A 72,089-nucleotide genomic window follows, 5' to 3' on the forward strand; every position below is an offset into this window, starting at 1 on the left:
CAAGCCCGGACACTTCAAAAAGGATTGCTTCCTATGGAAGAGGAAAATGAACAAAAAGAATGAGCAAGGTGGAGGGAAAGGCGAGTCTAGCCAATCCCAAGCCAAACAAGGTACTTGTACACAACTTTCATGTAATTCAAGTTTGAATTATATGTGTATGATTTCTGAAATCTTTTGTGTACAGGATGATTGTTCATGGTAATCGATTCAGGAGCTTCAAGGCATGTGTGCAAGGAGCATCTTCATTCAAAACCTTCAAGGAGGTGGACAATGGAGAAGTTCTATACATGGGGAATGACTCTACAGCTCAAGTTCTTGGTGTAGGACAAGTAGAGTTGGTCTTTAGTTCCGGCAAATCTCTAGTGTTAAGAGATGTTGTATTTGCTCCGGAACTTAGGCGTAATCTAGTGTCAGGAGCTATCTTGAATCGAATAGGTTTTAAAATGGTTTTTGAGTCGGACAATTTTATTCTAAAGGGTGGTTTGTTTGTTGACTTGGTTGTGTAATGGTATGTTTAAACTCAGCATTTCAAATGCTAGTAGAACAATGTGTGTGTATTAATGATAATTCTTCTCTTTGGCATTTAAGACTTGGTCATGTTAATTATAGAAAATTATATTCTATGGCTAAGGATGATTTAATTCCTTTTTGATCCAAGTATTGAGAAGTGTAGAACATGCATGCTTACCAAAATAACTAGGTGTTCTTTCCCTAATAATGTGGAAAGAGTACTAAATTGCTTGATTTGGTACATAGTGATCTTTGTGATTTTCATAGTACACCTTCTTTAGGAAACAAAAATATATAGTAACATTTATTGATGATCATTCACGATTTTGTTATGTATATCTATTGTCTACTAAAGATGAAGCCCTAGAAAAATTTGAGATCTATAAAAATGAAGTAGAATTGCAACTAAGTGACAAGGTTAAACGGTTTAGAACCGATAGAGGTGGTGAATTTCATAATCCTAGTTATTTCCAAGCTTTAGGAATTATACATGAAACAACCGCGGCTTATACACCACAACAAAATGGTGTAACGGAAAGAAAGAATAGAACTTTACAAGAAATGGTAAATTCTATGTTATCTACTCGGGTTTGAGTGATGGTTTTTGGGGTGAAGCGGTTTTAACCGCTTGTTACATCTAAATCGTGTTCCTATGAAAAAGAACAAAGTAACCCCTTATGAATTATGGTACAAAAGAAAACCAAATCTAAGTTACATTAGAGTTTGGGGATGTAGGGCAATAGTGAAAGTGCCGGAACCTAAACGTAAAAAGTTAGGTGAAAGAGGAGTTGAATGCATCTTTATAGGATATGCTGCTCATAGCAAATCCTATAGGTTCTATGTTATAGAACAAAACGACTTTTGGTCGGTTCACACTATTGTGGAGTCAGAGATGCAATTTTTGATGAAAATAGATATTCATCGGTTCCTAGACCAAAGGACATAACTCCAAGTACCGAAATTCAAGAATTGATCAAACTAATGATCAAGAGTTAGATGAACAAATTCTAGATGAAAATGTTGCATCTACATCAACTCAACCAAGGAGAAGTAAACGGGTTAGGAAAGAGAAATCTTTTGGCCCGGATTTTCATGTATATTTGGTTGAAGGATCAAGAGATAGTGTTTTGACTAAATTTCCATATGTCTATAATGTGGAAGGGATCCTTTAACTATGATGAGGCCATGCAATCTCAAGATGCTTCATTTTGGAAAGAAGCTATTGATGATGAAATGGACTCAATCATGGGGAATAACACATGGGTTTTAGCGGACCTACCTCCTAAATGTAAACCAATAGGGTGCAAATGGATTTTCAAGAAGAAAATGAAATTGATGGAACTATTGACAAGTTCAAAGCCCGGTTAGTGGCACAAGGCTTTTCTCAAAAGCCGGGTATCGATTATTTCGATACATATGCACCTGTAGCTCGAATCTCCACTATAAGATTATTGATTGCTCTTGCAGCAATTCATAATCTTGTGATCCATCAAATGGATGTCAAGACTGCGTTCTTGTATGGAGAATTAGATGAGGAGGTTTACATGAGACAACCGGTTGGATTTGTTGTCAAAGGTCAAGAACAAAAGTTTGCAAGCTAATTAGATCTTTGTATGGGCTAAAACAAGCACCTAAGCAATGGCATCAAAAATTTGATGAGGTAGTGTTGTCTAACGGATTCAAATTGAACAATTCAGACAAGTGTGTATATAGCAAATTTGATGACAATGGTCATGGTGTGATGATTTGCTTATATGTAGATGACATGCTAATTTTTGGAACTGATTTATCCCAAGTTGAATGGACTAAATCTTTTCTATCGTCTAAGTTCTCAATGAAAGATTTGGGGGACGGATGTCATTCTAGGAATTAGAATTAAAAGAAGCAAAGGTAAATTGAGTTTGTCTCAATCTCACTACATCGAAAAGGTTCTTAAGAAATTCGATGTTAGTGGTTGCTCTTTTTGTCAACTCCAATGGACCCTAGTGAGAAATTACTACCTAATGTAGGTAGTGCTGTATCTCAACTTGAGTATTCAAGGGTGATTGGATGTTTGATGTATGCTATGACGAGTACTAGGCCGGATATCGCATTTGCGGTAGGCAAACTTAGTAGGTATACTAGTAATCCTAGTGTACAACATTGGCAAGCTATTCGTCGGTTTAAGGTATTTAGGGAAAACCAAGGACTATGGTTTATCCTACAGTGGATATCCTTCGGTTTTAGAAGGGTATTCGGATGCAAGTTGGATCTCTAATAAAGAGGATCACTCTTCTACAAGTGGATGGGTATTTCTACTTGGGGAGGTGCTATATCTTGGGCTTCCAAGAAACAAACTTGCATAGCGGATTCCTCCATGACTTCGGAATTCATTGCTTTGTCTTCCGCAAGTAAAGAGGCGGAATGGTTAAGAATCTCATGATTGAGATTCCTTTGTTGCCAAAACCGATATCGCCATAGCGATTCATTGTGATAACGATGCTGCTTTGGCAAGGCATATAGTCAAGTCTATAATGGTAAGTCAAGACACATTGGTGTCGGCATAGCTACATCCAAGGACTTATCAAGGATAGTGTAATCACTGTTGACTATGTACGTACAACGTATAATCTAGCGGATTGTTTTACAAAGGCCTTGGCTAGAGATAATGTAAAGAGGATGGCAATCGGTTTAGGATTGGAGCCCCTCGAGAATCACGAATGAGGGAATCTTAACTTAACGCCCAATATGACGTTGGGTCTTAAGTTCAATAAGATTAATTTCTTCATTTAGATGATTGTAGAACTTTTATTCATCCTAAGTTTATAGTTCTATAACTGTGTTGTATAAGGAGGTTGTATAACTTAATAGGTCTCTTGTTTATGCTTTTCACAGTAGCATGTATTTTAGAGATCTACCTATGTAAGTGTGAAGTTTAGCCGCTTCAAGGAGCTATTGGGGCATAGCTTTGATACACTTATGAATAGATATGGACACAAGGCTTTATGTGTCGGTTTATAATGAGTTTAAGTAATATTTATCTTGTGTGTATTGTATCTTCGGGTTTCCATTATGTATTGAAATTGGTTCAATCGTTATCGACACCAATTGGATACGGATACTTGGAATGTGTACTTTACTATATGAAAGTTCAAGTTTTATACACTTTCATTTACGCATGAGATGTTTGTTTTGATGATGTTTAGTGCTTATTATCTTTTAGAATACTCTAAATGGGGGAGGATTGTTGGATAATTTAGAGTATTTAGTTGATTAAGTTCATGTAACGTATAACTTGAATAACTTGGTTATGGTGTCGTTGTTCAAGTTACGTTAATTATTCACGTGGATTGTTTATGGTATAGTAAACAACAAAGAAACACATTAATCTGGGCAGAATTATTGTCGCGTATCACCACCATTGTCGTGGCTCGCATGGGCAGAAGCTTGGGAGAAGCTTGTGGCTCGCGACAGGCTCAGGACCTCAAGGCTGGACGAAAGCTTGGCAGAAGCATGGTCTCGACTCGCGACCACTGTCGCGACTCGCGACAGGCTCGCTCGCGACTCGCGAGCTCTGTCGCGGCTCGCGACAGGAGCCTGTTTCTTCTCGGTTTTGTGCGCGATGAGCAGTTTATTGCGGTTATTATTTGCGTGTATAATAGTGGTTTTGTACCACAGATGAATATAGAGTTTTTCAGAATATTTCTCTCTCTAAAAGCACTCTCTCTCAAAGTTCTTTGATTACATTGCTCATCAAACAAAATTCACAAACTTATTCTCATTTTAACAAGATTCATACGAGCGTGACTCTTGTTGTTCTTCTTTGTATCTCGAAATTGAATTCCGTGCAACCCGTGCTTCGTATAAGGTCGGAATATCACTTTTGGGAAAGTGTCTACACACGCCTAGAAGATTCGTATTTCATAGTATTCATCTTCTTCACCCTTTATCTAGTTCTAACAATATCAAGTTGAGAAAAAAAGTGCTTATTTACAACACAATTAGTAGTCATATCAATTGTCTAAATATTTATAATTTTTTTGTGATGATTAATGTAATGTTTTGTGGTTAACCTTTTTGTATAGCATTGCATATATGTTTCATGCTGTAGCTTGTTAGGGTATAGAAATAATAATGAAGTCATAATTCATTATAAGCAAAATTTTCTTGTACTAATGGTCTAAAAAAAAGCTCAAATATGCATATTAATGTATATATTATTACACTTCATTCCATGATCTTCAATACTTTAAACACAAATGAAATGCAATATGGAGTGTCCAAAACTAATTATTATATACAATTTTCAGTTGGGATTATGTGCGTGTCTTGCAATTATATATAAAAAGTACAAATGGTATTACAAAGAATGCAAAAAATATTATTGTGGGTACTAAGAGAAGGTACTTTTGTAAGATGCTGGAAAGAAGATGATATAATTAGGAATATTGTCAGACGAGGTGAAAAATTGTATTTATATTAAGAATTAGTTTATATATATGTATGGTGTATTAGTTTTTTGGTTGATTGTAGACTAAAATGTCTTCAATTGTTGTTTATGATATTATGTCTGATGCATCCTTTCTTTTGTTTGATAAATAAGTCAAAAAAATTGGTTAATAAGTCTATTGCATATTTGATGGAAGAATAAAAGAAGGTATCTTCTTAGGCAAGATTTTCCTTCTTAATTATAGTCGATATATTACAGAAGAATGATGATAATACACGTATATCGTTGTTAACAATGACTAGCAAAGTTTCTATTATCGACAAATGGATTGAGTTGTAGTTTGTACTTTAGATATATTGCAAGTTGGTTTTACCCTTTAAGTATACAAATTAGGTTGTTCCACTTATAATCCTTTTTTTTTTTAAGCCTCCCCTCTCCTTTTCTCGAGCTAAAACCCTAGCCTCCCGTATCCCTTTTCTTCATCAATTAGGGGGCTGCCATGGATGTTTTCATCCATGGTAAGCCCCTTTTTCCCTTTTATTTTCAATTTTTAGTTCATTTTCTTGTTTTGTTCAATAAATTAGTATCTCTTTATGAGATTTTCTCAAACCCTTTTATGGGGTTTTTAGTTTCTGTTTTGGAAATCTCCTTCTCCCCTATGGGAGTTGTGAGTATGGTTCTTTTGTTTTTAGGTATGAGAAATTATTCTCATTGGTTGAAGTTCGAGATTCAACCTGAAGAATTAGGGTTTCACAACTTCTGTAAAATTATGGAAGACTATTGGAGTACGTTCATCCCCAAATTTCCGCATCTGCATATGTCGAACCAGAGCGAACTCACAGATTGCATTGCTTCAAATGAAGATTTTTATTAAGGCAAAATTAAGTCAAATCTGCGATGTTTACATTTCTAGGGTGATATGTATTTCCATTATAATTTTATGTTTTTCAGAAATGACTTGTAAGTGCCGTTTGACGAAATATTAATGAAATCCCTTTTCTTTCTTTAAAAAAAAAAAAAAGTTGTTCCACTTTGTGGCCCAATAATCTCTAGCGTTTTTTTTCATATCTTGATTTAGATATAATGAAGGAATGTGGACTGAAGAAGAAGAGGAAAGAAGGCAAAAATATTGTGGAAAAGAGAAGAGATAAGGGAAATAAAGTATTTTCACTTAAAAAAAATTGTAATTAAATTGAATAAGAACTACTACAAGATATTAAAATATGATTTTTTTTAAAAAAAAAACTAAGCTTACTTTTAAGCAAATGGGTACATTAATCAGTATCACAATTTTAAGTTTTTAAGCATAACACAACTAATATTTTCTAATTCTATTGATTAAAATTTAGTATTACATCTTACCTCCTTGCATTGCACATAAATTAAAACACATTAACATATAATCCAAAGCGAAAGAAAAAAAAGGTACCACCAAATTGCAGGTTGCGGCAAAGCCGACAAAGCAATGATGGCCTGGTGGGCGGTGGTCAGTGGGTGTCCTGGTGCAATGCAGGGATGCAAGACAATAAGAGAGAGAGGGGGGTGAGGAGAATTCTGGAAAGTGGGAGCAAAAGCGGTTGCACGGCTGAGTACCAGCTGTTGGTGCGAATTTATCTAATCCTAAATTTAAATTTTAAAAATGATTGGTCACGTGATCTATCATGACATTATCTACATTACCAACCGTTGAACACACGAGTCATAACCTAGTATGAATTATTTTTTTTATCAGTACATAATTACAAAACTTTAAATCACAAGCTAATATTCACATTGAATTTAGGAGAAATATTATAAAATCTTAAACAAAAAAATCCCCGTGCAATTTGCATAGGTCTAATTGATATATATTTATACTATTATTGGCAATGACAACTGTCCACTTGATTCGAGTACTTATTTAGATTAAATTTCAAAATAATATACTTCCTCCGTTCCATAATAAGTGAAACTAGGGATTGGGCACAAAATTTAATAAACGTCACTTTCAAAAGCCAAAAAGTCATAGATACCCTTTATATCATCAAAAGGTGGAGAGAGAAAAGCAAATCACACAAGTTTGTGATGGGTACTCTTGTCATTATGTCACTTTCTTTTTTACATTTAAGGTATATTTCATTTATTTTGAAGTGTTCTAAAATAGTAAGTGTTTCACTTATTATGAAATGGAGGAAGTATGAAAGATACACTTCACTAAAGATAAAATTTTATTTTTGCGAGAAAAAACAACTTTACTCTATTTTCCATTGTTGACCCACCGGTTCCATTGTTGACCAACCTGTTCCATTGTTGACCCACTTAAATCCCCATGTGCTCTACAAGAGGGTTGGGTTTTTTTTACATTCTTTAAAGAGGAAAACTGAGGAGAAAAGGTGGAAAAGGGAAAAATCCGACTGATAGGAAAGTGGTATATAATAATATCAGTTGGTCAGCATTGGACCAGTGGACCAATGCCTGAAAATAAGGTAAGGTCGTATCATTCACACTAATAAAATATTAAGGTCTTTAGGGTGCGTTTGGTTCAACTTAAAAAATTAAGTTTAAGTTCAGATAAGTTGCAATAAGGTCTAATAAGTGCAATAAGTTCCAATAAGGTCTAATAAGGTCTAATAAGTTCCAATCAGGTGCAATAAGTTTCAATAAGTTCCAATCAGGTCTAATAAGGTCCAATAAGTTCCAATCAGGTCTAATAAGGTCCAATAAGGTCCAAATAGTCAATTTTTAATAAACATTTGTATTATTGTCCATTATTTTGTTATTCATAATTTCATATCACTATTAGCGGATTATGTTATTATTAGAATTTTAATTAAAGTACCACAATGATTATTTAGTATTATACTTGTATTAGTGTCTATTATTTTATTATTTATTTGTATTATATCTATTATTTTATTATTTATTTGTATTATGTCTATTATTTTATTATTCATATTACTATTAGCTTATTATGTTATTATTAGAATTTTTTATTAAAGTACCACAATGTATAGTTTTATACTTGTATTATTGTCTATTATTTGATTATTCATATTGTTATTGAATAATATTATAATCATGGTCAAATAATTAAGGTTAACAATAATAATAATTATTATTATTATTACAATATTTTGCAATTCGTCTTTAAATAACTAGAGATAACATGTTTTCGTTACTGATAACTATGAAAGATATAAATGTTATCAATTGATTGCTTCATTATCATCACTGGAGTATCTTTCTTCATCGGAGTATCTTTCTTCATCTTCTACATCATCCTCTTCAATCAATACGTTTTCTTCATCAACAGCCAACCATATTTCATCTGCAATTTTCGCCCGAGTTATCTCCATATTCTTTGTTCTCGTCTTGTCAGTCAAATTTAAATCAGCTCTTGGTTCCATGGTTTCAACTACTTGCGAAACTGGAATTCCTAAATCATGTAAACGAATAAAATTATGTAGCGTGCATGTTGCCACGATGATAGCCAACTGGTAAGCATCATCCATCTTCGGCATCATTCTTAGAATCTTCCATCTATAATCAAGCCCTTTACAATGATAGTTCACTGCCTTTTGCTCATCTTAGATTAGTAACTACTAGTATTTTATAAAATTAATTTTTTGATTTTCTACTAGTGTTTTATAAAATTAAAACAACACTATTAGATATATTAGTGATGAAAGTTATGTATAGGCAAATATATAAATAGTAATTTTTTTGTTAAATTAATTATCATAAGAGATAATTAAGTATCATTATCTTTTAAAGGATGAATTATAATAATTATTATTCCATAAAAAATTTTGAGGGGTAGTATTTACGTTATTGGTAATATTTATGTTATTCATGGTCAATGTTTTTGTCTAATAAGGTCAAATAAGTTTCAATCAGGTTCAATAAGGTCTAATAAGTTTCAATCAGGTCCAATAAGGTCTAATAAGTTTCAATCAGGGTCAATAAGTTCCAATAAGGTCCAATAAGGTCAATCAGGTTCAATCAGGTCCAATAAGTTCCAATCAGGTTCAATCAGGTCCAATAAGTTGAATCAGGTCCAATCAGGTTTAATAAGTTCCAATAAGTTCATTTCAGGTTCAATAAGTTCAGTTCAGATAAGTTCCAATAAGTTCAGGTCCAATAAGTTGAATAGAACGCACCCTTAGTTAACAGAAAAATTAAAAAAAATTATTTCTTTTAAAAAGTGGTATATAAGAAGTCTCTTTTGACAAATTAAATTATCCTAGTTGTTACGGATTCTTCTAATAGCTTTGATTAAAGGAATTAATAGCTGATATTGAGTTTGTCTCCAAAGGTTAGGAATGTTACTGGGATTGAAGCTTCATTTATGTTACGAATATATATCATTCAAATATTTAATAATTCAGCAATTACTTATAAATGGATATCTTCTATTATACCATAAGTGGTCATAGTAGTTGATTAAGATAAAACATTTCCAATCATATATAATTAAGGTTAATTGGCCATTTTTTGCTAAATACATTAAAACAAAGTTAATGATTGTTTAAAAAGAGATTTAATTATATCGTTTAAAAGTTTCATATAATGTTCTATGTCTACATTTTTTCTTATAATTTTTTTTATTGTGTGATTATATGAATATATCTTTATGAGGATTTTAAAATTTCCTTATTATTTAGATGTTATGAGTCGATATTGCTAAATATTTTCACCCCAAATCTAATACTCCCTCCGTCCCAAAATACTCTTGACACTTATCAGGGCACGTAGTTTTAGATGATAAGTTGTTGTTTGGTTATCAATTGTTATTTTATTGAAAAAGTAGATGTGATAGGTGTTAGTAGGTAGTAAAAGTAGTATTATTTTATTTGGTGGAGAGAGAGTGTGGGCCAATGGTTAGAGTTGGTAGGTAATATGAGTGGTATTATTTTATTTGGAGGAGAGAGAGTGTGGGCCAATGGTTAAAAAGTAGAAAGATTAAAATAATAGTGGATCATATCCAAAAATAGAAGTGTAAAGAGTATTCTGGGACAGATGAAAAAGGAAAGTGTAAAGAGTATTCTGGGACAGAAGGAGTAAATTAATACAGATTATTGATGTATAAGCCTATAAGGTTAAAGTTTGTTAATTTGGGTACTCACTTATGTTGCAAGATGTTATTACGCCATACCCCATCCGTTTCCTAAAGATATTCCCTCTTTTCGTTTACACAAATTATTATAATAGACGGTCTAATTTTAATATAAAATTAGACAATGCAAACCTACGTTCTCCTAAGAAGTCCATTCAATTTCTCTCTAACCTAACACTATTTTTAGGTATCTTGCACCATCCTAGTCGTCCATTCTCTTCTCCTTCTTTTTTTCCCTTCTAAATTTTGAATTAGAACAAACAATTTTTAAAAATAGTCCGTCAGTCTTACAAAATGGATTAAGCTAGTCACTAAATGGATTAAATCAGTCACTAAATGAATTAAATAATGTTATTAATGAATAGATTAAACTGGTCACTAAATAAATTAAAATGGTCACTAAATAGATTAAAGTAGTCACTATATTAAAAAATATGATCTATTCTCTTCTTAATATTGGGCTTGGGCCGCGCCTACTTTTAAATTAAAAGTAGACGGTCTCTTACAAGACCAACTGTTTCGTTTAAGTGCGTTTCCAAAAGATCTTCCCTCTTTTACTTTATTTCTTAATTGGAATTTTTTTCCCCATTTTTATCCTCTCATGTCCCTACATATGGTCCACCATTACATTATCAATACAATTTTACTCCCTTTCTCTCTCCTACTTTAACCCCTTTTTATTTGTTTATCTATCTTAACCCCTTTCTCTCTCCTACTTTACCTACCCCACACCCCACACAAATGGATCCTCCTTGGTATCTGTAGGAACAGTAACAAGGAAGATTTTTAGGAAACGGAAGGAGTAGTATAGAAGAGAGAAGCGAAAAAAATTGATATATTGTAATTGATTTTGTTCAGTAAAAAATTGCTATAGGAACTAGGAAGTGACATGTTTTTTATGGATTGACTTTAAGTAGCATAATATAGATAGATTATGATCTAAATAATATCTATGACTTTATGCAAGATAATATATCACGAAAAACAATCATTAGATGTAATTACATATATTAAAACTCAAATATATTAAGAACATTAAAATTATGAGTGCAGTCTAAACGGGTGTAAGCAATATGTTCAAAATGTAATTTTTTTTTCCAAGTTAGTACAAACTTTAAAAACCATCTTAGTAAAAATACTAATTAGTATATGTAATGTGTCAAGTCATAATCTATATATATATATATAAAGCAAAGTTAAAATTGCTTATGTGTCACGCTATTACTCATTTCGCCACATGTCATCGCTATACTTATTCTCATTTTTTTAGTGCCACGTGTAAAATGAATCAATTACAATCTTATAAATTTGGTAAGTTTAACTCAGCAAATGGAATTGCTTTATAATCATATTAGTTCGTTATAATTCCGGCAAGGTTGCTAACTAATAATAAAAAATGTTAATATTGATATACTCTTTCAAAAAAAAAATGTTAATATTGATATAAGTTACCATTTTACATTACCATTTATGTAATTTACCCGTAGTCGTAGGTTTTGATTTATAATGTAGACAATTTATTTCGGAGTTGCGAGATTGATAATTTTCACAAATTTTTATATTGCTTAATTATTACTCCAGTAGAGTACATTATTATTAGATATTATTGTAGTATACAATAATTATCTTTACGTGTCATTTGTCTACATTAATAATGTAGGGGTAGTAATAAGTTCGAGTTGGATTAATTTCAAGTTCACCTGATTTCTATTTCGGGTCACTTACCCCTAATCCAAACTTGACTTGATTCTGATTTCAGGTCGAAAATTAGAATTTGACGACCTTTTCGGTTTCAGGTTGACCCGAAACCAACCCAAAATGACCTGACTTTAATTTAATCATTGCAATAATTCAACATATTGAGTGAGCCTTGAATTCATATGCCAACTTAATCAAATTTAGAATATTCAAGAAACGAGTTTGGTCTAATACAAGTTAGATAAACATAATTTGGCCTGCCTTGAATTTGACCCCACTTCAAAGTCAGATTATTCGGGTTGTTTTGAGGTTCAAAAATTCAACCTGAACCTAACCCATTATTTTTTCCGGTCAGGTTGGGCTGACCCATCTTTTTTTTCAGGTCAAAAATTTTAACTCAAATTCGAAATTTTCAGGTTAGATTCAAGTCAGGTTATCATATTGGATCAGCTTTAATTTTGACAGTCCTAATGAAAAGATTATAGCATGAAATATAAATTTACAATTTATAATCTTTCAATTTTAAATGTAGTCATTCCAATAATTTTGGAATTAAAAAAACTATTTGAGAACTAAAAAAAATTCATGTGCATTATGCACGGGTCCAGATAATCTTAATATAAATTATTTCTCAAATAGTCAAGATGTAAATTATTTCACAAGTCAATAGTAACAAATTTTAAAAGCCATCTAATCTTTTATTTCTCATTTATATCTTTCTTAAATTATTTCAATATTTAGTTGTGTATGATCACTTCATGATTCTGATGTAAATATCACAAAATTTCAATTTCTAAATTGAAACATTTTGGGTTCTCATATTTTTTCTTTGATATATGTTATGATATTAATTATCAGCACATATTTTGCTGACCCGCAAATGAAAACCATGCTACCTAGGGGGAATAGATATTTTTTTTAATATGTAACAATATTGATATAAACAATTAGATTCATTGTAAGAAAATTTATGTGAGCTTAAAGCAAGTTTGAACAAGTTTGACCATTAAATGTCACTTTAAGTTAATTAAATTAACCTAAGCAATGTATGTGCTTTTAACTTAGTACCATTTAATCATTTGTATGGATAATAGTAACAATGATACTGATTATTATAGATAATTTATATTTCAGTGTAGTGCATCGCACGGGTTGTAAGCCAATTTTAGACTATTCTCAATACAATATCATATCATTTTAGATAACAAGTCCATTTAATTCTTTTGTTTAAGGTTAAACCCATTTTAATTATTTATACAATTCTCATTACAAGATCATAATATCGTGTAGGATATTTTTATATTCATTTCTCAGGTATATATTAGAAGAAAATTTATACATTACAATATATATTTCATTTATATATTACAATATACATGAAACTTTTTTATAATAATAATTATGATTAAATGGGTTAAACGGGTAATTCGTTTATCAAATAGGTCGGGTCAGGGTTGAGTATTTCAACCTCTTTATTAAATGTTTAGTAAACCCAAATGCAAATCCAACCAAACATGAACTGATTGCCAGCCCAACTTGGTTGCCTGCTCTACTTTTATTTTTTATACTATTTCATTACATATTTATATAAATATATACACCATGATTTCAAGGGACGTATTATATAACTTTAAATATATATTGTCATATCAAGTGTTATTAGCAAAAAGGGTTTGAAGAATATTAATAACTGATATTTCTATATTCATTTTTTAGGTATATATTAGAAGAAAAATTTATACATTACAATATATATTCAATTTATATATTACAATATAAATGAAATTTATTGTCTATTTGATAAGATGAGTTGCAACTTATTTTTTTAATAAATTAAATTGAAAAATGTATTTTCTCTTTAATTTTTTTGTTAATTTACATTTACTATACAGGGTAAATTATAATGTCACTACTTTATGTAGGGTTTGCAAAAGCTAACTCAATACGAAATACGATCCGAACCTAACCCAAAATAAGCAGGTTAGGGTTGAAACTTTGACCGATTTTCTAACCCATTGATTAAACAAGTAGGTTAAGGTTGACATTTTTGACTCGAAATTGACATGCTTTGACTTTATTAACTTTCATATATGTAGAAAATTTTCGAAAAATATATTGATAAATCTAAAATTTGGTTTAAAAAATAAATATTGCTAAAATTGGTCACAATTATTATAAGAAATATTAAACATGTATACTTTCAACAATGAACTCTCTCATATATACTTTTAAGAAAATAATTAATTTTTGTATAATAATAATTATGATTAAATGGGTTAAACGGGTAATTCGTTTATCACACAGGTCGGGTCAGGGTTGAGTATTTCAACCTGTTTATTAAATGTTGGTTGCCTGCTCTACTTTTATGTTTATACTATTTCATTACATATTTATATAAATATAGATACACCATGATTTCAAGGGACGTATTATATAATTTTAAATATATATTGTCATATCAAGAGTTATTAGCAAAAAGGGTTTGAAAAACATTAGTAGCTGATAAAGAACGTGAAAACTCAAATATTACCACAAATGTATAGTACAAAGAAGTGGTTCAAAATGTTTTTAAAATACTCTTATTATTATTGTCATTTAATAATTCATTTGTGATGTTCATTCACTTCGTTGAGATACAGGGTTTTTTCGTGTTTCCTCTTCAATAAATGCTACATGCAGACTTGCAGTGTTTTACCATGTATAACATAATATATACATATTCTTATTTGATATACAAAATTAAATCAAAAACATAAACTTCCCGTGCATTTTTGCACGGGTGGAAAACTAGTTGTGTAATAAAGCAGTGACAGATATCCAAGATTTTGTGAATGCATGGTGGGTCACCTCCGTTCATCAACAAAATACTTCATAAAAATTTTCACTCGAAAAAGTAATATACTAATTTCTCAAACTTTAACCTTATCCATAAAAAAAGTTAGCATCATAATTTTAACCATATCCATAAAATTTTCGTAATTATATTTTTTAGCAAAATTAATAGTATAACTTACCTTTTAGGAAATTAACCAAAACCCATATTTCAAAAATGGAGAAAATACAACAAAAGTCAATAGAAAAATAAACCTGGAAAAAATTGGGGGAACGAGAATAGACATGGGAAAAAAAAAGATGTTTTCACTAAAAATAGGTGATAATTAAATTGAAAACGAACTTCTAGAAATTTATGTTTTTAACCACAATAATCTATAAATTTTTAATTTTATCAATCAAAATTCAATTGTATAACTAATCCCATGCAAATTGATGTAAACTCATTAACAATTTATAAAACCAACAGAAATATATTTTCATAGTGAAAGAAAAAAAGGTACATGTAGATTGCAAGTCAAGGTGAAGCATACAAGTAGTGGGGGCCTGGTAGGTGATGACCAATGGGTGGCCTTAGTGCGAGGGAGCTAGAGAGAGGGTGAGTGAGACTGTAGGAAACAGGAGCGGAAGTAGTTGAATGGTTGAGTACCACTAGTGGTGCGAATTATGATTTAATATAGCCTTTAAGGGATATAGTAGGTAGAGCAAATATTTTTTCGATCATTTTAAGTAAAATTGGTGGGTCATGCGATCTACCATGACATAAACAACATCAACTAATGAAGACATGGGTCGTTAGCCAGTTATAAAGTATCTTTACACGATTACAGAATTTTAAATCACAAGTTAATATTCACACCATGATTTAAGAAAAAAAATCTTATAATCTTGAATTTATAAAATAAAATAAAAATTCGTGCAACTTGCACGGGTCTAAGAGCTAATAATATAAATTAGGGGCCTAATGATGGTGTAGCCGTAATTGAAGTTGCAAAAGATATCCTTATAGATTCTAGGGCAGATCCAATTTCAGCAATTGTTGATAGCACGTACCCAAAACCTACATGAGCATATTTGGGAAGCTAAATATTTTCAAGAATTTTAGCGCCAACAAATGAGATAATGAAGATAGTCAATGATCATGTTCTACCTATCATTTCTATAGAAGATAACATGTATTTGAGTTCGGATTCTATAAGCAAAGAAGAAAACAATTTTGGATTACAAGAAATACACTCCACTGAATTCCTCAAACTCCCAAATCATAAAATACGAATAAAGGTTGGTGCACCAGTCATGCTTGATAGGAATATTGACGAAACATCTGGATTATGTAATGGGACAAGTTTAGTCGTCAATAATTTAGGGAATCGTGGTATTTATCCCAAGAATGACACTGACCCCGTCTGACTCCGTCAAATGTCCTATTAGATTTCAAAAACGACAGTTTCCTTTAGTGGTTTGTTTTGGTATGACTATAAACAAAAGTCAACAATAATCTCTGTCTCATGTAAGCATGTATCTCCCGAGATCTGTTTTCATCCATAGACAATTTTATATTTCCGTTTCCAGCGTTATGAAAAAAAAAGTGTCAAGATCCTTCTGTTTCATAAAGAACACGGTGTACGTACAAGTACAACAAATGTAGTTTACATTTAGAAATTTCATTTGTGAATTGTGTTCTTCACCACTCTTACATTATGATTTTGAGTTTGTGTAATTTGTTATATTGTTATTATGTAACTTCTTTTAAATATGTTATTAAGAAAAAAAAATACTTCCGTGTATTATGCACCGATCCTAAAACTAGTTATATCTTAATGAACAATTATCCAAAAACCATAATATATTAGTGAAATAATAATCCCAAATCTTGACACCAAATAACTCAAAAAAAAAAAACATTCCAAAAATACAAGAACAATAATATATTATGGGGTTTTTAGTTTCTGTTTTGGAAATCTCCTTCTCCCCTATGGGAGTTGTGAGTATGGTTCTTTTGTTTTTAGGTATGAGAAATTATTCTCATTGGTTGAAGTTTGAGACTCAACATGAAGGTATTGGAATATCGGATGCGGTCAACCTAACTCGATCAAGAATGTTCTTCCCAAACTATATCAGAATGATAGACTTCCTCATCAATAGCTGCTTGATTCAGCAAATACAAGAGGGCTGTGCTGTATTGTTCGATCTGGTTCATTGTAGTTTGTTCGAAGACGAATTTGATTTAGTCTTGTTTAATTGTATCTTGTTTTACTTTAATACTTATTGTAGATGCCGTTTGGCCTTCAATTAATGAAATTTCTCTTTCAAAAAAAAAATAAAAACGGGAACGCCTCTCTCTCTCAAATTAATCAATTCAAAATCACCCAATTCCCAAAAATACAAAAAAAAAAATTAAAAAAAACATCATAACATTTTTCATTCATATACCTTTCTCCCATTCTCACGCTTCCTCTTCCCAAACTTCCCTACAAAAAATTCCTTCCTTCCTTTCTTCCATAAATCCCCTCTTTTTGCAAAAATTCATCAAATTTTGGGGGTGAATTTTGTAGGATAGAGATAAAAAAAATGGGGCAACAGTCCTTGATCTACAGCTTCGTTGCTCGGGGCACGGTAATTCTTGCGGAATTCACAGAATTTTCCGGAAATTTTACGTCGGTTGCAACTCAATGCCTTCAAAAATTACCCTCTTCCAGCAGCAAATTTACCTACACCTGTGATGGCCATACTTTCAACTACCTCGTCGATAATGGCTTCAGTATTTTCCCTTTCTCTCTCTTTCATTTTTTTATATTTATAATTCCTCCATTTTTTAAAAAATTCCCATTATGTTTTTTGCATGCCCTTTTGTTTTGATTGTCTTTTTGAATTTGCTGTAATGAATCTATCATTTAATTGTTTAATAATATGCAGATTTGGAAAAAAAATATTTAATATTGTTGTGCGTGGTGTATTATATTATGTTAATATGTTTGTCAGTTATGAAAAAAAAGACTATGTATGTATATTATATAATGAGGGAATTGGGTTTATTTTATTTGGTGATTAAGACATTTTGTTGGAGACACAATTATTGTTTTGTTATATCATCAATAGTTCTTGGTATTGATGTAAAAAAAAAAAATAGTTTGGTATTTTATGGTGATGTAAACATTCTATTTTGGGACAGAGGTGTTATGGTGTGTAACTATTTGAGGTGGTCGTATTTGGTGGCGATGAGAAATCTAGTGGTTCAGAATGGTGTTAGATTTTAAAATGTGCGCCTAAAATCATAGTGAACCACTTGATTTTCATGATCGTTTTTGTTATTACCACCTAAGAATTATTCATTGAATTGAGGATATATTGAATGTTTAAACGGCGTGCTTATCATGAAAGAGTTTGTGGGCGAAAGTATATCAAAATTTCTTCCAAGTTATTGTTGATGACGGTTTTAACCACCCACCCTCCATATTCTTTCCTTAACAGTAGTTGTTTTTGACAATTGCTGGCCCAATATCACTTGTTTTCTCATAATCTCAATTGCTCTTCTGTTGTATTTTAATAAAAGCTGATTTGAGGGAGTTGACAAGTATTTTTTTGTGGAATGTGTGTCAGCTTAAACGAATCGTATGCTGTGTTAATGAGATCTTAGCTAAGTGGGTAGATTGCCTGTAAATTGTTTTTTCACATAGGGATAGGCATGGACCCACATGGTGGACCCGACTCATTTTTAGGTTTGGGTTGAATCTGGGTGTTAAAATCCGGGTCTGGGTCTCATGAATTCACACCTGCCCCGTAGACCCATTTTCGTTTTTACATATTAAAGATTTGTATTATAATACAAATAAATATATGTATAAAGTGTAATAAAACTTTTTACTAAGGCCAAAGTCAACTTGTTGTGGACGTTTTAGTTTAAATGTTTCTATAAGAATTAAACTATTATTTTGTTCTTTTATCATGTTAATAACTAAAAAAACGGGTGTACAAAATTCGCAGGTAAAAAAAAAAAAACCAAAACTCCTAATAACCTTGAGACCCATTTTGGATATGTTTTGGACCCAGGACCCGTTGGACCCATTTGATCTGGATAAGGGTCCGGATTTTCTAGTCCTTGTGGGTCTGGGGCTAACCAAATTTGCGGGTCTAGGTTTGGGTCTAGCTAGACCCGCCCAAACCTGTGCACATCCCTATTTACAAAACATCATTTTCCATGGGGCGGGTGGGGCCCAACACCATATATTATTTTCTGAGTTGTTACTGATAAAATTTATATTGTTTAGAACAAACATACAAGAGGTCATTGCATTTGAGTTGAGTGCACTTAACTTGTTTTCACAAAATGTTGGGAGGTTTAAACTTTAGGAAGGTGGTCATTCATCTTTTTTGTTCAAGATCCACAGTTGAGCATTAGGATCAATACATTTTTTCTCCTGGTGAGATTTGACTAATTAGAATTAAGAGGATCATGGGGGAGCACTTAGTACTGTTTGTTTCCTTTTTGGCTATCACCTGAAAATAGATTTAGACACTTAGCTTCTCAGTCTTAAGCCCCTTATTGGCCTTCTTTTAACTCCTTTTGTTTTAAAATAATATACTAATAGATAAAGCTCAGCTTATTGGTTATTAAATTATAGAAATATTCTTTAGATTCATCTTTGAAGATACAAGCATGTTGTTATGCTTCTTATATTTGTAACTAGATAGTCTTTAAGCTATCCCAAAAGTATCTTACGTATTAAATTGAGTAATCTAGAATTGAATTATCCTATATTACCCTCAATTATACCTAAGATCCTGAAGGAAAGACTACTTATTGATATAGAAAAGATGTGATTCTTCTTAGAGAAGGGTTATATGTATATTCTAACTCAATATCTCAAAAAATTCTTTTAGAAAAGTTATACTAATATTCTAACTCAATATCTCAAAAAATTCTTTTAGAAAAGTTATACTAATATTCTAACTCAATATCTGAAACAACGAACCCTTATCAGATGTGGTCTGTTATATACAAATAAATAGAGTAGTTTTCTACCATGATATAATGATACTAATAACTCTCCGCAACCCTATTTATTCTTATGCCTTTCCTTGTTGGGAAGTTGCTTTTATTGTTCTTCCTTTGAATATTTCCTTTAATGACCTACAATTTTCTCATTGTATTAGGAAGATTCTTTATTTGAGGGATCACCCTCACAAGATAGGAGCACGGTTAATGGGGTACAATTTGGTGGGTAGTCTCTAATGAAGACATGATGTACATTAATATCGACTCACGATTTTGTTTTGTGGTGACTGGAATGTTGATGATCATTGCTATAGACTAGTGAAATTGTCTTTTGGTAAACTTTTACGGATATGTTGTAGAACATCCTATTTTTAGTCCTGTGGCTAGCCACTGATGTTCATGCCTGTACTCTGTTAGATTAGGCATTGTGTTTTCTTGGCTCCTTGTCATTATTGTGTTATGATGGGAAACATGTTACAAGGCAAAGAGGAGATATCTTAAGAGTGCATGTGATGCAGGAACAATATTGGGTACTAAAAATGATTAGTTGTCAGTTGGATAGGATGATAAGAGTGCTGATCTGGTGGCAATATTAGTAGTTGGTGTGTTGTTGTAAGTTAATTATTGTATGCCTACAATGAAATTTAGAAAAAATAAGATCATTTGTCGTAATAGTGGTAGCTTCAGTGTGCGCATCTTTATGTATTGCTCAAATTTAGAAAAACTGCTCTCCTCTTCTTCCCCAGAAATTAGTTCTTTAAGATGATGCCTATGATTAACGATTAACAAAGGCTGATTCATGCTTCTGTCTGCAAAAGAGGTTGACTGTTAATATTTGCCTTATTTGGTTTACCATGAGGTGATGCAATGCCCTTGTTGAATTAGCATTCAAATGTTTTATATTTATGTTTTAAATGAAGGTAATTGTTTAAATCATTTTTCACATCTTTGTTATCTTTGCTATCTTTTTGGCTATGTGGAACCAAAACCAAATTCAAAAACTTAGGCACGATGGTAAAACAAATCACCTTTGAGTTTTGGTGACTAATATTTCTTGTTTGGTGCATTCCTGCCATGTTTAGATGGATTCAATTGAACTTATATAGATTGATGTTATTGTTGCATGTTCTGGTTGACTGGTATCGTGAATTTAGATAGGCAAAGTGACAAGAAAAAAAGAGGAATGTGCTCGAACTCTTAATTGACCCCAATGTAGGCCAATGTAGGCCCTTCCCCCTTACCTTCCAGTTTCTGGTTTGATCTCTGCTTCTTATACGTATATCTTGCTAGATTATGTATCTCTTAGCCCATTTCTTCTTCACTTGTGCTGGTCGTTATCTGGTATGGGTAGTAGCTGGTCTTTTCGTGACTTGCTATGTGCTCTTCTGTGGTGCAGCTTACTGTGTTGTTGCAGTTGAATCTGCGGGTAGGCAGATTCCAATTGCTTTCCTTGAGAGAGTCAAGGATGAGTTTACCAAGAAATATGGAGGTGGCAAAGCTGCTACAGCTTCTGCAAAGGGTCTGAACAAAGAATTTGGGTAATTGTTGTGCACTTTCTTCTTCTGAGAAATGTCCTTTCTTTATTTTTTGGTGTGTGCTTCATTTATGTCTTGATTTTAGACCTAAGTTGAAGGAGCAGATGCAGTACTGCGTAGACCACCCTGAGGAGATTAACAAGCTTGCCAAAGTGAAAGCTCAAGTGTCAGAAGTTAAAGGAGTAATGATGGAAAATATTGAGAAGGTATACAGCATGTCATGTTATTCTTTGGTCACTGGATGTCCTGTTAGATAGGCGGTTATGCTCCTCATTACAAACTTGATGCACTTTGTCAATTCTCTGTGGGATTTGGCCCCTATTGATATATATTTGCAAATGATTGATTGTTAAGGAAATTCTGGTTTCAGGTTCTTGACAGAGGTGAAAAAATTGAGCTCTTAGTGGACAAAACAGAGAACCTTCGTTCCCAGGTCAGTGGCTTACACGACTATTCGCAGATAGCTGAAATTATACAACATTTAAATTATGTAAATTCTGGACTTTGTCCTTAAATATTTACTTATTCAAAAAATTTCACATTGTAATCAATCTTATCAATGCCAGAAGACGAAAAGGAAGTTACAATTAATGGGTGAATATCACATTTTAAGGGATATTAATCCTTCGTTTATATGGATTTCTTACCTCTACTGACTCGAAAGAAATTCCTTGTTTCCTCATTTGTAAAATTTTATTTTGGACTGCGCTTGCAAAATTCACGCTTTTGGAAAATTAATCACACTTCATCATGTAGATAGGCTTGTCGCTTGTCATACAAAAGAGTTTTGCCATTCATGTACCTTGTTCTCACATGCTTTTGGAACTTTTTTTGGACTGGTACACGTGAGCCTAGACCGGGTCACCTATGTTGCATAAAGCTTCAGTTCAGTGAAGCTGCCGCCTACCCCCTTCCACCCCGTTTCCACGGGTGCCCCCTAATGAAAATTGATGCCTATAGAAAGGCTCTTTGGCCTCACTTGCAAAAGACAACTATTTCTGCTATTCACAACTCTTGTTTTTCTGCTTATACCATTTGATATATTGTGTGCAGGCACAAGATTTCAGGACCCAAGGAACCAAAATTAGGAGAAAGATGTGGTGGGAGAACATGAAGATAAAGCTAGTAGTCATTGCTATAATCGTGGCCTTGATTATCATCCTAATTTTGTCCATTTGTGGCGGCTTCAAGTGCACCCATTAGTTAACGAGATCTATATATGCTCTATATACATACACGCTAGAGTTGCCATCTACACTGTATGATGGATTTTAGACCATTTTGTACAGTTTTGTACCAAATTCCTCTTGAAAGTAGTAGGATATTATTCAAAGTTGGTCCTAGAAATGGTTGCTTTTTCTTAGCTTATCTAAATGATAAATCTAGCTTGCCTAAAGATATTGATGATATATGCATTAGCACAATGTGGTACAGATACTGCTTGCTTAATTGCTTATATATATTGACCATATGTTGCATTAGCACAAATGTGGCACAGATACTGTTTGCTTAGTTGCTTATATATATTGACCATATGTTGCATTAGCACAAATGTGTGGTACAGATACTACTTGTTGCAGCACAAATACTTCAGACAGACAGATATACTAATATTTACCAAAGAAGACCTCTTGCAACAAACAACGCCAAATTCTAAAGCATGAGTTATTCATTACTAGAATATACAAATAATGATGCAAACTCTACGACTGGCTTGCCTCACATTAAACTTTTTGAGGAAGAAAATTGAAAACAAATCTTGAGACAATTGAAAGCAGAATCTGCAATTTTTGCATAAAATATGCTTTTCAGGCATTAATCTCTATATTATCAATCAACCTAGCCTTCCCAAACCAGGCAGCAATACAAATTACAACAGGGGCCTTTATTTCTTCAACTGCTTCTAAGGTCTCTTGATCTACTATCTGCTTCCGATCAAATCACACGACAAAAAATATATAAATTAATTGTATCAGAAACCAGATTACAAAGATAAGCATTGCAAAAGGTCAAAAAGATTCATTTAGCTGCTAGAGCATATAGCCTATTGCCTACACAAATATAAAGGTAACAACTGATTTACCTCAGCATAATCTACTTTTCCACCAGCTTCCTCTATTGCAAGGATTACTGAATCCTGCAGAATTTTGCAATTAATTTGCCCTTCTTCTGCTGCATGTTTGGCTTTTGACAGGGACCTATTGATAGTCAAGGCCTGGAGATGCAAAAACAGAGGGCATCAGTGACTGAGATACATTTAAGGAAAAACAAATGTGAAGTACAAGTTATAATCTTTAACCTTTTGCCTCTCCTCGGGTGACAGGTACACATTACGGGAACTCATTGCTAAACCATCATCTTCACGCACAATATCTGATCCAATTACTTTGACAGCAAAGTCTAGATCTCGAACCTGTATAAATAGTTGTTTGGTAACAGATCAACCATGCAATAGGCCACAAGATTGTGACAGGAAATTTTACAGCTTATATGTTCCCAGATTTTTCTACAAAGGTGATGAAACCGCAGCTAAGAGATAGTTTATCTTTCCAAAAAAAAATACAGTACATATAAATTGCTGCAGTTACCACCCTTTACAACTTTTTTGGATTAAATTAACATATATGGTGTAATCCATAATTCCAGCAATGTTTCAGTCTTAAGGACTGACATCTGCAGGACCTAGAGGCAATCGCTCTCAAATGACTGTCATGGAATGACGTTTCATCTTCTAGTAAGCAACTAAACATTCAAACCAAATTGAATATAGGTCATGATTGGAACTCCTTTGGGCTCCTATACTAGAAGCTGATAGCTATTTACTCACCTAGAGGTTCAGCCTTCAGGGTTAAATCTCGATTGGTCGCCTGAACTTCAACTCTCATCACAGAAAGAGCACAATGCTCATGAATTAATCACTAACAAGGCAACTCATCATCATCTTCAACAGGCCAAGTAAGGAACATCATAAAATATAATATGACAAAAAAATGACAAAAAAACGACCGCCATTATTAACATCACCACCACCACAATCACATGTTGACTGAAGTTGAAAAAACACAATCTTAAGAGAACAGAAAATAGTTCACAAACAAGAATACTTGTAGAAGCAAAACAAAAATGAAGCCGGCTCACCATTCTACGAATAATTCGCCACTGTTGATAATCCTTCTTTCCAAAGACAGCAACATCAGGCTCCACAATATTGAACAATTTACTTACAACAGTAGCCACCCCTCTAAAAAACAGGGGTCTACTCTTTCCGCACAAGCCCTTCTCCAATTTCTCAACTCTAACCCAAGTTTCATGCCCACCTCCCTTTTCCTCCAAACAAGACACCTCTCCTACATCTTCTTTCTTCTCCATACCTTCTGTCCCCCTCCAACTACCATAATCATACAAGTCATGGGGATTAAAGACAACATCAACACCCCCAGGAACAGACATTAGCTTCTGCAAATCACCATTAAAGTCAGATGGATATGTGGAAAGATCCTCTGAGGTAGAGAACTGACCTGGGTTAACATAGATGGAGACAACAATGAGCTGGGCATGTTGACGGACTTCATTAACGAGAGCGAGATGGCCTTTGTGAAGATATCCCATTGTAGGTACTAGCCCTATGGCCTTGCCTTGGGCTCTCATTGCTCTTGACCATCTTCTCATTTTGTCTTTGCTTGTGATTATCTCTGGCTCTCGACCCATTGTTGAGGAGTGATTGGAACCAAGGGATTGATTATCAAAGAACCCTTTATTAAATTCTCGTTATATCAGAAACAAGTATATTCACATCCTGTAAATTTGAAGATGCAGTAGACTATTTGTAAGTTGTAAAAAATGAAGGAAAAAATTATATATGCACTCTCCAAAAAGTGTGAAGTGCACTCTCACATCCACTACTTATTAGTGACCTATCCAACCAGAAAAAAAGAAAAGAAAAAGCTAAAAATGAAAACGATTGTAAACAAAAAGGCAAGAAGTGCAATTTGCACTATCAAGTAAAAATGCACATAGATCCATGAAAATCAGTAAGGACCAAGAATAGAGGGGCTTGGACAGTGACAAAAGCCAGGAATTTTACGACGGTTAATTAAGACCAAGTATAGAGGGACTTGGACAGTGACAAAGCTAGAAATTTTAAGACGGTAAAAACCAAGAATAGAAGGATTTGGACAGTGACAGAGCTGGAAATTTTGAGACGGAGATGTGATGGAAATACACACAATGATAGAGAATTAAAATTTAACAAAATGAGGTCATACAATCTATTTTAACGACTTCATAAGGAATAATTTCAAATATGTTTCACATTAGGAATTCATGTAAAGAGCTTAGTTTCGGGAAGGGAAGTGCAGACCAATTTAACTCATTTCAATAAGTTTGAAAATTAGCCCACTTCAAATTTTGGATAAGAATCATGGAAAGAGCCAAAGAGAATGCTAAAAACCATTCATTATTACATGGTCTTAGGACCCTATAGGTTGTCTTCTCATAACCCTGAACATACATATTTTAACTTATCAACATGAAGTATAAGATAAAGCTTCTGACAGTAAAACTGGAACTTTGGAATACATAGGTAAAACTTTTGAACATAAACAAAGAAACTCTCCATGTTCAAATGTTAAAGACAACTTGAATATCCAGTGTTGTTGATGTGTGTCATAGAAATTTCTTTGCACATTTATGTTTAAATTCTATTAATTTCTAAAGTCTTTTGATGTTTTTTGTTTTCAGAATCTTCAAAAGCTTTTGCTGCATATTCAATATTTATTTGTTGCTGACATGTGTTCATTATTTTCAGCATGTAAAAATCTGTAGCTAAAATCAACACATTCGCAAACCTACTTTCTTTTTGAGTAGGCAAGTAGCGGGTGGCCTTAGCCCTTATGTAACAATAACAATTCAGTTGATAAAGAAGCATTCTCTTAAACCGACATCTACATGAGAGTCCACGGTCCACCGAAAGAGCATAATTCCAATAATGGGGAGAGCTCCATTGGCGAATCCAGGATTTGATGGATTGGGGTACAGATAAAAAGTAAATCAACCAAAATTTATAATAGGAAGTTCAACGTAACATTCATTTAACCACTTAAATTACAAACACTTCAAGAAAACGGGTGAATACAGGATTACATAGATTTTTCGAATGAAATTTACAGTTGCATCCGACAAGTTTTCAAAAAGTCAATTCTGAACTTTTATTTTTCATCTCCAATTCTAGCATTTAATATAATATCCACAATTAGATAAGAAAATAAATTCCAATTTCCACAACTCACATTTCATTAAGGCTCCGTTTGGTAGGGCGTAAAATATTTTCAGTGTAAAATGATTTTTGTGGAAAATAATTTACAATGGAAAACACAAAATTAGTTTTCCGTTGTTTGGTTCTATTTAAGAAAAATAATGAAATGAAATAAATATGAAAGGGAAAGTAAGAAGGTAGGGAGAGGAGTGTGTAAGAGAGATAACGGAAAATAGTTTTTCCTTCATTTTGAAAGGGAAAATGATTTTCCATCATTGGGAGCAGTGGCGGAGCCAGGATTCTCAAAGTGGGGGGACAAAATACGGACGTCCGACATTCGGTTAAAAAAAAAACAGTATAACACAAATTCTTTAATACTTAACATTTTACATCCGAAATTCCAAATGCTTATTGTCTTACCATCCAAATAGAAATGTACGAAAATTCTACTCAATAAATTGATAAACATGAGCCGATTACATTATCAAACCAAACTAGTCAATTATAAATCAACTTATATTTACAATTTCGAAATTAGAAATTAAAAATTACAAACTAAATAAACCTAAAACATGAATCAACAAATCAACTCAATAAATCATGAACAACAACAAATCAATTCAACTAATTCAACAATTCAACCTTAATCACAAATGCACAACCAAACAATGGTAAATATCACCTAAAAAAATGAAATAAAAACTTAGGTTAGATAAAAAAAAAACAACTCACCGAGTTAGTGCAGTGGTGACTTTCCAGAAAATAAAACAAGGGCATATTAATTCAAGCTCAGCAATGCAAAAATAAACATTTAATACTCCAAAAAAAAAGTATACAAACGCAAAACTACAACAAATTTCAACCCAAATAATTCAGAAAAAATAACAAAAAGATAAAAAAATTCTATACATAAGAGAAGTAGAGAACTACCAGGAGAATTAGAAAAAAGACGAATCTTGAGCATCCAACAAAACCAACTGACTAATAATTGCATTCGCAACAAAATCATCAAGTTCACTTCCCAAAATCATCAATAACGAAAGCTGGAGAATTTAGGCTTGTTGACTGGAGTTGAAGGGAAGATTGAGGGTAGTTGAGCCAAGAGTGGGAGAAGAAATGTGAAAATGGGTTTTTTTAAAAAAAGGGATTTTGAGAAAGAATGTCAGAATTTTAGGGAAGAAGAAGATGGGGTTTGAGGGAGGAAGTGAGGAGAGAGAGGGTGAAGCCATCTGAACCTTGGTTTCTCAAATTCTCCCTTTTCGTTTCTCAAACCTTTGTCTCTGTTTTTTTTTTTACCGTGAAATCAATTTTTCAAAGTGGGGGGACATCTGTCCCATGTCCCCCTGCTGGTTCCGCCACTGGTTGGGAGTGTAATATTACTTCAAGAGAAAATGATTTTACGCTCTTTTGTCAACCAAACAATGTAAAATTGAAAATAGAGAAAAACTCCGGGATAACATTTTACGCCCTATCAAATAGAGCCTAAGTCCCTAATCCAATTCCGCATTCCACAACAAATAGTCATAGAAAAATGTCATCTAAATGCAATAATTCATATTTAAACAATTTCTCATACAAAAGCCACAAACTAATTGGAAAAGATCAAACTAATTTATCTTAATTTTAATTTGAATACACTTAAACATTAATACAACTAACAACAAGCGCTAGGAGCAGAAGGCTGATTAAAGATTTATACAACTAACAACGTTTATAAAAAAAAATATATACTTCAATTTACTGACAACTCACAACTAACAACTTACTGATTGAAGGCGTAAAGCAGCCAAGCGGCGCGGCGGTGAGTCGGAGTAGCCACAGCCCACAGCCAAGCTGCACGGAGGAGAGAGAACCCAAAAATTGGGGTTTGTAACTTTGTTGAGGAGATAGAATAAAAAAAAGTCTGATTGTGAAGATGGGCTCTTATAACTCAATCACAAAAGAAATAAAATAATCAAAATTACATCTTCACAATCGATCAATTAGGTTATTGATGGGTTATGAATTATGATTCCATGACTTGTGTGCAGGAGCAAAGAGCGAAAGAGATTGTTTTTTTTTTATCTATATGAGCCACGAAGGCAGTACAAAGTACAAAGAAGGGGAGGGGGGATTCAAACCTGTGACCTATCGTTCACAGTACCTCAATCTTAACTACTAGGCCAAGACATCCTTGGTAAACATAATAAGAGCGAAAGAGATTGTGCGTAAACTCCAAAGTTACAAGATACAACAGTGGTTATTTGGACCAGTGGTGGATTCAGGAATTGGGTCACGTGGGTTCGGAATAATTTTTATGTAAATTCCAAATTAAATTTTTCTATTTGTTGCAATTTTCTAAAGAAAAGGAAAAAAAAAAACTTTCAACAATTGTACTTAGCGAGACTTTTATTCTTAATTACATCATTACAAAAAGTATGATAAATAATTTCTTGTACTAATGAAAGGCTTAATTTTTTAACAAGCTATAAAGTTATACAAACTACGAATCATGTATTAACTATTAAGACTTTTTTCATTGAATTAACTTATCAATGGAGTGTTATACACTTATATGTATAACAAAATATGAAACAAAGATAATGTAAATTAAATTTCATTAGCTTTTACAATATTTGTACTTGATAGGATGGAGAGATTTATAGATAAAAAAACATAGCTTAAAAAAGAGGGAGGATAAAAAAAAAGGAAAAGATTCGAACATGAGACTCTTGAGAGGAATCACAAACGATACTGTTTTATAAGTTTTACCGCTGAGCTACCATGCCTATCAATGATATAAGCTGCTGTATTTAATATATAATATATTATTTGGTTTGCCCAGTTTCGTGATTTTGTCCCGGATCCACGTGGGTTCACTTGAACCCATTGAACCCACGCTGGATCCGCCCCTGATTTGGACAAACACTTTGTCTCGTAAACCGCGCATGGCGTTTTTGTTAAGGGTAAATTTATCCTAAGACTCAATACTACACTTAAGAGTTCAGACTTCGCCACATCAGTTTTCTAACGGATTCATATTCACTTCAGACTCTCTATACTTTTATACTTTATTCTCAAACTTTATTTCAGACTCAGTTATTCATAAAAAAATGATATGTAATAAAGTACTCCTAGTAGCTTTGGTGGGCCTACTTCAACCAACAAGATCTTGACACATGGGAGTATTACTACAAAATGGGAGTCTTGAAGTGGGTTTATATTTTGAAGACTCACCTCAAGACTAGTCCCAATCTTATTAAAGAATACTGCCAAGACTCTTACAAGACCCAACTCTAAGACTCACTCAAGGACTACCAATAAACATACCCTTTATGAATATAGGTGGTAAAACAGACTTGTACCCATTTACCTGGACTAGGGATGACAGTGGGGCGGGTCTCCTAAGTGGAGGGGGAGGGGGGTGGGGATTAAAATCCTACCCGCAATGGGTGGTGGAGCGGGTATGGATTTTATGCTATCCCCCACCCCATCCTCGTCCGCCCCACCCCCGCCCACCCCGCCCGCCCGCCCACCCCACATATATATGATTAAAATTCTATTTATATACTTTTTTTATTAATAATTTTATCTTGCAAAGTATAAATATGTGGGTATGACGCAGGTAAGCGGGTGCGGATACCCATTCGGGTGGTGGGGTGTGGGAAGAAATGGGTACGACGCGGATATGAAGCGGGTGTAGTACCCATGCGGGTGGTGGGGTGGGGATGGTATAAATATGTACCTGGTGGGGCGGGGATGGGGATGAAATTTTCCCTCGCAATGGGTGGTGTAACAGGGATGAGGATTGGAATTTTATGCGGGTACGGGTGTGGAGGTATCATCCTCCGCATCCGCCCTGCCCAGTTGCCATCCCTAACCTGGACTGAAATATCCTATCTGAGATTCAGTTTCAACGAAAATAGAAATAAAACCCGAAATTACCCGTCCCGAACCCAATCAGACCCGAACATGGCTCATATCCGAAGACAACATGAACCGAACAAACCCGACATGAAAGTGACCCGAGAATAAGGACTCGAAATCAACTCCCATTGCTGCCCCTCATCAACCCCCATGAAGCTTAAAAATATCCAATTGTGTTTGCTTATGTCTATGTGTTGTTTTTTAATGTAATATAATGTACGACCGTCTAAGTATTGGTTTCCCTATATTTTTATCTCCAAGTGTTAGTATTTTTAAATAGTGAAATTAATGTGGTAAGCAAATGATATACTACTAATATATAAAAATGACTATTAAGATTGATATTCAAATTGGATTATTAGTGAAAACCCACCCTTTTTGTGCACAAAAGTTAATTTATTTGTTTTTATTTATTTGCTACTGAAAGAAAGCATACATTTTTTTTAAAAAAATAAGCGTATATTAATTATACAAAATAACGCAATACTTTCAAGAGTGACCTAATTGACCCGACTTAATCTGAACCGATCAAAGTCAACCTGATTCAACACGACCAGATATTGACCCAAGTCATCAAACTCGTATCCAACCCGAAATGGTACGAATATGAGATAGACTTGAATGGACCTAACCCGAACACAAAGTTGGGCTGAATATGAACTGACTTGTTTGCCACCTCTATGTATGAATCTGGATGATGGTCGTGAATTTTCAAACCTGGTTTTCGGATTGTCCAATTTCGATTCGGTTCAGATTATGTAGGTTTGATTAATTTTAGGTCGTTTCCGTTTTATTTAGATTTGATTCGTTCACTGGTCATTCGGGTATTGGTCAAAACTAATCATTTCAGATCAGGTGAAACTCGAGTCCATTCAAATTTCACTTTTAGTTTGGTAGTCCAATGCACGATTTTCTCTTGTTTTTTTTTATTACAAAAACTACATTTGTTATATATCTATATCAGATCTTTAACATTTCATAGTAGTTGTCTCTCAAAAATGAAAAGTTAATAGTTGTTACTATTAGCAAAATCTTGAGCTATTTGTTGGTCATATCTTCTCAAAACCTATAGAATTAGAATTTCTATAATACACAAGTTGGAGTATTGGGATTGGTTCAATCAGTTGAGGTGGACTTTGCATAAGTTAAATTCGAGTTGATCTATACAAGTTAAATTGGTACAAGTCACTTCGGGTATCGGTCGACAATTTGTATGAAGCATCAATGGATTTGCATTTAACTCTGAAATATGCTCTATTTATGGAAGAAATAATCAAAAAATGATAAATATATCTTTTGTTGTAGACGAAAGGATTATATGATTGTGCCATAATATATGTTATAATGAATATGTAGATACAAATTCGTACCTTGAGCATGGCACGCCTAAAGTTATTTCTTGTTCATTGCTTATTTCGAACTCTTCCCATTATACGAATCACACTCATTTGGAACCAGATTAGACAGATCCAAAGAGTATATTGGGGTATACATGTACCCAATTTTATAAAAAAAGTAAAGCAAAAAAAGGCTAGGAATACGTTAAGTATAAGCCCAATCAAAAAACATAAATTATTAGAATAATTGGTCTAAATTTAATGAAGAGAATATACATAGGATATTCTTTTCCTAGATTTAGGATATATTAGACTAACTTAAGACTGCATTCTCTTAACAACTCTATTACATATCACTCTAATCCAACACTATTTGTAGACATCTCGCACCAACCTAGTGGTCCCCTCTCTTCTCCTTCCTTTGAACTTCAAATTAAACAACATATAATTTTAGAAAATAACCTGTCAGTCATATAGAATGGATTAAGATAGTTACTGAATTGATTAAATTAGTTACTGAATAAATTTAAAAATGTGAGAACTCAATGCATTAAACTAGTAAATTAAATGTTATAAATTAAACTAATAACTATATTAAATAAGATGTTTTGTTCTCTTCTTAATATTAGAATTGAGCCGTCGCCTAATTTTCTCAACCAATCAACTGATGAAAAAATGATGAGAGTCTAAAAGCCCATTTCCTCAATCTGACTGTTCTATTTTTGTCAATTATCTCCTCAACAAGATAAAAGTCCCAACATTTTGAATCTTTTTCTATTTTTAATATTTAAAAGTATATATTGATATACACCCCCCTGTTTAATTTCCTTTTTATTTTCCTATTTAAATTCGTTTTGTTCTTACTATTTTGAATTTTTTTGAGAGACAAAAAGGTCTAAGGTAGGAAGAATATTTTGAGATGAATCAAAGAAATATCTAACAAGTTCTTAAATAACTATGATTATTTTTATATGTATATCATGATAGCTTGTCAAAAGAGAGTGTTTGATAGCATAAACGGTTTTTTCACCAAATACCTCTGACAAAAAAATTTATCACCAAATACCCCAACTTTTTTCAAAATTCACCATATACCCTTGACTTTTAAAAAAATTCACCAGATACCCTTACTATTAACGGACGTTAGTGCTCCGTTAGTGTCTATTTACAAGTTTGCCATAAGTCAACTTAATTAGCCCTAAGTCAACCTAATTAGGCCTAAGTTAACCTAATTAGTCCTAATTCAACCTAATAAACCTAATTAAACCTAACTAAATCCTAAACTCTCCTTAACCCAATCCCAAACCCCAACCCTACCCCCTAAATCCTAAACCCACCAGCCCACCACCCAACCCCAGCCCCACCCCTTCCATTCTCCGTCCCCGGCAACCCTCGCAGACCCGTTTTCCGGCAACCCATCTCCCTCGCCTCCTTCGCGCCTGATTCCGTTGAAGAACGATGAACATTTCTTCGAAACGGAGAACAAAAGGAGAAAATGAAATCAAGTGGTTAATCTGATGAAATATCTCCTCAAAAATAACTGATAAAACACTGCATTTGTGTATAATTGACGCCGAATTTCGCTTGAAAAGAAATCTCGGAGGATTCAACGATGAAATCTCCGACGACAGAGAATGAAGAGAACGAAGAAGATCAGTTGTTGAAAGTTGAGGAGAGAGAAACGATGAAAGTTGCGGCGGATGAGGGCTGGTAGAGGCTACGGGGGTGGTGCGTGTGGGGAGGCGCGGCAGCGAGGGAGATCGAGGGGGAGGGGGTGCGTGTGGGGAGGCGTGGCAGCGAGGGAGATCGAGGGGAAGGGGGCTGGTGGGGCTGGGGTAGGGGGCTGGTGGGGCTGTGGTTGGGTTGGTGGGCTGGGAATGGGTTAGGGGTTTTAGGTTAGTTAGGGTTTTAGGATTTTTAGGGTTTTTTTAGGGATTTTTAGGGTTAGTTAACGCTAATGACTAATGGAGTTAACCGCCTTTAGTCATTAAGGGCATTTTATGTCATTTTTTTTAAAATTCGGGGTATCTGGTGAATTTTTCAAAAAGTCAAGGGTGTATGGTGAATTTTGAAAAAAGTTGGGGTATTTGGTGAATAAATTTTTTTGTCAGGGGTATTTGGTGAAAAAATCGTAGCATAAAAGTCCCAACATCACAACTAATATAGAATCGAGTAAGTATGCATTAAAAAAAACCAAAGACTGAAAAATATGAATACATTACACCCGCTCTGCAATTGCCATTTACCTCCATAAAATATATTATCTCTATCTCAATTTATAGCACTTGTATTTTATTTTGGGTGTCCCAAATTATTTTTCATGTTTTTATTTTTGAAATGATACTTTATTCTTGAAATACCCTCATCAAACAATTTTTATTCCGATTTTGTCCTCATTTTTACATGGAAAGTTGTAGTCACATGACCTACATGTAATATATGTCCTTATTTTTACATGAAAAATTATAGCTACATTAAAGCCTTGTTTGGTTGACATCCAATTGCCTAGGAATTGCAAGTTCCTAGGAAGTGCAAGTATAAGTAGATGTTTGTTTAGAACGTAGGAAGTGGAACTTCCTAGGAAGTTCTACTTCCCACATAATAGGGGGAAGTTGCTTACCTAATTCCCCCTAGGTAAGTGCCACTTCCCATGGGAATTCCATCTTCCCATAGCCTACCAAACAATTTTGCTTACTTCCTAGGAATGAAATTTCATGGAAAGTGAAAAATCAAGGGAAGATCAACTTCCCAAGTGCAACCAAAGGAGACCTAAATATTTGCACTTTTCAATGCAAACACTTATCTTTTTGCAAGTATTATAAATACTCCTCCGTCCCAAAATATAGTTTCCATTTTCATTTTGGGTGTCCCAAAATATAGTTCCCATTTTCATATTTAGTTCCACATTTTTCCGTAATTTGTCTAAAAAAATCGTGTCCCATCATTTATTTGTTTCTTGAATTTTATTTTTCCTTTTGTTTATTCAACCAAAATGTTACAATTAATGCTCTAATTATTCTCCATTCTCTTTCCTAAAATCATCTTTTCCCACACAAAATTAAAACAAACAATATAAATTGAAAGGAAGGGATAGAAAAACTGAAAGGACTTTGAAATAAGCACAATCTTTCTTTTGAAGCTCCTCAAACATCATCAATGGTATTAATATACAAGCGACCTTTAGTATTTTTGGTACATTTCTAATAATTCTACTATTCACTAGTCACAACTCCCTGCATTTCTATACAAACATCTTCAAGTAGAAAGTTACTCAACCCCACCCATATCTATCTAATATACCCCTCAAATCACCCCCTAATACAAAAAAAAAAAAGTAATTAGCAAGCTAATTGATCTTTAAAGTTGGAAATTTCCTCAAAAATTGGAAGTCTTTTGGGCTTTAATGGACCCCATTTGGACTCAAGATCCTCAAGCCCATGAATAACCTCATCCTCCAAATGTAGGCTCACGATGTTGGACAACAAAGGAGGAGGTTGCCGCGACTCCAAGTCCAATAACAATTCCTCGGCCCGATTTCGTGACCGAATATCCTCTGAGCCCGGAACCTCAGCCCGCAGTACCTGCTCAAGCACTGAACGGGCCTCTTCATATCGGGCTTGCTTTATAAGACACATGCCCAAGTTGCAGGCCTTATTTGCATCTGGGTCAATCATTTGGGCCTTTCTATAAACCACTTCTGCTGCCATGTAGTTTGTCTTCTGCATGTAGGCCCAGCCCAAGTTCCCCTGTGGTCCAAAAAGAGTATCATTAGGCTAATGTAGATCTAATTAAGTGTGATAAATAGATTAGATTATAATTATTGTAGACTTGTAAAAGAACTAAGGGAATAAAATTCATACCAAAATTCTAGAAGTTTCTTGTTTAATAGAAACTTGAAACTTCTTGCCGTGAGATCTTGCAGTTTTTGTTGGTTTACCGTTGAAGGCTTCACCTTGATAAATCATCCTTAACTTCTGTCTTAGAAGCTCAATTTGCTCATCTACCTTTCCACATTTCTGTTCATAACATAAAGTCTTAGCAAAGCAAATTGGACAATTCCAAATGGAAAAAAGTCATCAAAATTGTAGGTCTTAGTAAATAAAGACGGGGCATGAAAACTACCTGAATCATATAATTGATATGATAATTGACAAGATATGGGGGTTGACCAATAGGGGTCGCCCAGCTCACTTTGTAACACTTGCATTCAAACTCGAGCCATTTCAAATTCAAGTTTTTAAATTCAATTTGCCTTAAAACTCAACTCAACTAAACTACTCTATTACATATGTTATAACCAAGTAAATGTTAGTTACTAAGTTTTGCTATTTTCTTTGACCTTCTCATATTGTGCAAAATGTTACTATAAAAATTCAACCTAAATATTATTATAATACGTAAAATAATAAAAACATATTTCGTGTCTCTATCTCTAACACGAGCTTTTCGAGTCGAATTTAACTCTGTTCAGGTAAAATATGTTAAAAAATTTGAGTGTTAGTGATTTCCATTATCTATCAATAAATATTACCTATAAGGTTATAACCAAGAAAACTTTCAAATTTTATACCATTGAATCAAGTACCTTGCTTAATTAATGATACTAAAATTAGTTGAAGACATTAGGGAATTAATTACCTTATACAAATCAATGAGAACGTTGTCAAGGGATTCTTGAGCATTTCTAGAGCAAAGACCTCTAAAAGACTTGATAGCTTCAATGGCCTCTTCACTCCTATCAAGTTGCTTCATCACTACTGCCATATCTTTGAGTGCACTATCTACTCTATCCCCTGCATTTATGGCCTTCCAAAATAGCACTATTGCTGCTTCTGGATCCTTTTGTATCAGCTGATCATAATATCCATCCAAAATATGTAAGTTAATTAAGCAAATATTTTCTATATGCTGTTGAAACTTGAGCACCATTTTTGTTTTTTCATGCAAATGTGGAATTACATACTTATACATTAGCAAGTGATAAAACTTGAAAATATTAAGAATATTAATTAAACATTATTCTTTTAATTAAAGAACTATTTTCTTTAGCAAAATTTAGTACTTGAAATGGAGAATTAGTAGATTGATTGATTAGAGGAATTAGCCAAAATAGTGACTTCATAATTCCTCAAGTATCCCCATTTATAGATAAAAGGTTTTAGAGATTTGAAATGTAAATCAAACTCAATTCTCTATTAAGAGGGGTATATAGGGTCGGTAAGACGACCTTATATATACCAACCTTCAAAACATCACTAAGTAAGTTAGTTGACATCCACATTTGAGGTCGGCCATCGAATACACAGTTGTATAAGCATATTAAGATGGTCGATCTCAATGTTCTAAGAGTACCTATATATGCATAAAATTGGATGATGATTAAATCTTAGATCAATATCTAGTGTACCCTATCTAAGCTAACTCCCATAGTCCCATTTTAATACAAGAATGAACTAAGCTAGCTAGGGGGAAAAAAAAAATCAAACTTTGATATATACGTTGCATCTACTATTAGAAAGTCTAACTAATAATCATTACACAATATGAATGGATCAAATTAAGTTATCTACCCAACAAATTAAAAATGCATATGGAAATTAATCATACAAGGGTCTAAAAAATTTATCAACTAATTTTAATATCTTAACATAAAAAAAAGGGGGATCGAAATAATATAAGATTTAAAAAAAAAAAAGTTACCTGGGCATGTTTAGCACGAACATAAGGACCATCACCTGAAGGCACTTTATATATAGCATGAACCGACTCTTTCTCACCAAAACTGATGTTCACCATTTTTTTTGAACTGTTACTACTGATAGTTTTCTCCATTTATATTTATTATTACTCCTTACTAAAGTAGAAATTTAACTCCTTTTATTATTTCTCTTGATTTTTTTTCTTCTTCTTCAGACTGGCTTGTAACAGTTGTAAGAATTGGTAATGGAGTTTTTGGAGGTTGTAAATGGAAGGTTGGCAATAATGAGATATTGGTGAATTTGAGGAGAGAGAAAAATGGTGTTGAGGGGAGGAAAGAGTGGACACTTTATAAATGCGAAAGGTTAGTTTTGAACTTGGACGCCTTTTGCAGCTATGTTCATTATTTTTTTTTCTGATTCTAGTAGGAGTTTTTATATCTTTCCTTTTGGGGTTTGCTAAAAGCCTAAATAAATAGGAGTTTTATATGGTGAATAGAAGAAGTGAGTCAACTTCCAAGTTATTTTACTATGTCGTGCTAGTGATGTGCAAAACTGATCTAATCTATTTATCGAACCCAAATCTAACCTGAAATAAGTCGATTTGGGTTGAGTCGTTTGATCCATTTAAATAAATGGGTTAACACGACTTAGCCATTTAATTAAATGGGATAGGTTAAGGTTGACATTTTCAACCAGAACTTAATCTCTTTTGACTTATTTAACTCATTAAATTATAAATATCTTAAAAAGTTGTGTTAAAGTTGGTGAAAATTTTAAAAATACTAATTGTAGAACACAAATACTGAAATGAAATCTAATCATGAATACTTTTATATGAATATATTGTTGAAAAATAATAAATTTTAATAAAAAGTTTAATAGTAATAAATATGTAAATGGGTTATATGGGCAACCTGTTTAATAAACAAGTCGGGTCGAGGTTGAATTTTTCAACCCGTTTAATAAACGGCTTTGGATTGAGTTGGGACATGTTCAACCCGTTTATTATTAACCCGAACACGACCTGACGTGATTTGTTAATCAACCCTAGTCGTGCCTCCGCACTTGTGTCACTCATTTATTCTCCCCTTTTTCTTTTACTTCGTATTTTTTTACTCCCTCCGTTCCATAATATAAGTCATGATTCTATTTTTATACGACAGTTAAGGTTAAGTAGAATATTATTTTATTTGAATAAAAAGATTCATTTTTATTAAGAAACACTTACATTATTATTTTTTATTTTTAACAAAAATAAAAACTCAACATTAATGTTGCGTGGTTTAATGTGTAGTGGAGTTCAATGGAGTAAAAGATTTCATTTTAATGGCGCATTGATTGGAAGCTGAAATTATGAGGACATTTTGGGAATTATATTATTTTCATGAGGGTATTTTGGGCATAATTATTGATTGAAAATAGAAATAGAACTTATATTTTGGGACACCTTATAAGAAAATAGGACTACATTATGGGACGCAGGGAGTAATTGCTAAATTCTAAGGGTATTTTTAGTGTTAGATCAGCTTACAGACTTCAGTGTGGGTCTGTTGAGGAGCAGGGTCAGGGGGGTAATTGGGGTCAGGTGTGGAGTATGAATGCTCCTTTTAAATACAAGCTGTTATTCTGGAACATAATGCACAAAATTATTCCTACTGTTGTCTTCCTGGCTAGTCGAATTCCAAATTTCGAGGTTATTTGTGTCCAATGTGGGCAAGATAGTGAGTCCCTCTTACATCTTTTTAGAGACTGTAGAGTTCCTAGAATAATCTGGAATGAAACTAGACCCAAAATGCCGCATAATATGGCTCTTAGCTTCTTTAATCTTGATTGGGATGGCTGGTTTGGTTTTAATCTAAATCAAGATAGTTCTTGGAAGCTGCACTTTGCCACTGTAATCTGGCATATCTGGTGCTCTCGCAATAGGGCCGTTTTCGATGCGCCTGTGTCTCACCCAAGATATCTTCTTAATAGAGTGAGGGCAGACCTTGTTACTAACTTTAGAGCTTTTCAGGTGGCAGACAAGAAGATTATCCAGGGAAGCCCTCAGGTTCGTTGGAGGCCTCCTAAAATGGGTTTTTTGAAGCTTAATGTAGACGGCGCGTGGAAGCAGGACTGGGACATGGCAGGTATAGGAGGAGTCTTCAGAGACAACAAAGGAAAGTGGGAGTTTGGTTTTGCTAAGAAAATCGAGGCCAGCTCTCCGGAAGCGACTGAGCTCATGGCCATTAGAGAGGGCCTGCAAATTGCCTGGGATTGCTGCTATCCAAGAGTTGAAGTTGAGTGTGATGCTTTGGGGGTTATCCAACTCCTAAATAATCCAACAGAAGGTAATAATCATCCTTTGGGGGTGGTGTTGAGTGATATCAATATCTTGCTGGCCAGAGATTGGTGTGTGGAGTTTTCTCACTCCAGGAGAGACTCTAACATGGTGGCTCACTGTCTTGCGTCTGCGGCGGTGGTTCAGAAGGATATTAGGATAGTTTTTGGGCTTATCCCAGAACATGTCAGGGATGTGTACTTGAAGGACTTGGAATATGTACCTAGTTCCTCTACTTAGGTATCAGTGTTGTGCTGTTGCTGGGTGGAATGGTCGTGTGGCAGTTTTTGCTTGGTTGTTTTGGTTGTTCGTTGTATGTAATGTAGGGGGTGGGATGGGTGTTGGTTTTTTCTTTTGCTTATCTGGATGCTTGGTTGTAATTTTGGGTGGCCTTGCCCCATGTTAATATAAGTTGTTTCCCTTTTCTTTTAAAAAAGAATATTATTCACAAGGTAATGCTACATCTTTCCGGTGGGTAGTTAACCCACTAGAAATAGAGAATTAAAAAACTATTAAAACTGACTAATTGGATTCCACAATTTATTTCTTTCTATTTGTAGTGGGTTGTTGACTCACAAGATAAACTCGACCATCTTTAATTTTAGAGATGGTAACCCACTAGAAATAGAGAATTAAAAAACTATTAAAACTGACTAATTGGATTCCACAATTTATTTGTTTCTATTTGTAGTGGGTTGTTGACTCACAATATAAACTCAACCATCTTTAATTTTAGAGATGGTATTGTGTCAGACTCGTGACACACCTCGTCGGACAAAGCACCAACACGCACAAAAATGCGCATCCTAACTTAAATATTTTCAGTTAGTGTTCACATTGCTTCAGTTAGTTTCTCTATAATTTTCATTTGGTATTTATATTATTTCAGTTACTGTATAAAATTTTCATTTACACAAATGTATTCCAACCAGACTTATTATTTTCAGTTAACTCTACAAATTATTCAGCTGGTATTTATATTATTTCAGTTACTGTTTAAATATTTTCACTTACAGAAATGTAGTCTAATAACACATTTTCAGTTAGAGTTTTACATTTTTCAGTTGGTCTTTATATTATTTCAGTTACCTCTTCAACTTTTTCATTTAAACAAATGTATTCCAATCAAATTTATTCTTTTCAGTTAGTGTTTTTCACGAGAAGTTGCGTCAGTCTTCACCTTCTTCGACTTCGAACTGCATTACAGTTACATCAACCACAACAACATCGGAAAAACACAACACACTAAAAATTTGAAAAAAAAAAATCAGCGAAAAATCCAACCAAATTATACCTAGAAACTTCAACTCTGATCCTTTTAACCATATATTTGTGATGTAGTATGTTAAATCGATTTCCGACAGTAATCAAATATAGAATTTCGAACAAAAATGGAGTAAATTGAAAGAGAAGAAAAGCAAAAAAATCGAGAGCAAAAGTAGAAATAAGAAGAAATTTTGAAAGAAGAAGAAAGATTGAAATAAGAACAATGAAGAACGAAAGAAGTTTAATTAAAAACCGTATAACTGTATTGTTAAACAAAATCAAAGAAAAAAAAACCAAAAAAGCCTGTGCGCGTCTCTTATAAGTGAAACTTTTGGGCTCAGCCCGTCCGACCAAACACATTGGGTCAGACGGTCTGACCCAATAGTTTCACATAATTTTATACACATAAAGAAAAACATATTTATATGGGATGCTATTTGATTTATTACAATGTTTATTTTTTCAAATATATAATTTTTATAATTTTCTCTTCTACATAACTCAAGATATTAAAGTTTTAAGTTGTGTTTTAAAAATTGTTAAAAATATAATGTAGCAATTAAAAAGAGACGGAAGGAGTATTAACACCAAAAGGTTTTTGGTGTCGTGGAATGAGAATTTAGGGATTAGAGAGTGAGAATTGGTACATGAGATTGAGAGTGAATAATGGCACTAGTTAAATACTTAAATTATCTAGCTAATAGCAAGAATAGATGGAGAATTGAAAAGAATAATAATACAATTTTTTCTAATGTGTGATGTGCATACTATAATAATAACTAGATTTTATATAGTTATTTGACATATTTGAAACAAATAAGAATATTTTCCACACTTAATTTAGGAATATATAATAAATTAATAAGTTTTCCTTTAAGGTTCACCAAGCCCCTTAACTAATTACATATTCTTTTATCCAATTTGATAGTTGACATATGTGCCGCCAAATAGACATTAGACAAATTGATAAAAAAATTATCCAGATTCCTTTATTAATCCTCCTTTCCATTATCTGGATCTTCTGACCTTCCTTTATTAATCCTCCTTTCCTTTCTCTGGATCTTCTGACCTCCCATTAACTTGGAGGTTGTAACTACGGCTCCTCTCAAGTCTTAATTGTAGTTAAATAGTTGTTTTCATCAAAGTTTCTCAATTTCTGGATTGTTTAAATGAGTCAATTATATTAAGGTGATTGCAATCGGAGTTACTTTCAGATTTGAGTGAGATTAGTTTTCCATGAATTTGATTTAAATACATTGGGTGTTCGATCAATATGGGATTAAGTTAATTTCAAATTGAGTATATGCCTTTTTGTTTTCAGAGTCAAAATCGAGTTGAATAGCAGATATTCTAAAAGCACAAAAAATAGGAAAAGAAAATGAATCATTTTTATCATCGTCATCATCAAGTCAACAAGCACACACTATTAATCTCTTGATAAAAAAACAGGAAGATAAGATAGATTTTTTTTTCGAGAGGAGAAGAAGATAGAAAACGTAACCTTTAATTCTAAGTATTCAAAACACTAGATTAGTAATTGAATATCTTTATTTTGTTGGAAAGAATTGTTTTTTTGATTAAAATCACGAAGGGACTTACTTTAATAAATCAGGACTAGCAAAGTCAACAATAATAGAAGGGAAAAAATGTTTGTTTTTAAAAAGTGGAAATTGTAGGTGGGGAGGCAAGTAGATGAGCATAATAGAAAAGCTTGGAGTTTTGATAGAGGTCTGGATGTAGTGATGGCCACTGGTGCGGGCCGGATCGTGGGTCGTAGTGGGTTAGGCTAAGATTTTATGGCCCAGGAGCGGACCGTGAAATTCATGGGTTGGACGAGCTGGTCCGCGGGTTGAAAAATCTTAGCCCACACCAGTCTGTTCCCAGTTTTCACAGTTCGTGGGTCTGGTGGATTGGACCGGGGTGATGGGCCGGCATGAGAATTTTTTTTCAGAATTATTTAATCATTGAAATTATTCATTATTGTTACATAAAATCGTTAAAATGAATTAAAAATATATACAAATATTAATATTAATTAATAATTTCATTATTTTTAAATTTGATTGAATTATAATATATGCAATTTGATTAAAATATACACAATATGGTTCAATATTTACTTGGATTAGGCTGGTCTGGTTCATGGGTCGGGTTAGACCAGTTTCATGGTCCGGGCAGGGCGGTTTTAGTAGTGGGCTGGGCTCAAGAAATCTGGCCCACGACCCACCCACCAATTTCACGGTTCGAGCTAGACTGGATCGGGCTTTTCCCTGGCCCGGCCCATACGGCCCACGAGGTGGGATGGGCGGATTGGCTCGCACTGTTGGCCATCTCTATCTGGATGTTAGACGTCAAATTTGGCATTTAACAACCCTATTTGGTACCAATTGCTCTTGTATTTGTAGCAACAATGTAAGAAAAATAATTTATTTAGTATCCAAATCTCTTATGAATAGTACTAAAAGTGATGCTATGATTATTTCGGTACCATCTGAAAAAAAAACGACTTTTTATATCAAATATATAAGCAATTAATACCAAACAAAGGCGTCAAAATCGAAATTTGCATCTAAAGATCTAACACATATACACTATTACTTTCTTAAAAGCTTGAGTAATTTTTAGTACTTCCTCCGTTTCAAAATAGATGCAACATTGTCTATTTATGGGTGTTTCAAAATAGATGCAACATTGTTATTTTTTTCCTTATTTAGTAACTTTTGCCTTACACTTTTCCCATTTTACCCTTACTAACTTGTTTTAGGTTCATTAATCTACTTCTAATAATCTGATTAATCCTAACAAAATCTAACCTAAAACTAATGATTCCCACCAATTTTCATGACATCCCAACTACCCCAATTAAATTCCCACCCATCCAACTTCATCTAACCTAGGGTTCTTCATCATCATTCATCATAACTGCTCATCTCCCTCATCTCTATTAACGTCCCTCTGTTCTCTCTCTCATTTTTCCAGATCTACTCTCTCCTTAAATACCAACTCTTCAGATCTTCGCTCTCTTTCTCCTCATCTCCATTTTTCTCGCTGTTCTTAGAAATTTTGCAAAACCCTTCTTCTGAAATGGTTTATTCAATCAATTTGGAACCTTTGATTGATGCACATTTTGAAACTACGGATGAGGGAGAGGCGATGTTCATCTATGACGTCATGAAATCAATTGAAAATGGTTCTCCTTGGCCCCGTAGACTTTACGAGTTAGGGGCTGCTGAGAAGTGTATGGGTCCGCAAGGTTGTAAAGCTTTGGGTGTTGTTCTTGATAATATCAAGGACATGAAGGAACCTTGGTTTCTAGATGATTTATCAAATGAGTCCTCTGAAAAAGATGAAATTGTGAAAGATGAAGTTATAGATCTGGTGAGTTCGGATGAAGAAGTAAAAGAAAAAGTGGTTTTCAAAACTCCCATGAAACCCCCACTCTATGTCTCTAAAAACCCTAGTTCTGAACGCATTACTGTCTGTGTTCTTCCTTGTATGGGCTCTGAGATGAATTATTATTCATATAGCCGAAAAGGAAAGACTAAGGTGGGTTCTTTTAAGGAAAGTGGTGGAAGTGGGACAAAATCGTTCCTCAAATCTGGTTCAAAGAGGAAGGGGATAGTGATTGGTGGTACTGAATTGAACAAAAATTCTTGTAAGGGAGGTTTGACTATTGTCCCTTTGTTATCCTTATTTACTTTCGATTTTTTTTTTGCATGTCAATATTTGCTGCGTGCTGTTGGTTTGTGTTCTTCTGTTTTAATGCTTATGTATATTCCGCTTCTGTTGGTGATCTTCAATCTGTTGGTGATGTTCAATGTTTCTGTTGGTGATGTTCAATCTTTGGGTTGCTGTTGGATAAGCTTGGATTATGTTGGATGCTTGTGTTCTTGGAAGCTGTTGGTTGTCTTGGTTGATTATTGGTTCTGTTGAGCTTGACTTAGAGTTTAAGGGTGATGTCAATTTGATGAATGATGAGTTATGCATAGAGAAAGCACTTTTGTTGTTCATTGGCTTGTTGTTCTATATTGAGTCCCCCTGTTTTTTAAATCACTTCCTAATCCATATGATGAAGGACTCACCAATAACTTGAAGTGAGTCAATGATTTGCTCGGCATTGTGCCTTGAGGTGTGAATGAATTGATCTCCTTCATAAGTTAAAAGTTTCCCTGATGGATTTTAGAAGGTCAAATGATGTCTTAAAATGATTGATTGTGAGTGTGGTTCTTTGCTACTTCATATATGCCTCGGTCCCTAAAACCTAAAGAAACAATAACAATGATGTAAATAAGAAACATAATTGTAAATAGAATAAGCATAATCATTCATATAAACTGCATTTACAAACCTACATTCCTCCACTACATTTACAAAGCTTAGGTTTGGTTTGCAGTTTTACAAAAGTTCCTACTTCACTGTGATGAGTATGTATTTACCAAAAAAACATGTTTCAAACAATATAACCATCATTTGCTTTTCAAAAAGTTGCATATAAAATTCACCCACTTTTAATGTTCTTCCAAAAAACTGTTTTCCTCACAAAAAAATGCACATATACCATTCACTTTAGTCTTCATCAATAACCCCCTCATTGTCAAAGTACTCAAGTTCTTCACTTTCATTTGGTAACTTAGCATTCAAATATTGCACAGCTTCATCCACAATAACTTGATCACATTGGACATTTTGGGGAGAAGACCCAACCTTTCTAATCTTGCTTTTCCATGATGAGGGTTCTTGTAATTATTACCTCCTTTAACCTTTAGAATCTCAACCATAACCCACTATAATTGTAACCATGTGTATTTCATAACACTAGGGTCAAATTTGTCATATGCATCTTGCACATTTTCAATTAGCTCATCTATGTTCTTAGAAAAAGTTTGATACATTAAAGCTTGTATGGCTCTAAAAAACCCTAAATCAAGAACTTTTAAATCTGGGGACTGAGGTGGCTGTTGAATGAGCATGATGTTGAACCCATTTTCAGTTGCTGCTGCCTTGAATGCCTCATCATTTCCTTGTATGTGAGGCCTAGCATTGTCCTGTTGGATGAATATATCCTTGGACAGACCAGCAGGCCATTTACTCATTATAGATGGCAGTACATGTTGTATAATCATGTCCCTGATGACCTTCTGAGTGATCTTCTCAACAACCTTGGTTTTAATAGTGCCCTTTTCTCTGTTTTTGGTAGTGTATTTTGCTGCCACCCTCTCTACAAAAGGAAAGATACCAAACTTGCCATTATGAATGAGATTACCTTCAGCATCATAAATTGGTTTTGATGTCACCCCCATAAACATGGCTTTGATTTTGAATCTCTTTGATTGGCAACATCTATATGGATCATCTTCTCTTGGCAATAAATAAAATCTCCTTGTATCTGGGTTCAAGTAGAACCATTTCTCATCAATGTGTATGATGTTCTCCATGTCTATAAACTGTGCTTGTTATGTGGGTGTGCCAGGCAGAATGTGGGATAGCACCCACTTCATTCTCTCCAATTTGTGAGTCTCTGTCAAACTTGGATGGTTACTACTTGTATGGCTTCTGAGCTTCCCCTTTTTGAGCAGTCTATAAACTGCTGAAGGAGACACTTTAAGTCCCCCTGCAAAGCATCTAACTGAAGTGCGTAAATTCAGGGGCACTGATTGGAGAAACTCCTCACTATATTCCTTTAATTTCCTACCCACGGTTCCCTTTTTCCTTGACCTGACATCAATGACATCACCCTTAGCTCTTTGTTTGCATGCTCTTTTCCATAACCTCTCTATTGTGTGTCTTGAAACACCATACTTCTGTGCTGTCTTCTTCAATGCACCATATGGTAATGTTCCTTTCTCTTCCATAACTAACAATTCATCTATAGCTTTCCTTCTGTTTTCATGTTTCATCTCAGGTTTAATTCTTCTGTTTTGTGCTTGTGTATCAGATTCTGGTTCAGAGGAGATTTGACTGTTGAAGTTGGGCACCATCTCTTCAAGTAGTTGTAGGTAGTAATCATCCAAGTCCTCTTCATCAACAACATGATTGTACATTTCTTGTGTTGAATCCATTTTGTCCAGATGCAGCAAATGATGATGAAATTAACAAACTTTTTTTTTTTGCCTTAGTGTTTGGTTGGTTAATATAGTGCTGCGTGTGTGCAGTGAATATGTATAGGAGAGAATGTTCTCTGCCTTATGTAAGCATCATGGTTGGTAGGAAAACTGATTTTTTTGGGGGAATGTCTGTAACCCTTAAATAGGGAAAACAAGGATTTGGTGGTAATTTTAACAAAAGTTTAAGTGCTTTAAAATTTTAGAGGGAAGGCAAAATTTTCAGATTTGTTGAAAAGGTGAATATGTAAAAGGTGATTGTACTTCCAAAAAAATGGAGGGAAAAAAAATTTGGTCCCCTATTGTTCCCCAAAGCTGGCGGTCCATTCACATGTGGTCCCCAACTTTTTATTTTCCCCTCCTTTTCACATGGAGACCACTACAATTAATCTATCCAACTTTATACTACTTAAACATACTTAGGAAATTTTGCCTAGGAGTCCGTTTTAATAACAATGTTGCATTTATTTTGAAACGGAGGAAGTAGAAAGATTAATCTAAGGAATTGGTTTTTAATGTGGTGATGATCTTGCAAGTAAAAAACAATAGGAGAGAATATTGATTAGGAGAGCGAAAAAAAGAATGACATATAAAAGTTAGCTCTAAAGATTCAAACTCGTGACCTCAAGTATAAATGAATGAGAGAAGCCAGCATTCTACCTTCTACGACAACATCATTACTTCCTCTGTTTCAAATTGTTTGTGACATTTTCACTTTTCATTCATACCAAAGCAAAATTTTGAGGACTATTTTTTTTAAATTATAAAAAGTACGTATTAGAAAATACATATTAAGACAAATATAAAGACACCACATAACTATATTTTTATTCACGTATAAATCTCAAACAATAGTATAAGTGAAATTTATGAACATTGTAAAATGTCAAAAGGTCACATTTAATTTGAAATGAAGAAAATACTTTAATGATAATTAAGTGTTCAAATTACAATAATTGAAGTTACAACAAACGGAAGTATTTTTTTTGGTCAAAGATAACAGTGATAATATTAGCCTCTAATGATAATCAAGTTTTTAAGTTACAAAAATTTAAATAAAATGACATGAATTTTTTTATTCTTCTACTGATATTCATATACTTCCCCACTAAATTAACAATACATTAATTGATCATTACTTCATCATACATCACTTTCCAGATGTAAGACACACACCAACTTGAGCAACTATAAGTAAGCTTACATACCTAGACAGAATCTTGTACCTACTGAATCTGGACATGATTACAGAACAGAGTGCCTGATCTTCACAAAGGAGCATAGAGATATTGTATGCATTTTTGTTTTCAAAGAGAAGGGTAACCCACTACATATTGATCACGATAATTAAATCTGGACTGGTAGTCGGTCCATATTCATGGAGCTTAATTGAATAAAAAGGAACAAAGATATAATTATGGAAATGAAATAATAAGAACCTAGACAAAACAATGGAAATGATACATTTCTATTACACTACACATTGAGGTGTAAATGAATTACAGAGGAGACGTAAACCATTAACCATTATAGATACTTGCTCTTGACTATTGACGATAAAGCCAGCAAACAAAAAACCAAGCCTTTCAATATTTCATATACCAAGCCTTCAAATATTCATATACCATAGCATTGCAAAAAAGAGCGACCCAACCCTATGTTACCAACACAATACTAAAGCCAATATATCACTGCATCAAAGGCGAGTTTTTTTTCTTTTCGTTCTGAACATAGTAAGCGCTTTCAGGCGAAGGCAAATAATTCAGAATAGAGAAGAAAATAAAGGACATCCTTCTAAGCTTCATTTGTAACATCTTGAGAGCGACCTCCCATTCGCCCACGACCACGACTTCCACGAACATAACCTCTCCCCCCTCCTCGTCCACCTTGATACCCACCATCTCGTCCACCTTGATACCCACCATCTCGACCTCCTCGATATCCACCATCTCTACCACCTTGATACCCACCATCCCGGCCTCTTTGAAACCCACCATCCCGACCTCCTTGATATCCACCATCTCGCCCTCCTTGATACCCACCATCATGCCCTCCTTGATACCCACCATCCCGACCTCCATGATACCCACTGTTTCGACCTCCATGATATCCACCACCTCGACCTCCTTGGTAGCCACCATCTCGACCTCCTTGGTAGCCACCCTCTCGGCCTCCTTGGTAGCCACCGTCTCGACCTCCTTGGTAGCCACCGTCTCGACCTCCTTGGTAGCCACCGTCTCGACCTCCTTGGTAGCCACCATCTCGACCTCCTTGGTAGCCACCGTCTCGACCTCCTTGGTACCCACCATCTGCCCATAAAAATTCTATATCCATGAGAATACCCTAGATGGAGTACACACTATGAAGTATGCAGCCCCATTCAAATAAATGATTTATAGATAAGCAGATTACTCATTGTTTGGGGGGGGGGGGAGGGAGACCCTAACAATGAACTAGCAGTTCCTTTCGTGTTTTATACACCATTCAAGGGAATCACTGCTAGAATACAATCTTCAAAGCTAATCCTAGGCTCCCTATAGTATTGTAGTTGCAGTCACTAAAGCAGTAAACACATTCCATAGAATATGGTTACTGTGAACACTACTATAGTAAATCTATATTGCAAAGCCTATACTAAACTCTTCATGATACTAATTTCAGCAATAAATGCACATATATAGAGATGCAAATTGTCCTAAACAACAAATGCATCACATCAATGGTAGAGTACTCCCACAATCCCTGAAAAGAAAGAATGGGGTTTGGGAAATTGGTTGAAAAGAAAATGCTTTCTGTAAATATTGAATGGCTCAAATCTAATTGGATGCATGACAGTAATGCCACTATTGCACTGCATATTTATGGAAACCAAGTAGCTGGTAGGGAACATCAAACAATATGGACTCACCATAATATCCCCCCCAGCCTCTACCTCGTCCACCTCCTCTGCCCCAGTTAGAGTATCCTCCATTATCTGCTTTCAATTGATAAGGTAAAGGTAATCAAAAAATCAACATTAATAAGCAATAAAACAGTCAGGTCATCATGCTTAAACAAATAATACTAGTGTGAAATCAATACCTTGATATGATCCATAGCCACCCCTCCCCCAATTCTGCCCTCTGCCTCTGCCTCTCCCTCTACCACGTCCACGACCTCGACCATATGAATCTACCAAAGAGAAGGCCAGAGGGTGTCAGATAAACAGTTATAAAACAAGTGTACTCATATATTGTGCGAGCTCTTACCATCATACACAGCATTGTACATTCCACGTTCTTGTCGAGGTTGAGACTGCTGCTGCTGATAATAATTTTGCTGTTTGGGCTGTTCGTACTGAGATGGAGCTTGATACCTACAGATTATATTTACAACCATTTAGAACTACTTGATTGACACAAAAACCATGTCAGACAGACAGTACAGGAAATTTTGCCAAAGTTTTGAAATATGATGGGCCAGGGAAGCAATAAGCTTCATATGAAGCACTATTGCTCAGTTTAGGCACCAATAAATAAATCAATCAGATAAAGCTGCTTGATCAATATAACAAATAAAACAAGAAAATTTTAAGAAAACACCGATTCTGATAAGCAAGATGTACAGTGTACACTACATCTAAAGTCTAAACTGTGCAGAATAGATGAAATTCGATTGCAAAAAGACATGCACACCAGCTCAGGCCAAAAGGAGCATGAGCCACATACAAGGAAATACTGGTTCTGTTAAGCAAGATGTACACTTACACTACTCTACACTGACCAGATAGATGAAACTAATGGTAAAGACATGCACCCCAGCTCTGGCGAAGAAGGTATAAGCTGCATACAAGTAAATCAAGATACAACACAATCAAATCCCGCCTGCTTCTCCCGTATCCTAGCCGTTTCCAAAAAAGCCATCCCCAATCAGACACAAGAAAAGATTTCGCAAGAGGACATTAAAGTGTTCAGCAGCAACCAGGCAGGAAAGAGGAGAAGTCAAGGGAACGAATATAATTTGATAAATTTACAGAAAAAGAATAGAAGTACCCAGGAGAGTTCTTGTTTAGCTCTTTAGTTGACAAGGTGATAGAAATCATTGATACTTGACGCTCCGTCTCCACCCTGCAGGATACCAAGAACAATGGTAAAAAAATGTAGTTTTCATCATAAAACAGTAAATTATACATGATCATTGATCACCTAATAAATCTTACAAGTTAAGACCCTCCTCAATGGGTTCCCAAACATCTACAATGGTGATTGAGCTGATAGCAATATCCTGATGCAAGCGTGGAATTCTTTTCTGTAATAGCAAACAACTTAGTACAGCTTATTGCAGCTATTTTGAACCAACGACCTTCATAACTCAAAAATTAGCTAAGACGAGAATGACTAACTTTTACTATCTCTGATATAGCCACAGTTTTGCTAATAGCCTGCCCCATTGCTTTCAAGACAATTTCTTTGACACGCTTCTCCTGCACACAGTTTTCAAACGCGTTAATATGATTTGAGCACAGGAAAAATTATCAACTAAGTTTTTTTCAGTATTAGGTACAAAAAAAATAAAAGGCAATTCCAGAAAGTAGTATCCGAAGGAAGGGTAAAAACATAACAAAAGTAATCTACAAGTAGCATATAACACTGGAATCAAGAGCAATATTGCAGCAACTTAAATCTGACAAAACACATTCTACAGCATAATGAAGACAAAAGTTTGTACTTGATCTACTACATCTATGTAATACTGCACCAAAAAGCACATTTTTTTAAAAAGTCCGAACCATGGTTCATTCATATAAATCCTCCAAATTCCATCACTGTATGGACAGAGATGAGAAAAGGATAAAGATTAGTAGAAGCACACAGAAAATTCAACAGCTCTTCAGCCTCTTCTCATAATTCCTCATATAATGAAAAAATACACTCGACCATTAAATTACCAAATCTGCTTTTAAATAGAGAAAAATTTAAATATCAAAAGGTCAGACATTATACTGTATGATAGGCTAGCCATGAGTTCATAACCCTGTAAACATTTCCAATGAATTGAGTGCGACATGGCCGAACCACCCAGGCCATATCTCCTTACATCAGCAGAGACATGTTACCCCAATATAACTTCTACTAATACTCCCTCCCTAATTCTATTATTAGGCAGTTTAGCCAAAATTCTTTGTCTCAAAATATAAGAAATTTAGAATACCAAGTAATATTAAATGTAACTTTATAATGTCAAGGAAAGGTTATAGGTTATTTTATAAGATCAATACAATATTTAATGTCAATTCTTATTACTGAAGTAACTTTACATGAAGTTAACAAAATTCTTAATATAAATAAAAGTGGTTTACATGCCTTATATTTATAAACTAAGGGAGTATATCAAAGCTCAGATATCTAGTTTGAGAATGTGCTAGCTGCCTAGAAGTAGCCATAGTTTATAGATACACGGATGTGAATAAAGGGGATATCTATAAATTTGTCTCCAGTTGTCACTTAGTCAGCAGACAGAATGCTATAAGTTAACTGCCCATATTCGAGCTTCGATTCTTCACCCAACAGAAGCCAAATGGACAACCATAAGTCTATAACTACCATAGGACAGGGAAACCACTGTGGTGGTGGGGTGTTCAACTTCTTAGGACATGTCGAGTACGAAACCAGAAACACATTTCTCGAAGTTGGCAGATTACAACTTTCTCTTTATTCCCCATTAGAATCTACTTACATACTGAACCTTCAATCATTTAACAATATAAGCTACAACCAACATTGAGGCTACAGCAGTATCATCACTGCACCACAACATTCGTCTCACTATCCTATAATCAAGTATAAATACACAACCTTTCCAGTTTCAACACAACCGCAACGGCATCAGAACATTACATTCGACAAAAATCAAACGAAAACACCTACCAAAGGCTACTCAGACTGAAATGCAATCCATCAGTCCCATCACAATCATTCAAACCATTAAGGTCTTAATCAAATAAATGCACAAAACACCTAAAAACACAACATAATAACTCAATACAGATTACACAAACATCAGCATTATCTAATAAATGCATCATTTCAATTCTCAACTATTCAAAACGCTCGAAAACTCGCCGAAACAGCACAAAATTAGGTCAAAAAAACCAGAAAAAACAGAGAAACCAGAAATCAGAAATCGAAGGAAGAATCAAAAACAGAAAAAAAAAGTCGTAAAATTGTACCTGAAGAAGAGTGGTGGCATAGCTGATATAGTTGCGAATAAGACCTTGAGTAGTGATACGAATTTCATTTTCATTGATCGGAGATTCAGGTTTGGCTTTCTCCACTCTTGCGTATTTGTCCATGTTAATGGCGATTGAGGAGAGAGAAAGATTGAGGAGAACCCTAAAACCCTTGGAAGTTGGAAGTGAGAGAACAAGAACCCTAAAATGCTAAAACCTTAAATCTCAAGCCCAAGTGCTCAGATTGTTTTTCCTTTTTTTTTGGCACCCGTCTCTTCAAATTCTTATGTGTGTTGTGTATATATATTATGTGTGTGTGATTTACTGTATTTGTTTATTTATTGTTGTTGAGATTTATCATGGTTTTTGAACTGAAAACGAAAATTGTCAAGTACAATGAGGTACAGAGATTGAGGGGAGAGAATGGGGCTTAGATGTAGTCGTTCATTACATGGACGGCAGAGATACGTGATAGGTTGAGTGTCACATTTGTGGGGTCCACCATATATTTATTCAAATTCTTGTTTTTTTTTTAATAATAAAGTTGTGTTCTATGGAATTTTCTTAATTTTATCTAAGAAATACTAAGATTTATCTTATAACTAGTTATTAGGCCCGGGCTATGCCACGGGTAAGAAAAATTTTCATTTATTAATATTGTACTGTGATATGATAACACAAAATACAACTTGGTCTAGTGGTTAAAACTTTAATACATGAAAGGTCATGGGTTCAAAACCTATACCATGCAATTTCTAACTTTATTATTATACATGGATTACATTGACTAAAACTCCCTAAAGAGAGCGCCACGTGGCACCGTTCCTCGTTTACGCACATCTAGATTTGATAAAGGATAGTTGAGAGATATTTTTTTTGTTTTGATTATTCAAAGTTATTATTGGAAATCAAAAAAAATAGTTGAGTTTTTACAGACTCCATGACACCAGCCAATATAATATACATCAGTTTCCTAACAATCCCTACCTTTTAGGAAGGGTTGAAAAGTTAGGCACTTCATATGCTAGATCAAGGCAACAAAAGATTAAAAAAGCTAATCAAAACAACAAGCAAAGCAAAACAAGCAACTAATCTATCTGAACATGCTCAGAATAGATAAACTACAAACAATAGAATCTATTAAGTAATGAAGAGCAGTTGCTTCATTGCTTCTGAACCTCTGCAGGCTACATTGAAGATTATACTATTGACAACATTTTTAGGATCTTGACAAGCACCTTCAAATATCTTCTTGTTACGTTGGATCCATATGTTGTAAATAGCTTCAGCAAAAAGCATGCAATAAACTTGATGTTTGGCTTGTTTACAAAGTTTTGCCGCTAGAGTCACTTCATCTAGGAAACTCATGACAACCCTATTAATATGAAGAAGATGGAGGCAGGAACTCCAAATGGTGTGAGAATATGGGCATTGAAAGAATAGGTGAGCAATTATTTCCTCATAAGCTGAACAAAGAGAACACTGTGTGTCTGTTATCAGGTTCCAGTGAGATAATCTCTCTTTGGTATTCACTCTCCCAAGCAAAACAAGCCAGGTAATGAAGACACTTTTAGAAGAGGCCTTGTTGTTGCAAACAATCCTTTTTCAGAATACATTAGGTTTATTTTCTCTAGTAGCAAGATAGTGTTTCCGTCCTAATGGAGAATTTCCCATTTTTACTATATTCTTGCATACTGTTCTCATCCCTGAGAGTATCTCTGGAGCTCATAATTTTCTTCATTACCCATGACATGCTTGAGGGGATGTGCATATTCCAGCTAGTAGCTCTCTTGACATAGTAGGCATGGATCCATCTAACCCATAATTTATCTTGCTTCACTACAATGGCCGAGAGATGTTTGGCTATGGCTAATTTATTCCAGAGAATTAAATCAGTAAAATTGAGACCACCAACAGCTTTGGGATAACACAATTGGTCCTAAGCTACTAAAGTTTTCTTAGAAGGAGTATCTCTGCAAGGCCAAAGGAAAGTTCTACAATAGCTTTGAATTTCCTTCACAATCTTCTTGGGCAATAAGAAGATTTGGCACCAAAACACTTGCATACTTAACAAAATAGTTCTAATTAGTTGGACTCTACCTGCATATGATAAATTTTTTGCAGCCCATGTTTTGGTTCTTGCCATAATTTTATCCACCAGGGGCTTACAAGATATGTAGGAACGCTTCTTGGTTGATAAAGGAATACCAAGGTATTTAAAAGGGAACTCACCATATGGAATATGAGTTATCTCATGAATATCAGCAACCAGATCATCAGAAATACCTCCTATGTAGATGTTGCTCTTGTGAATATTTGCTTCTAAGCCTGAAGCTTGAGAAAAGGAGTTAAAGGCATGTAAAAGCAGCTGGATAGATGATATATCAGCACGAGCAAACATTAATAAATCATCAGCAAACATCATATGAGTGATTTTTATTTTTTTACATCTAGGAGGAAATTAGAATTTGGGATACCACCCAACGTAGAGAGGCATCTAAAAAGCTATTCTATCCCAATAGCAAAAAGAAAGGGTGAGAGAGGGTCACCCTGTCTTAATCCTTTTTTAGCTTGTATAGGAGTGCCAAGGAGACCATTAATCAGAATGGTGTATGACACAGTAGTAACACAAGCCAGAATCCAATTGATAAAGGCACCAGGGAAACCTAACCCTGTTAGAACAGCTTTGAGAAAAGGCCATTCAATAGAGTCATAAGCTTTTTTGAAGTCCACCTTGACCATACATCTAGGAGAGTTATGTTTCCTAGTATAGCCTTTAATGAACTCAGTTGCTAACAAAATATTATCAGAGATATGTCTTTGAGGTATAAATCCAGATTGATCACAATCCGCAATCTCTCCAATAATCCTCTGAAGTCTAGTAGTAATGATCTGGGCAATAATCTTGTAGAGAAAAGTGCAACATGCAATAAGTCTAAAATCACTAGCCATAGTAGGATGAGTAACTTTAGGAACAAGAGTGAGTGTGGCAATGTTTATTTGCTTACACATCTTACCAGTCCTACAGAAATCAAGGACAACAATGTAGATGTCTTCTTTGATGTTTGGCCAAGTATGTTTGAAAAACATAGCATTCAAGCCATCAATACTTGGAGCTTTAGCATCATTTATGCTATTTATTGCATCAACAATCTCAGTGTATGAAATAGGAGAAATAAGGGAATTTCTAACCTCAATGCTTAGAACAAGCCCTTGTCTCATAGTGTTCAAGTCAATGCTAGGTAATCTATTTGCACAACTTCCCATGAGATTTTAATAAAAAAAAGGTAATTTCAGCTTTCATCTCATTATTAGGTGTAGATAGTTTGAGTTCAGTATTTGCATAGAGAGTATTAATAGAATTTCTGACAATCCTCTCTTTCATAGCAACAAAGAAGAAACCAGAATTTGAGTGTCCTGATTTGAGCCACTGAATTCTAGATTTCTAAAGCAGAGCACTTTCTTCAATAGCCAACCATTTCTTGAGATCTGATCATGAGATGGCATTTTGTTCACGTTCATGAAGGTGAGGATTCAAATAGTCAGATTTGAGAGCATCTTGAATATCATGAAGAGTAGTTCTAGCATGATTAATTCTATCCTCAATATGAACAAATTGACTGCAGTGAAGTTGCTTTAAAGAATTCTTAACCTGCTTAAGATTATGCCATATATCTTCCATAGGGTGAGAAACACTAACAGATTGCCATGTAGAAGATAACCTTTGATGAAACTCAGGATGCTCAATAAGATAGTTAAAGAACTTAAATGGTCTGCCACCATTTCTAGTTCTCTAGGTAACACTGACTATAAGGGGACAGTGATCAGAAATTGAAGTAGTCAAATACTCCACCAATGTAGAGAGATGTTGTTGAAGCCATGTAGTGTTGCAAAGATATCTATCAATCCTGCTGAAAATTCTTTCTTGTCCTTGTCTTTTATTAGACCAAGAATAGAAATTTCCAATACTTCTAAGTTCCATAAGATCTTCATTAGCAAGAAGATTAGAAAAATCATAAGTTTCCTGATCTGATACAGGATTATTCCCATTCAGCCTATCTTGACTCGACAGGATAAAGTTGGAATCCCCCATAATAAACCAATCATCATTCATAGCACCTGCAATATGATGAATAGATTGCCACAAAGGCTTCCTCGTAGTAATTGAATGTAACCTATATACAACAGTGAAGTAACATCTATATAGGGAGGCTTTATCAATAATGCAACAATAAATGTATTGTTCAAAATCTATCAAGACATCAAGATGAACTTCATGGTGTTTACTCCCACCCATATTCTTCCTTTATGATTATAGGAATAGTTATCCACACAAGACCACATAGTGCTAAACTTTTTCTAGAACTTTCAGTTTGTTTATAGATTTGACTCTTTTCTCAAGAAAAGAAATTATTGTAATCTTTTGAGATGCAAGGATATTTTTAGCATCTTTTATTTTTAGAGGGTCATTAAGCCCCCTAGTATTCCAAGAACATGCCATTATCATGAGAGATATGGATCTGAGGTCTTGTGAACCTTATTTTCAATATTCATATCAGTTTCTTCCTCTTCTTCCTCCAAATCTTCTAAAATAAAAGGATTTTCAGGGTCATTACATGGTATAATGACACGCTTTCCTTTATTCCACTCCCCTTCTTTTGGAGTAATTGCAACAAGTTGTTTAGGTGTGATCATAACTGGCAGTGGATTGTCTTTAGGACTAACATCAACAATAGGATTTTGAACCACATGTGCAAGATTAACCTGTTGTTTAGGAACCCATTTCCGAGTTTGCTTAGGCTTAATTTTTCTGGGTTGTTTGTAGTTCTTTTTAGCATCACAAGAATGACCAACTTTTTGACACGTTTGACAGAATGGTTGTAACAAATCATAGATTACTCTTTGTGTCGAAATCTTACCATTTGGATCTTCAATGTTCACAGAGTTAGGTAAGGATTGAGTTACATCAATGTCAATCAGAACTGTTGTAAAAACGATACGTAATTGGCGAGAGATACATTCATAAGCAAATAAGGGTATTCCCGACAAACTCCCTATTCTACTTAGAGAGTCCACCCCCAACAATTTAAAGGAAGATTAGGGAATCATTTTTGGAAAATTAAATTATAGGTGAAGATCCCTTCCTAATATGCTGTGATGCACATTCAAAATTCACCTCCAATTCTGCTTACCAAATAGGTAAACTGGTAAATCCAAATAGGAAAATGGAAATACGCATCATTATAAAATCGAGTACGAAATGTACTAGATAAGTAACACATTTGCTAGTTCGTAACAATTAACATTTCAAAAACTAAAACACTAATAATTCAAGAATAAATTTTTCATGATAAACTCTTTCCAAACACTTTAACTACTAAGTCAAGAATAATCTATAAGAACAAACTCTTTCCAAATAACTTGTATTAAAATAATCTTGAAAACCATTTATCTTCTCCTTTTCCTAAATGTGCACACCCCCAAGCTAGTCATCCCATCACGGATCTTTATCAAGGGGTAACAATAATTGCCAACAAGTGGACTTTGAAATATAAACCTTCTTGACGTTAATCAAGTGGTAATATTTATTATGACTTTATAAGTTATAGTTTTCTCCTTTTCTCATAAACGACTTTTTGAATTTTCAAAGTTCATAATAACCAATCAACTATTCCTTGTAATAATAATTTAATTTTCCAAAAATGATTAATAAAATCATTTTTTATTTTCACTTCTAAGAGTGAATAATAAAAATGTTGTAACTATTTTAAGCCATATTTCAAAATCAATCTAGCCATTAAATCAATACACAACTTTAACACATAAAACCACATTTCAAAAGATTTAACTACATAACGTACCTTGATCTTGCACAAAGAGTATACTAGTATCTTCACTTAGTCTTATGCTTGAGCGATCTGTTAAACAACCAATGATATAAATATCTAATAAGTAACTTATCACATGAACTTAATCATGAATTTAAACATGAATGACATATTATGAACATAATATTTTTGAGTAAGAAATATGAAAATACTTTTCTTAAACCAAAGAAAATTGGAGCTTGAACAAGAAATATATAACTAGAATACCTTAAGAAAAGAAGAAAGAACCTTGAAGTAAGAGAGTTCGGATTTTTCAAAATTTTTGTGTGGAAAATATGGCTTAAGGTATGGGGGTATTTATAAGAGTATAATAGGTAGTGTAGACACTTTGTCGTGTCTCCAAATTTAAGAATCTAATGAAGAAACATACCGCGGTCTTAAATGGTCTGATCCAAGAGCAGAGCAGTCTCAAAAGCCATTAAAAAAAAGCTATTTCGAAAAGTGTTAAAGTGCTATTTTAAAGCCCAATTACATGATATTACTTGTATTTTGAGCCCAATCCTTTGAAAAGTCCAATTAATTGTTTAATAATAATTAATTATTTTATTTAATAAATAAATATTTTGATTTTTTTTACAGTTAAAAACAAATATTATCTCGTAAAATAAAATTTTCGGAATTAAAGGATAAAAGAAAATCTTTAACACGCATTTTCTAAAAAAGCTGGCAAAGGCGTGTCAAAAGCCAAGCTGGTGTGCCTGGTGCACCACCATGCACTTGGTTCACATCCTTGTGCTTGGCGCACCTTGATGCGTCAGATGCAGTTTTTCCTGACACAGGACACTGTGCCACTCTCTGAGTCATGCTCTTGGCGCACAGCTCTGCGTGAAGTGCAGTTTTCTTTCTTATCTTTTGTCAAAGCGCGTACCACATGTACGCTTTCTACTAGGTATGCCGCGTCATTCGTGTGACACATCAGCCTGTGCCTGGCGCAGCTAGCGCTTGAGGCGTAGTGTCATTTTCCCTACAAATTGGCCTGATTTTTTTACAGGTTTAGAAAACGGATTTTGCACACAACTCTCTCGACTATTATATTACGAATATCTTGCGAACCTATCTACAGAGCACATAACCTCCCTACAAAAACTCATACCTTCCAAACACAAACACATTCAATCTACAAAATTTAAGACATTCAAATTTTTAGGCTTCACGATTGATCGTCCCGAAGGTTGTGAATCTCGCAGACCTAAGCCGCGGTATAATCCTGAGAGTCCTTAAATAAATTCTCTATTTTTATACTAAAGTTACTAACCATTTATTTCATGATGTAGATCTTTAATATAAAATGGTCCTACTGTATGTTCTAATCTTTCCTTCCTTTTCCTTTATTTTTATATATTATTATATGTTTGTCTAATTGTTCAATGCATATTATGATTGTCCTGCTTTATTTCTTTTATCACCTACATATTATTTGTTACTAAACAAGAACTAAAGAACTGTTTTAATACTCCCTCCGTCCCAAATTATTTGCTACATTTGCTTTATCACAAAGACCAAGGAGGGAGTGGGGACCATTGCCATAACAAGAATTAACAAAAAAACAAATAGGTAAATAGTGGGACCTGTTGTAGCCTAAAAATCAACGGCTATCAGGCTGACACGTGGCTTCATCAAGGCCCTACATGTTGCATGCGTTTATGCAAGCAAAGTACAAAGGGCCAACAGTTTGCAGGGCTGAAAGTACGTTTCTCTGAAGGAAGAGTACTAAAAGTCTCCCTAATGGCCCAAAAATTGTACTTCAGGCCCAGTAAAGGTAGCCTGCACCTCTGCCTAAAAGTGAGGTGTAGTAACCAACCAAAAGATGCCACGTGTCCCATTTCAGTGATTAGCCAATCAGATGCTCCCAAATTAGGGTGACATCAAGGTACAACAGTCCCTTCAAACAGTATAAATAGTCCTTGATTTCAGGGTGAAAGGTAACTTTTTGAGAGCATAGTACTGTTACTCTGTCATAAATTCTTCTCTCTCTCTCTCTACTTTCTCTCTCTAAAAGTTCCTTTACATCCCTGACATCTGACTTAAGCATCGGAGGGGGAAATACCACCCAAACCTCCAGGGTGGGTCCCTTTTTGCAGGTTGCTGGTCAGGAGTTAGCATCGGGATTCGAGCCAATCATTGCTGCACAAGTCTCCTGTTTTAAGAACCTATCTTTGGGAGTTGTTGTATTAGTTTACCAGTTTTACACTACATAACAGGACCTATGTACTATATATGGAAATATTTACAATAACCAAGGAGGGAGTGATGACAAATTTGTAAATAAAGTGTGGGACCTATGTACTATATATGGAAATAATTGCAAATGTAGCAAATAAATTGGGACACACCTAAATGGCAAAATGTAGCAAATAAATTGGGACGGAGGGAGTATTAATCAGATTAATTTGGACAATCTACTGGGCTCCCTGTAGTTTGATTGCTTAATAACATTTAACTAAAAATAGTCTTTTATATGTTTCCTGAACCAACCCATACTAAATATTTTCAAGGTGCAGAAAAATAATATGTGGTTATTCTATTGCATAAACGTTGACTTAAATCGGTACTTAGTAGAGGGTAGCAATGGGCAACATGGTTCCTGACTGTTTTCGTACCCTCACCCCCTAACTCAATCTTTCGTTCATTTTGACCATCTATGGAGTCTAGACGGGAAAATCTACATCGGATAAGTCTCTAGTTTGTCTCTACGATTTTCCATATCTAATTAGGTTTATCAGTCCTCCTTTAAAGACTTGTTGTCAACTTCAAAATGTTCTCAATACAAAAACCTTTACAAAAGGGTAGTCGAATACAAATACGCGTCATCCCGTGTAGGCGAATAGAAACACGACTACATTTTGACGACTCCACTAGGGATGATTTTAAAAAAATTAATTTTTTAAATAAGTAGGTGAAAGTTGAAAAATACGATTCATTCTCTTTTTATGCTTTACAATGACATTATAGTTTTGCATATGCATGGTTATTGTTCAGCCACCATAAGAACAATCTTCATTGCCTCATTCGCACATGTTCTATGTGTGAGGTCACCCCAGAGGGATTTGTGTTTTGTCCTTCCAAAAAGCTTCCTGAGCGATAGTGTTGGATCTTAGTTATAAGCAAATCTACCCAACCATGGCATTGTTCTCTTGTTCCTGACTTGAGGACTTGACTGCGTCTTACACATGGCAACCTCTTTAAGCAAGGGTATGAAGTGTGGGATCAATCTTTTTGTCATGGACCCTTTTCATACAGAACCTAAACCTGACCAATAGTTTCAAATATAGATTTGTACTTTAAGTTGGAACTTTTACATCCATGTTATATGACATTTATCTGTGATTGTAATTTTTTCCTGTTATTAACTTGTCAAATTGTCATTATTATACGCTGCCCCTAAAATCGCGTCTAAAAACAAGCAAAAGTGCGTCAATTGGCCAAAGCGTCACCTAAATCCTCTAAAAATGTGTCGAGGTGTAGTGCGCCACCTCTTTAAGCACGGCTATGACTGTGCGTTGCGTGCAACAATGTTGCGCGTCACGCAGTCTGTGCATCGCACGCTTTTCATCGATTTAGTCGTTGTAATGGTCGATCCTATGTTCAGTCCTATGTTTGCCTGTATGCATTCGCTTAGTACTTGGTTTAATCAAAGGTCTCACCTAAATTAAAAAAATAAGTCTTTTCATACAAGGTCGAGTTTGTCCTAAAAGGTGCATAGTAGAGTTAGAATTGTCATGCATGTCTACCTTCTCCCTGATTCCCTTGCATCTAATCTTCCCTATCAATTCTACCTAATCATATTCAACCAATTCCAAAAATATGCATCTTTTAAAATCAATATTATACCCTCTTATGTTGTACTTTTTTCAAAAGCAATTACAAACTATCATCATACATGACATTTACACCAAATATTTTCAAAACTAATCCATTATCTTTTCCTAACAAAAGATAAAACAAGAGGTTCCTTTCAAAAATGAATTTCGAAAATTCTAAGTCCATTCTAAACACCTTCATTCAATTCAATCCAACCAATCCAATTTACTTGCATTCATTTTAGGCACACATGCATTAGAGTCCATTTTGCATTCATTTTAGGTCCACCTAAGTTTGAGTTCATGCATTCATATTAAGCCCACTAACATTAGAGTCCATCTTAAGCCCATATAAGTCTAGCCCATGTCAAAATGTAGGCCCATTTGCATCTTTATGTGAACGCCAGTCTATGTCAAGTCCAGTCCAAGTGTAATCCAAGACTATTCCAATCCATTTACAATGTCGAACCCATGTGCATTTTCAAGTATAACTTCAAACCAATATAGTACAAAGTCCAAAATTAAGTCCATATAAGGCCCACCTCATTTCCAAAGTCAATCCAGTGTATTTCAAAACCCATATAGGATGATGTCCAAACCCTTCTACGTAGCGAAGCTAGTTATCCCGAAAACCATAAAGGCATCCGTTGAGTTCAGCAAAGCTACTCACCCTTAAGACCATAATGTCACCCATTGACCTAGCAAAGCTAGTCACCTTAATACCATAACGACACCCATTGACCTAGCGAAGCTAGTCACCCTCAAGACCATAACGACACCCATTAACCTAGCAAACCTAGTCACCCTTAAGACCATAATGACACCCTTCGACTTAGCGAAACTAGTCACCCTTAATACCATAACGACACCCTTTGACCTAGCAAAGCTAGTCACCCTTAAGACCATATTGCCAATCATTGGCCTAGCAGAGCTAGTCATTATTAAGACCATAACGATACCCTTTAGACCTAGTGAAGCTAGTCACCCTAAGACCATAAGGGCACCCTCTGAGTTTAGCGAAGCTACTCCTACCTTACATCTAATAGTAGTCCAAGTATTCAAGTCTAGCGAAGCTAGTTTACTTTAAGTCCATAATGGCCCAAAACCTTTGAGTCTAGCGAAGCTAGTCCATCTTAGATCCAAAAAACCTCAAATCATCGAGTCTGGCGAAGCCAATCTCCCTAAAATCTAGCAAAGCTAGCATAGGAAATCCTTTTGAGTCTAGTCTGCTTGCTCACCTATAAGTATAATCTAGTATGCTTGCGTAGTCCAGTCCAGTCCAGTCCAGTCTACATCTGCATATGCATGTAGTTATGCCCATGTCGCCATCATAATCATAATCATACCCATTTCTAATCATACTCATTTCTAGTCATTTCCCATTTCCATTCCCATTTCCACTTTCATCTTCATTTCTCATCTCTTTTCCATTTCCATTTCTCTATCTCTCCTTTCCATTTCTCATTTCCGAAGCACCATTTCTTAAATTTTACGAGATCCATTCGACTCCTATTCAGGATAGGTCGTGAGATATCATAAGTTGGGAACGCCCGACAGAGATGATACGAGGACGACCTACCCCAGACTCGTCAAGTGCATCCTAACATTTTCAGACGAATCTTTTGAATCTTCTGAATCATCTTCTGAAATGCGGGACACTAACGAAAAGCTCAGTGTCATTATGGCTCAACTTACACCGGCAAACTCTTATCTTAAGTAACAAGACAAAGAGATAAAAGGCACTCAGAGAGAAATTTACTAAAAAAGAAGAACAAGGCGACACTCCACCACCACCTCCTCCAATCAAGTCCGAGACAGATTTGAGATTCGAAAAACTCGAGCAATTGATCTAGTCAATTGCTGCACTCGAGAGTCAGGCTCATGGCCATGAAATCATTGATCCTAAACTGAGGTACAAGCTCCCTAAAAAGGTAACATTGGGTGACCTCCCAAAATTCAAGGGGGTCGAATACCCAGATGATCATTTGAGAGCTTTCTCCATCTCTATGACTCTCAAAGGCATGAGTAAGGACCTATGTGCTTATGTCTTTCCCTTGACATTGGATTCACATCCATCCAAGCTAAGTGGTTCATATCATTCAATAAGACCAAGATGAATGACTGGGACTATATCAGAGAAGAGTTCCACAAACAAGACATATACAATACTAAACTTCCATTGGCCTTCACGAGTTGGAGTTGACTAAACAACGAAGACTTCGTCACCTTCCTTAATAGATGGAGGGAAAAGCTGCACAAATGACTAACAGCTCATCTCAAGAGGATCAAGTCCGAATGGTGATCCATAATCTACAGCCTAAGTACGAAAACATATTAGATTCCAACCTATAGAGTCTTTCACGAAGTTTTATAAAGTAGGTTTACTGATTGAAGAAGAGGTACAAGCTAACAAGAACAAGGGTTCCAATAATAACTCTTTCAACAAGAGTAATAATAATCCTTCTAGCTCTAAAAGCAACGACGTCAATGCCCTAACTACTGAAAAGAGAGGTTATTAAGGTCCTGAAAGAACATTCACTCCATTAGGCATGACTTTAGAAGAAGTGTTCACTGGGCTTCATGCAAAAGGAGCACTTCAGCCTCTTGACACTACTCCAGACCCTGCTCAAATTACTGAAAAGAGAGGTTATCAAGGCCCTGAAAGAACATTCACTCCATTAGACATGACTTTAGAAGAAGCGTTCATTGGGCTTCATGTAAAAGGAGCACTTCAGCCTCTTGGCTCTTCTCCAGACCCTTCATGCAAAATGAAAGAGCTAAGTGTCAAGGATACTGCAGCTAGGGCTCAAATTAGCACTCAAAACGTGCAAGAGTCCCTTATAACAAATATCATAATTGATGAGGATGCTCTACAAGCAGGTATTACAAGATTGTTGCCTCCAGAAGAAAAACAACTTGATACATCATCTACAAAGATTGATGGCCAACAACCTCAAGGAGATGATGCTCTGATGAAAGAGACTCCGGGTAATGGTGTTAATGAGGACTATGATTTAGAGTTTGGATCTGAAGATTTGGACTTACTTGTGTCAGATAGTGACCTGGTGTTGGATGGAGACCCACTGGTGAATGAGCCTCATACAGAAATTGGTGAGAGCCAGAACATGCAGTGCACTGTGGTCATCTTACCAACAGAGATCAAGAAGTCAGAAGATCAGTAAGGACTCCAGAGCAATACTAGATCATGGGCAGACGAGGTTGACAAGGAAGAGAGAGCATGTAGATTTAAAATTACTTTTTTTCTTGAAGTTTGTCATCTTACTTGAATGCACCTCATAAAAAAGTGCCTAGTAAAACATCCTGAAAAGCTAATCTAAAGAAGCTAATTATGGACAAAATCTTTAGTTCAATTGATGTTGATAATATTAACACTAAAGCTTTAATCCTAAATGTTGATTTTGAGGGAGTTCGTCTAGGAAAAGTATTAGTAGACACCGGAGCTACCGTTAATATCATGCCACTCTCTGTATATAGGAAACTAGGAAAGACTAGAAAAGATTTGCATAACTGGTTTTTCTGGCTTCGTAGAAAAAGTGAAAGGAATGGTTACTGTAAAGATAAGGGTAGGAACTAAAACTGCTTATATTGGTTTCTTCATAGTCAAAAGTGGTACTAACTATAATGCCATACAAGGAAGGGATTGGTTACATCATAATTATGCTATTCCATCATTACTACATCACGTTTTAATCATGTGGAATGGTGACACCTATGAAATGGTATAAGCAGATGAAGAAGTTTGTTTAATCACATCTAGATCTCCTGATTTTGTTTTTATCAGGGACTCTCTAAAGTTAGTTCCCACTATCAAAATTGAGGTTGCTCTACCATTTGAGTCACAAACTCATCACCAAGAGATAGAAGACTACTCAAGTGCAATTCTCATTGAAAAAATCGAGGACGTCCCAGAAGTTGAAGACATTCAATAAAAATATGAATATGTTCAACAGGCGTCAAGCTATGATCAGTCACTAGCTCTAGTTAGTTTATATAGTTAGACTATATTTTTCTAAGTTTATTATGTCTATAGACCAAGAAGAATATTGTAATGGGTTTACCCCTATCGTTGATCAAGTTATAAAAGATTTAGTTTTTAGAAAATACCAAGAGGATTTTCTTATAAACTCTAATGCATGTTGCTCAACTTTACATAAGTTTGAATCTTTAGAAGGAGAGGATGAAAAAGTATCAGATAAAAGTGAGGTTATTAAACAGGAAGTTCATGATCCACTAGAAGAAATAAATTTAGGGGATGATGAAAATTCACGTTTTAATCACTTAAGTAAGCTTCTCACTAACTAAGAAAAACATGAAATAATAGAAATTCTAAAAGAATTTAAGGATTGTTTTGCTTGGGAACATCATGAAATGCCTGGTATTGATAGGAAAAGAGTAAAACATAAACTACCTATCAAAAAGGGATATAAGTCTATGGCATAAGGTCTTAGAATATTAGTGCATGAACTGACAGAGCCTATACAACAGGAGACAAACAAACTCCTTAAGGTAGAGTTCATAAGGCCTTGCCAATATGCTGATTGGATTTCTAATATAGTCCTAGTAGTAGTTAGGAAAAATGGCAAGATACGAATCTACAATGACTTTAGGGATCTAAATAAAGAAACACCTAAGGATCAATATCCCATGCCTGTAGCTGGTCTCCTAATAGATACAACATCAAGATATGAATACATATCTTCTGTAGATGGATACGCAGGATACCACCAGCTAAGGATTGCATAAGAGGGCTGTAATAAAATAACCTTTAGATGTCCAAAATCATCAGGCTTGTTTGAATACGTGGCCATGCCATTTGGTTTAAAAAACGTTGGTGCTACATATCAATATGCAATGAACGCACTTTTTAAAGACATGATTGGTAAGATCATGGAAGTCTATGTGGATGACATACTCGTAAAATCAAATGACTTTTTAAGACATAAAGAGTATTTAGTTAAGTCATTTACTAGAATGACAGAATATCACCTAAAAATGAATCCACTCAAATGTGCATTCGGGGTTAAAGCTAGTAACTTCTTAGGATTTCTCATCCATAAAAGTGGAATGGAGATTGACCAAAACAATGCAAAAGTAGTATTAGCAGCCAAGCTACCTTCTAATAAAAAGGAACTGCAAAGATTCCTTGGAGAAGTCAACTATGTTAGGAGATTCATGGCTAATAAAGCTGGGAAAACTAAAAAAAAATTCGCCTCTCTTAAGGTTAAAACATAAATCAAAATTCAAATGGGATGAGGAGCATCAAAAAGCCTTTGATCAAATCAAGCAAGATTTGACAAGTCCTCTGGTATTGATCCCTCCAAGGCAAAATGGAAAACCATTAAGGTTGTACCTGTCTGCCTGTGAAGATTTCATTGGTAGTCTCCTTACTCAATAAAACGAGAAGGGACATGAGCAGACTATTTTCTATCTAAGTAGGATCCTACATGATACAAAGAAGAGGTATACCATGGCAGAAAAGTGGTGTTTGTGCTTATATGATGCATCAGTTAAGCTCATACATTAGTTCATGGCCTTCACAGTAGAAGTAGTATCTCCAACATATGTCATAAAATATACGATATTCCAACCTTTTATAAAAGGAAGGTTAAGCAAGTGGAATCTACACTAACTACAACTCGACTTGATATACGTGCCACAAAAGGTAGTAAAAGGTCAAGTTTTAGATGACTTCTTAGCAACCCATCCTTGTTGTGAATCTGGAATCATTGATGAGGACATCCTTCCATGGGTCTTGTTCTTTGATGGATCTAACACTAGAGAAACAACAGGAGCTGGAATATGTATTATATCTCCTAATGGGGTTTCAACGAAGTTAACAGTGACCCTAAAGGGTCCATGCACTAACAATAGAGCATAATATGAAGCTTTGTTGATTGGGTTGGAGTTGCTACTAGAGTTGGGAGCTAAGATAGCCAAGATATACAGAGATTCTCAGCTGGTCATTTATCAAATGACTGAAGAATTTAAATATATATCATCAGTATCACAGGAGTGGAAAGAAAGTACAAGAATTGTCTAAACAATTCAAGAAAATTACTTTCATAAACATCCCTAGAGAAGAAAACAAAATAGCAGATCAACTATCCCAAATAGCTTCTGCCAGAGAAGAGATACCTATACAATATGGAGATATCATTCTCCGAGAAAAGGCCCTAGATCCTCTTAATAAAACTGGTAATGAAATATCAGAATGGCCTAAAAATGAGATTGTTGTTACACGAGCATGGTTTCTATTGGCCTATATGAGAAAGGATTGTATAGATTATGCTAAAGGTTATAAAAGATGTCAGAATTTTGGACCCATTAGTAGGGCGCCAACCTCATAACTGAAGTACATTCTTAAACCTTGGCCTTTTAGAGGATGGGCAGTAGATGCCATAAGGGAAATCAATCTTGCATCCTCTAAGAAGCATTCATACATCCTAGTGGTGACTGATTACTTCACCAAATGGGTGGAGGTTCAGACTTTCAGTAAGATCAATAGTCGGGTTGTAATAAATTTCTTTGAAGAGAAAATCTTTACATGATTTGGGATTCCGGAAACTATAACCTTTGATCAAGCCACAGTATTCAAAACACTGACTTATTGGATTATCTTAATCAATTTAGGATTACTAAGTTGCATTCAACACCTTACTATGCTTAGGCAAATTGTCAAGATGAGGCTACCAATAAGATCATAGTAAAAGGGATCTCAAAGTTGATAGATAATAATCCAAGAAAATGGGCTGAATTGTTGCTATATGCCCTATGGGCCTACATGACCTCTAAAAGGGAAGTAACAGGAGTTACTCCTTTTAACTTAGTTTATGGACACACTCTAGTAATTCTTGCTAAAGTGAACGTAAGATCATATAGGGTAGCCCAACAAATGGGATTATCAAGAGATGACTATTCACAAGCAATGAATATTGAAATTATGGATGCTCTAGAAGTTAAGGAAGAAGCTTTGGCCAAAATGAGAATCCAAAAAGAAAAGGTTGCTAGGGCCTAAAATAAAAAATGTACCTAAAGACTTCCAGGAGAATGATAAAGTTTGGAAAATGTTTCTGCTAGAAACAGCTTACAAAGATCCCCAACTTGGAAATTGGTCACCTAAGTGGCAAGGTCCCTTTATCATTCATAAGAAAATGTCTGGAAATCCATACCTATTAAAAGATATAGATGACAACATAAAAGATAGAGTCTTGAATAGGAACAACATGATCATGTGTTTCAATAAAAACATGCAGAATTGTTTCAAACATCTATGGATTATTGAGACTACAACATCATAAATAATGTTATACATCTTAAACGTTCCAACATTGTCTAACAACTGAACAAAGGTTTTTAATGGCTGACCGAACAGAGTTTCTCCTTTTGGAGGGTCAAGCTTTGTTGTACAACCATCTCCTTAAACATCTCTTGCCTCAAATTGGTAAGCTTGGTGCACCCTTAGTGTAGCTTTTTTCTTTTCAATATCAATGGAGCTTTGGAGTGAAGACTTCTCATTAACGATATTGATCTCCTCTCTGTTGATCTCAGCCAAGCGATTCTATACCAAAGTTTTTAAAGGACTTGGCTTGAGATTCCAAAGAAGCTTATTCTACTTGAAGCTTTTGTGCTGAGAATTTGAGAGATTGAACTCTTATTTCAGCATTACGTTATTGGAGAAGAAGGGTTTCCTTTACATAATCAAGGTAAGGTATCCAATACTCAAAGCCTTGAGAAATCAGGGATTCCAAAATCTACTTGAGAGTCTTTCCAGAAGTCTGATCATAAGGATTTTCTGTGAGGGTCAGACAGAGGTCCCATACCTTGTCTTCTTATTTTACATGCTCATAAGACTCATCATTGGGGAATAATCGGTGCTACCAGAAGCAGATTGATTCCTTCCAACGATGGACATATTCACATTAACCTCTTTTCCTCTATCGGACTCTTTTATTACACTTGCTTCTTGGGTGCTTCCCTCTGCATCATAAAGTAGAGAAGCCAAGTTAGCAAGAGAGTGAAGTCTGGTTTTATGAGGTTATGGATTTATATAGATGAAGTCTAAAATGAATTTACGAGGAAAGAAGGGAAAACTAGTCCCGGAAGAGGATTATGAAGCTGATGATGAACCTTTGGATACAGAGGTAGTCAAAAGCTCAGTATTGCTCCTCAAGGGTTTAACCTCTAAAAGGATTACATCCTCTAGAACCTCACCTCTAGGGATAGAGGGGTTTACGATAATTGTTGGAGTGACAGGAGAGCTTGGGAATTCAACATCTAAGGGAGTTGATTCCAAGTGGTCTTCATTAAATTGATGAAGCAAGTCTCCCTCAGCAAATTCCGCATTAAGATACACAGTTTCTTTCAACAGGGGGGCACCTTATCCTTCGAAAGTAGGGGCATCCATTGACTCCTACTGGGCGGGGGGGGGGGGAGTATTGCTCGTTAAGGAAGTGGGATGATTGATGATGGGTTCATCAACAGAACCACCTTCTAAAGTTTGGGCCAACTACTGTAGGAATATCTACTGAAGGTTGATTGGTGGAGTCAAGAAGTGATGGCTTCTCAAAAGAAGGATCACTAAGGTTCTCGGACTCTTTCAAACCAAAAGAACCTGGAATTAAAACAGGTTAATATTCCAAAGAATGAAACTTCTTATTCTTACAAAAGAGAGTGAAAGAAGGTATCCATACCTGCTTTAACTCCAGAAAGTTTGATTTTGGGAAAGATTTGAGATATGGTCTTCCTATAATCCTCATCAGAAGATATCTCATATTGTTGAAATTCAGAAGATGCTTCTAACTTAGGACGTTTTCTATAGGATGCCTCAAGGATTTAGGAGCAAAAAGGCAACTATGATTTCTTTTTTTGGTAGCCTTTTGAAAAGGTTAAGATTACTCTAATAATCCCTGAGATTTAGTGTCCTTAAAGGTACAGAGATAATTATAATCTCTTTTCCTTACAACCCTCTTAAAAGGATCAACCTGCTCAATTAGTCCCATGGTTCGAATGTCCTCCACAGTTTGGACATCCTCATAGGAAATCACTTGATCATAGGCACCATCATCCTCATCTTCTGAAGGAACAGGACGGGAAATCCGTTGGTCCACAATGGTCCAATACATCCTGCCATATCTAGAGTCCACCTTCATTCCATCAGGGACTTTTAGCTTCTTCTTGCCAGCTTTTGCTAAAAA

At 34.7% G+C, this 72,089-nt stretch overlaps 5 protein-coding genes across 7 annotated transcripts; 1 reads left to right on the forward strand and 4 right to left on the reverse strand.

Annotated features, from left to right (window-relative positions):
- Positions 1-16,884: 16,884 nt before the first annotated feature.
- Positions 16,885-22,576, forward strand: LOC104899438 (vesicle-associated membrane protein 722). Its single transcript, XM_010686633.4, has 5 exons — positions 16,885-17,325; positions 20,957-21,098; positions 21,181-21,301; positions 21,466-21,528; positions 22,149-22,576. Exons 1-5 carry the CDS (start codon positions 17,136-17,138, stop codon positions 22,296-22,298), a joined length of 666 nt encoding a protein of 221 aa, XP_010684935.2. The 5' UTR covers positions 16,885-17,135; the 3' UTR covers positions 22,299-22,576.
- Positions 22,577-22,690: 114 nt separating this feature from the next.
- LOC104899439 (pantoate--beta-alanine ligase) lies at positions 22,691-28,369 on the reverse strand. 2 transcript variants are annotated; one of them, XM_010686634.4, is made up of 5 exons: positions 28,116-28,369; positions 24,234-24,891; positions 23,395-23,508; positions 23,179-23,310; positions 22,691-23,020 (listed from the first exon to the last, which is right to left on the reverse strand). In XM_010686634.4, exons 2-5 carry the CDS (start codon positions 24,801-24,803, stop codon positions 22,904-22,906), a joined length of 933 nt encoding a protein of 310 aa, XP_010684936.2. In that variant the 5' UTR covers positions 24,804-24,891; positions 28,116-28,369; the 3' UTR covers positions 22,691-22,903. The 2 variants fall into 2 exon arrangements, with proteins under 2 accessions (XP_010684936.2, XP_048503755.1); XM_048647798.2 differs by lacking the exon at positions 28,116-28,369 and adding an exon at positions 27,280-27,625.
- A 6,314-nt stretch (positions 28,370-34,683) lies between these two features.
- Positions 34,684-37,741, reverse strand: LOC104899440 (protein SULFUR DEFICIENCY-INDUCED 1). The gene is made up of 4 exons (XM_010686636.3): positions 37,293-37,741; positions 36,231-36,443; positions 35,453-35,608; positions 34,684-35,338 (listed from the first exon to the last, which is right to left on the reverse strand). Exons 1-4 carry the CDS (start codon positions 37,422-37,424, stop codon positions 34,931-34,933), a joined length of 909 nt encoding a protein of 302 aa, XP_010684938.2. The 5' UTR covers positions 37,425-37,741; the 3' UTR covers positions 34,684-34,930.
- Positions 37,742-45,661: 7,920 nt separating this feature from the next.
- Positions 45,662-46,312, reverse strand: LOC104899470 (uncharacterized). Its single transcript, XM_010686667.1, has one exon. The coding sequence runs from the start codon at positions 46,310-46,312 to the stop codon at positions 45,662-45,664; it is 651 nt and encodes a 216-aa protein (XP_010684969.1).
- A 2,055-nt stretch (positions 46,313-48,367) lies between these two features.
- LOC104899441 (uncharacterized) lies at positions 48,368-53,591 on the reverse strand. 2 transcript variants are annotated; one of them, XM_010686637.3, is made up of 8 exons: positions 53,187-53,590; positions 51,360-51,440; positions 51,177-51,265; positions 51,010-51,084; positions 50,227-50,333; positions 50,060-50,149; positions 49,887-49,952; positions 48,368-49,287 (listed from the first exon to the last, which is right to left on the reverse strand). In XM_010686637.3, exons 1-8 carry the CDS (start codon positions 53,307-53,309, stop codon positions 48,773-48,775), a joined length of 1,146 nt encoding a protein of 381 aa, XP_010684939.1. In that variant the 5' UTR covers positions 53,310-53,590; the 3' UTR covers positions 48,368-48,772. The 2 variants fall into 2 exon arrangements, with proteins under 2 accessions (XP_010684939.1, XP_048504181.1); XM_048648224.2 differs by lacking the exon at positions 49,887-49,952 and having other exon boundaries at positions 53,187-53,591.
- Positions 53,592-72,089: the final 18,498 nt, after the last annotated feature.

This window comes from Beta vulgaris, chromosome 7 (genome assembly GCF_026745355.1).
Source record: "Beta vulgaris subsp. vulgaris cultivar EL10 chromosome 7, EL10.2, whole genome shotgun sequence".
Taxonomy (NCBI): Eukaryota; Viridiplantae; Streptophyta; class Magnoliopsida; order Caryophyllales; family Amaranthaceae; genus Beta; species Beta vulgaris.

Excerpts from the sequence above, each read along its gene's own strand:
- LOC104899440 (XM_010686636.3), bottom strand. The coding sequence starts at position 37,424 with ATGGAGAAAACTATCAGTAGTAACAGTTCAAAAAAAATGGTGAACATC. Across the intron at positions 36,444-37,292 it reads TTCGTGCTAAACATGCCCAG|CTGATACAAAAGGATCCAGA; the intron begins GTAACTTTTTTT and ends TATTATGATCAG. Across the intron at positions 35,609-36,230 it reads TTCTCATTGATTTGTATAAG|AAATGTGGAAAGGTAGATGA; the intron begins GTAATTAATTCC and ends TGTTATGAACAG.
- LOC104899438 (XM_010686633.4), top strand. The coding sequence starts at position 17,136 with ATGGGGCAACAGTCCTTGATCTACAGCTTCGTTGCTCGGGGCACGGTA. Across the intron at positions 21,302-21,465 it reads TGATGGAAAATATTGAGAAG|GTTCTTGACAGAGGTGAAAA; the intron begins GTATACAGCATG and ends TTCTGGTTTCAG. Across the intron at positions 21,529-22,148 it reads CAGAGAACCTTCGTTCCCAG|GCACAAGATTTCAGGACCCA; the intron begins GTCAGTGGCTTA and ends TATTGTGTGCAG.
- LOC104899439 (XM_010686634.4), bottom strand. The coding sequence starts at position 24,803 with ATGGGTCGAGAGCCAGAGATAATCACAAGCAAAGACAAAATGAGAAGA. Across the intron at positions 23,509-24,233 it reads GGCGAATTATTCGTAGAATG|GTTCGAGATCTAGACTTTGC; the intron begins GTGAGCCGGCTT and ends CTATTTATACAG. Across the intron at positions 23,021-23,178 it reads GAAAAGTAGATTATGCTGAG|ATAGTAGATCAAGAGACCTT; the intron begins GTAAATCAGTTG and ends GATCGGAAGCAG.
- LOC104899441 (XM_010686637.3), bottom strand. The coding sequence starts at position 53,309 with ATGGACAAATACGCAAGAGTGGAGAAAGCCAAACCTGAATCTCCGATC. Across the intron at positions 51,266-51,359 it reads CTATATCAGAGATAGTAAAA|AAAAGAATTCCACGCTTGCA; the intron begins GTTAGTCATTCT and ends TTGCTATTACAG. Across the intron at positions 50,334-51,009 it reads CTAAACAAGAACTCTCCTGG|GTATCAAGCTCCATCTCAGT; the intron begins GTACTTCTATTC and ends TATAATCTGTAG.
- LOC104899470 (XM_010686667.1), bottom strand. The coding sequence starts at position 46,312 with ATGGAGAACATCATACACATTGATGAGAAATGGTTCTACTTGAACCCA.